Raw genomic sequence first — 71,446 nt, 5'->3', positions numbered from 1 at the left:
GCTTTTTTATGACATGGCCTAAACGAAGTTTGGGCTCCAGGCAAGGCAGTCAATTACGGTTTAGGCCAAGCCACTCCTTGAGGTCTGGCGGCCTTGGGATCTTGGTCTCAGATTTTACTCCCTTAATAGGGGGGATAATCCTTGGAAGAGAGGAAAATGAGGCCTCTGTCTTGTCTCTGATTTTCTTAATCGCTAATTGCTGGGGCGGGGGGGGGGGGGCTTTGATTATGGCGCATTCCTCAGCTGCCAGGGAGGTCTTTCTTTTCACGGTGTGTGGCTTCTTCTCACTGCCAGGCAGCTCCCTGTTCCCAGGCTTGGTAAGAGTCAGACTTTTCCCAACCATCCAGTGAAGGCTTCTTTTGCAGATACCACGTCTGGAGAGACCCCAGAGAATTCTACGGGTGAAATAAGTTGCAAGTGGTCATCACCATGCGTCTCCCCCCACCCTCAGAGATTCCATTGGGTGGGAGCCAACAAGAATGTGGTATCCTTCTCTGAAATTAGATGGCCCATTCTGACGTAACTAATTTTGATATGACTCTACGCAACTCATCAAAACAAGCACCTCAGAAGTGATGCCTTCTCATACCTGAGGCTTCATTGGAGCAAGGGCTGACTTGGCCTTGGCACTTGTTCTGAGTGCAAATGTTCAATGGAGAGGAGGGAAGAAAAAGAGAAGAGCCAACTAGATGGCAGGCAGCAGCTGCATAATATCTAGCTCCACAGGTATTTAAAGCCTGGGCATGAGGGTTCCCAACAGTGGCTTGGCAAATGCCAGGATACTTTAGGAGAGTGCTGCATGGTGACACTGGAGTTTAGGGAGGATGTGATGTCATTTCTGGGCAACACCCTCCTCTGGTCTCTATGGCCTTTACCATAGAGGAAATTTCTAGAGCCTCAGTATGTGGAGGCTGTTTAATCCTCCTGGTCCTCATTTCCTGAGGGACAGGAAATTGGGTTTGGGGACAGGTAATTCCCTGCCACAGATGGGCAATGGAAAGCTTACTGGCCATGCCCAAAGGTGCAGGCCCTTGGATGTTAGTGGAATGGCTCTTTGTCCTTCAGCTCTTAGCCTCCAGCTAGCAAGAAGTTCAGTCAGGAGAGAAAGGAAGACTTGATTTGTACTGGGAAGCCTTCACTTCCCCTTTCTCTTGCTTAGTTCTATTGTATTTTTATTTTTTGCATTGTAAGCTGCTTTGGTTCCTCACTGGGGAGAAAAGCAGGTTATAAAGAAATAAATAAATGCTGGAAAATGTGAAGCAATGATCATAAATTATTGAAGGGTACAGTCAGTGTCTGTTATACTTTACAAAGGAATGTAAACAAAAGAGACAGGTCACTGCTCCAAGGAGGTCACAGTGGGCATGTTGAGAGGAAGGGAAGGAAGAAGCGAGAAGCCATTGCAAGAAGGAATAATAAAGGAAAATGTCCCTGAGCATATGCAGAGTATAATTCCCTCAGCATTGAGCAAATGCAACTCATTGCCTACAGATCTGGGATTCAGGGACACAGCTGCTGGGATGTCTGGTTTCCATCCAGGCTTTTGTGCACTGACATATCTCTTCTTAAGAAGTTAAGCACAGGTGAGAGCTGTTTCTTCCATTAGTCTGAGCCAGTATGGCTGCCTTTATATCCTGTTTTGCTTCAAATGCTCAGAATCAATGTTTCCCCCTTCCTTTCCACTGTAACAAGTGAAACGTCCCAAATTCGATTTTATGCTCTTCTGTGAAACTCTAAACATCCCCATTGACAAGCTTTCTGCCTCAGCACCTGCCGTGTAAGGGGGGGGGCACTTTAAAGTGAAGCTTAATGGTGGTGGGGTAAGGGGCTGGTGGCTCTGCTGTTGCTGTTTAAAAATTGACATGGTCACTTAAGGCAGGAGGGGGGCAATTTCTTCTCTCTGTTCTCCCCTACAAAGAATACCCCCCTTTTCTTTTCCAGTAGCAAAGACTATCTTGACAAATTGGAGAATGGGTCGGAAAACATCTGGAATGTCAATAAATCATTTGTCAAACTTAAAACAAATGCCTTCCTTTAGGGAGGGAGGTGTGTGGGATGGTGAGATGTGGGGGGGCATAATGCACTAACACACTTCAAATCAGAAAACTCGATTTCTGTGAAAAATATTCAAGTTGAAAATCCAGGTAAAGCATGCATCCATAATAAGGCTACCGTGCCAATTGGGCTAGCGTGAGTATGTGTACAGTTTACCCAAAAGGAGTTTCAGTTGCTAAAATTCGCTTCTTGGGTAAGTTTGTTAAGCTCTGGGTTGTAGCCCCTCCTCTTCTGAAAGCAATGGGGCATAAAAGGAGGCTAGCATAGGAGCAGGCAGATGCCCATCTGGCTAGTGGGAATACATCACATTACCTCTCTCCACATGGGTCCTTTCTGGACAATTGCTTTATAAATTAGAATTGTTGCTAGACTGTTGCAATAGATCCAGGACTCTTTCCCCAAGGTAGCATTGCTATGCAAGGAAATGGCATTTTCTCTGCAATCAAGCCAAGGCATTTTGTTGCTTGGAAAATGCAAATTTACTAAAAATATGTAACTGCTTGGTAAAACTAAAACTCTCCGAGTTCTAGATCATTGAGGTATCTGAAAAAGGAATTGTGCAAGGACAGCTCTGACACTGATCAGCTCTTTTGCTCCAATCAGCTTTTTAGTTGAAAGACACCCTCCTGTGCAACTCAAAAGTGGATTGACAGCTCCCATATATGTGACTTACGGAGCTGACTGCAATCAGCCACTAGGGTTAGTTCTTGCTTAAAAGTAAGTAGCTTAATAAGTATCAATTACGTTTTATTATTTATACACATTTCTTTAGCTATGACCTTTCATAGAAACCATTCATAGAGATTTAATGGGTGAAAGGCAGATAGCATTTGCTCCAGAACTGAATTCAAGCCAGCAGAGCTTTTTTCAGCAGGAACGCGGTGGAACGGAGTTCCGGCACCTCTTGAAAATGGTCACGTGGCTGGTGGCCCCGCCCCCTGATCTCCAGTTTAGATTGCTCTCTGCGCCGAGTGGCAGGGAGGGCAACCTAAACTCCCCTCTGTCTGGAGATCAGGGGGCAGGGCCACCGGCCATGTGACCATTTTCGCCGAACCTCCTCCCTTGTTCCAGCTGACCCAAAGTGACGTTATTGTGTGGTGGTCCTGAGTTCCACCACCTCTTTTCCCAGAAAAAAAGCCCTGCAAGCCAGGATGAATCAGAGTCTACCCATGCAACTTGTTTTTAATTGGGAAAGCATCTCTGCTGAATTTCCTTACAAAGACTCGGCCACAGAGCCTGTGATGTAATAAAGGATCGCTTTCTTCACCCAAACCAGCTTATCTACTGACTTCATCATCCAAGGCTGTGCTGTAGACACTCCACCTACAGAAGGTAGGCAGGCGACTGCCAGAGACAAGGCCTTCTCTGTGGTGACACCACAGTGTCTAGAATCTTCCATTCTAGATATGGCCATCAGATACCAACATAGATTTGTTTTGTTTTTCTTGTCCTCCTGCACCTTTGAGAGTGAATAACACCTACCTGTTTATTTTTACTGCTGCTTATTAATTCATTTTTGGATCCTTAGATTGTAGCTAGGGTTGCCAACCCTGAGTTGGGAAATTCCTGGAGATTTTGAAGGTGGGCCTGGAGAGGACGGTTGTTTGGGGAAGTGACGGAACTCAGCAGGGCATAATGCCATAGAGTCTGCCCTCCAAAGCAGCCATTTTCTCCAGGAGAACTGATCTCTGTCAGCTGGGGATCTGTTGGAATTCTGGGAGATCTCTAGTGAGCGCCTGGAGTTCGGCAACCAAAATTGTAGCATTTTAAACGTTTTTTTTTTAATTAGTATTTCTTGAGTGTTGAATTCTATCACCTTTTCTGCTCATATTCACCTTATTTCCCTCCTCACTACAGGCCGCATCTCTCGTCATGGCTTTTGTCAACATGGGCCCTGTAATCCCTGGAATAACCTTTTCAGTGTTCCTCTCTTCCCCATTTCACCAGCAGAAAAACCGGTAGGATCCAACACTGTGTTGTTTAAAATGGATTGCAAAAAAACACTTTAAGGCTAATGTTGGTGGTAGAAAGGAAGGACAGTCCTTTTAAAGAACAGCCACTGTGCTCTGTCACGTGTGACAGAGTGGTTGATCACTATACAACGGTCACCAGTTCCTACCAGCCTGAAATTGGTAATGAGAAGGCTTCTAGGAGGAGAAAATGTGACATTTAGGAAGGCTGGCTCTCTGGCATTTATCTCTTTAGAAATTAAGCTGAGCTTAACTCATTTACATTTTTTGTGAGTGGATTTCCATTCTTGTTCGCAGCATTGAACTCAAGGGACTTGGTGTCTGGAGCTGCTTTATTTCACACTCACTTATCTCACAGAGTAGCTTTATTTCTTTGTTTCTTTTTCTGTGGGAATAAAGTTCCCTTTCAAGTTTTGGCTTGAAAGAGATTGTACAGCGTGTATACACAAAAACCTCCTCCTTCTGCAGTTTGGAGGGGAAAGTCAAATCCCCCAAGATTTGGAGAAGAAGATGTAAGCGGGGCTGGCTCATGTTGCATTGCTGCCCGGGGGTGGGGGGGCGGATTTTTCTGCCCCAAGTCTGCATATCTTTGAATGGTGGGAGAGAAGAGGATTTGTATAACTCTTTTCTTTTATTCCGTATGGGAACATCCAATGTCACCCAGAAGTTCTCCTCACTACAGCCTCTGTCCCACATGGCTTTTGTCCATGCATCCCATGCCCCCGGCATAGCCTTTTTTCTGTGGTCAGATGGGGATCCCACCTTCCCTTTACATCAGTGGAGAAGCTGGTTGGATCCAATCCTCTGTCTTCCTGAGGTCAGCTGTAGACCAAATAGTGCCCCAGGTAAGGAGTGTGTTTAGTGCCACCAGTATGTGACAAATCCCTTCCCAAGCCAGTATGAGAACCTGTAGCTAACTGAGCAATGGACTAGGCTCTGGGACTCCTTACTCTGCTGTGGAAGCTTGCTGGGTGCCCTTGGGCCAGTCATACTGTCTAAGCCTAACCTACCTCACAGGTTGTTGTGAGGAAAAAATAGAGGAGACAAAAATGATGTAAGCCACTTCGGGTCCCCAGCAGGGAGAAAAGCAGGATAATGAAGCATAAATATAAATAAACAAACAGTTTTTTAAAAGCCCAGCACCTCTAGTGGGCTTATGGATCACATGCCTTTAAATCCAGCCCACTCTGGTTCAGTGTCTTGAACCAGAGACCAGAACTGTTTCAGTTGCCAGAAAATGTGGAAATAAGCCTCATGCCTTTTGCGCCTCTACAGCCAAGCTGCTTGGCTTCTCTCTGAGGATTTGGCCTCCCCACCCCCCAAACAGATAGTTTTGAGGTCTCTCCAGGGAACAGAGCACTCGGAGTAAAAACCTGTCAGGGGTGTTTTGGGGATTCGTTCTGCATTAGCACTGGACATCAAAGTTGTCAATGACACAGGGCTTAAAATAAACTTAGGTGAAGCCAAGAGGAAAAAAATCCCCTGTAAACTGCCAGTCGGTAGGGGCAGGTGGCGGCTGATTCAAGCAATGCATGTTTGCTAGATTTTACACTTGGACACTTCGTTTGCATCCCGGAGGCCAGGTGGCTGGAGACAGTGCCGCTCCAGGAGAGGGTACGGGAAGCATAAATCAAAACTAAAAGCGACTCCCCTCCAGCTTCCCACATGAACTTCAGTTCTTGTGCACAGGCCTAGCTCTGTACTAATTCGTTACACATATGTTATGTCACCTTCTCCAAGCATGCAGAGTGTGCTGTTTTGGGCGCATCAACTCAGAAATAGAAGCAGGGGCACCACTTTGGAAGAGGGAAAGGGGAGCTCCTTCAATCCTTCCTTCATGTTTCAGGATACTTGGGATTAGGAATTTAGGAGCACCACTGATATCAATCTGGTCAACTCATGAACAAACCAACGGGTTGGATCCATACAGCATTTTCCTTCCTTCTTACCCAGTTCCCCTCCTCCTTGCAGCCTCCATCCTGTATAGCTTTTGTCCGTGCAGATCCCAGGATCCCCAGCATAACCTTTCTGGTGGCCAAAAAGGACCTCCTCCTCTCTGTTTCACCAGAAGAAAAGCTGGTTGGATCCAACCCAGCTAGTATACACATCTCAGAAAAATACAAATCCCCTTGCTTAAAGAACTCTTGTGTGTTTGCATTCACGTTAATAGTCTTTGCTAATAACATTGCTATAATAATTACAAGGTCTAAAAAAGTAGGCATAAGGAATTGTTTTAAAATATATGGGACTTCTTTTGCGCTTCAGTCTTCAGTATATCAAAGTCTGTTAAATTTTGATGTGAATTCCCCGCGCCCCACCCACTGAAATCTCTTTGCCCTTCCCTACTAGATCCTGAAACAGTTCTAGGAAATACTTGGTGACTGCTATTATCAAATACAAATAAGCTTCCTTCTTTTCTTCATAAATTGTTGTTGTTTATAGTCTGCCTTTCTCACAGATATCCAAGGTGGTTTATGTATGGAAATGTCCTTGATACTGTATGGAAATGCCCTTGATACCGATTGTACTAATCTCACACTATGTGATCTGCCTTGAATCTTAGTGAGAAAGGCAGACTACAAGTAAACAAATAAATAAATAAATAAATAAATAAATAACATGCTGCAAGTGAATGCAATATATTCAATAGCTAGGACATTCACAGAGCAAAAACACAATATGATCAACAGAAGAAAAGCGCAAGAGTCTAGTAGCACCTATAAGACTAATAAAATTTGTGGTAGGGTATAAGCTTTTGTGAGTCACACAGCTCACTTCTTCAGAAGTACTCTTTTCTACTGCTACAACAGATTAATACGGCTACCCATCTTGAAATATGATCAACAGTTAGGACATTCAATGAAAACAGATACAATAGGATATGGTAGCTGCAAATTTTGAAAACTAGCATAAAGCCAAACAATTCTTGCAGATATATGTTCTATTTTACTAAAAGTCTCGCAGTATGAATGTTGGTGAAAATCTATTAAAAGCCCCCAATTGAAGCTCTCTGAGGCATAGCCTATTTCTAGTCCGAAGTATAAAGTGCAGATATCTACAGCTCTTCCTTCACTCTCTGTTGAGAAGGTGGGGAATTCTGGTTCAATATGAGTACTTTCTCCCATTAGGACAAATATCGGCTATGAGGGAGGGCAATTTTTATTTGGGTAATGGCACAGGGCGTAAAGAGTTAATCCTTCCTGTTTCACGGCATGTCCCCCCATTCAAATTGGCTCTCACACCTGCTGCTATTTAAGATTAGAATAATTGTATAGAGGGCCAGTGACGGGTTCTCAAAATAATTTGCAGCTCGGCCTTGAAAGTCAGTGTTTCTCTGATGGCCAAGTGCAACACCCTGTCCATCGATTCACAGCCATTTGCCTACTTCAGATTTTTTCATATGAAAGTCAGGAAGTTCGAGGATTTCTTGTTTGTGCTACTGATTCACCCTACCTTCTTTCTATCGGAACAAAATAAAAGGATTCTGCAGGTTCAAGATTAGACAGATACATTATTTTGTCAAGTGACTTAAACAAACTGCAATCAGTGGGGCTTCCTGCTTGCCAAAATGCCTGTTTCTTTTCCCTTGCATGCTCTCTCTCTCTCTCTCTCTCTCTCTCTCTCTCACACACACACACACACACACACACACACACACACACACACACACACACACACACACACACACACACACACACACACACACACACACTCTTTTGGCTGTCATGATGACATCCTTTCCATGATGTCAGAATTTTTGGCATTAACTCCTCTTCTGAGGATATTCAGCTCTTGGCTCCCACTGGCGTGTCTCCGTTTCATCTCCTTTTGCTGCTATACCAAACTAAACTCATGAGGGACCAAGTGTTGTCGGAAACAAGGCTGCTCTTGACAGGGTCAGATAATACATCGACAAGCAAAATGGCAATTTTACAACCATTGGATAGCCAGCTCCTAACCTGGCACTCGCTCACCACAAACGAGACCTTCTGCACCACCCTTTCCACTCTGCGAAGTCACTACTAGTACTACTGTTCAATCGCTAAAGCAGATCTTGGAATATAGGTCTTGTATAAAACACACAAACACATAGTAGCGTGTCTGTTATGATGGTGATGGTGCATCTTATTCTCTGGAGAAGCAGCATATAAACTTCCCAAATATAACATTCTGATCCTCCCTCTTGTGTATTGAAAGTAATATGTCTTCTTGTATGCCTTAGGAAATTATATTTTTTTTCTTCAGAGTAAAAAGAAAGATATTTATCAGGTCGGGGTAATATTTACCCATGTAGAAAATGGCATTCCTTTATGGAAATCCTTAAGGTGTGACCAATCATGTCTTGCTTGTTGCTTTTATCCTCCTTTAACGTTTGTCCTTGACTTCCTGTGAGTCTCGTTTAAGATAGAATGCAAAACTCTGATTTAATAAAACGACCTATGGTTAGTGTGTTTATTTGGTGAGTTAGAGTCTGTCAAATGGGGCTCTGAAACCATATTTGAATTTGGTTTATTAACTATAGTCGGTCTTTAACTATGGTTTGGGATGATATACAAACATGGGCCGTTTCCAGACGGCTTACCGGCCCCCGGAACGTCGCGCCACGTTGCGGGGAAAATGCGAAATATTGCGTTTTCTCGCACGAGTTTTGCATGATGTCGCACAAAACTCGCGCGAGAAAACGCGATATTTCGCGTTTTCCCCGCAACGTGGTGCGACGTTCCGGGGGCCAGTAAGCCGTCTGGAAACGGCCATGGACATCTCGGCTTCTTCTCCAGTGAAGCCCTGAAAATCTCCCTAGGTAGGACGATCCAGAAAGTGCTCCAAAGGCCGTAACCTACATTCCAACTTCCAAAAAGGAATACAGAGGACCGTCTCCCTCCCTGTCCAATTTAAAGGGCTAGAGAGGAATATACTGGGAAAGGGCCACTTTTTGAAAAGTCCTTCAATTCACATCAAGTTCTCATAGAATGTAACACTCTCCCTCAATTTCTGAAAGATAAACTTGGCCGTTTTAACAGTCAGTAATTGTCAGTGTGTTAATGTTAGCATTATTTGGAATCTCTTGCAAGGCTGACCACCATCATCTGAATAAACAGCTCATTAGTGGAGGTTGTAATATGATCTGAATGTTATGAATACAGTATTTTCTTCATTGTTACATACAAGATGGGAACGGGCATGCTGAATAGACGAGTAAAGAATGTTTTGTAAGCTAGATAAACTCTGTGTGATTCAAAAACAGGTTGCAATTCGAGAAACTGTGCAATAAACTCTTATTTGCATCCATAGAAATCAGACAGGCTGGGAAAAGGAAGGAATTAGGCTGTTGAATCTTTAACTGCGAAATCATTGAAGGTGGGTTTTTTTGCCAATTCAAGGACACTGGCTCCGATCAGAATTAGGTAGAGAAGCCATTTGACTAATATATAGACATAGTTAAGGACCCCCTCCACTCCCACCCTGTTTTTTTCATACTCCCTGTGATAAAATTTCTTCCATGCACCTTTGTAAAATTCCCAGCTTTAGCAGGAAATGTCTGATTTGCATTGTGTTTCTGTTCAGAGGTTCCCCCAACCACACACTCAGAGACAGGAGACAAGGGAAGAAGCCCGAGGAACCACCGTGGGGGAAAGGGATGGTTTAGTTAGTAGGAGAACTGTAATTCTTCCTAGTGATGGCAGAAAGAACAAGGAAAGTTGGGAAAGATTTCTCATTTCTTTGGTGGGAGGAAAGACCTGGAAGAGAAAATGAAACCTGGGCCGAATCCACACTACCGTTGTTCTTGCGGCAGTTTTTCACTTCCGCAGCGCCATTCCTTCATCTGTTCACATGCATCGTCTCTGAAGCCGTCATTAATTCGGCATGGCGTCGCCACAGCCCATTGCACTTTCGCCGCGGGTTATCTTTTGATGAATAACTGCCCTCCGTTGAATTCCGAGCCTCTCTTGACCCGCCTTCCAATTAAGGAGTAATTCTTCGCCTTTGTCCCCACCCCTTTTTTTAAAAAATAAAAGAGTACCGTGTTGATATGGCGACATCTCATCATATTAATCTCATTTTAAAAAAGTGGGCAGACCTCAAATATCAGAGGAACAATTTCATATGTTAATTCAATTTATATATTGGGGGGGGCATCCACATGATACTGAAATCATGGCTCATGTTACGCCCCAACACGGACTGTGCCGACGAGTTAGGCACAGATGTCAATTTTCCAAAGACAAAATGAAGCTCTGCTGTGGGATGCTGCTGTAGGTGATCGTGACCGCTCACCCATTCCCGGATGATTTCAACCAGCATGCAGGCTGTGATGTTCCGAATGCTCACCGTAAGTGTCTCGGGTGATTTTTTAAAAATATATTATATTAATGGTGTCGTTGTACCATTGAACCAGGATGCTTACTCGTCGATATAGCGTCAATTTGTCCTTTTAAAAAAAAACAAAAACGCGGGGCCGTTTGGGTTTTTCCCGCCCCTTTACCCGTCTTTTTGAAAGGGGATGTGATCAACGGATTGCGCAGGAGAAGCGCTATTCAAAGGGTGATGTGGACAAACAAGCAAAGAATGCGCAATAACAGATGGAGCAATCATTGCACAAGAAAAGCGGGAGCTAAGGTAGTGTGGAATCGGCCCTGGTAATTTGGAACTTGAACGTATCTGGTATTTTCTTCACCGAGAGCCCATTTTATCACCCTCATGATAATGTTTTTTTAAAAAACATTCTATCTTTCCCAAACATTGGCCATCACTTCTTGTTGCACTAAAACCTGTCCCGTCCTCATCCCACCAAAACCACACCAGACTCCACTTCTAAACCAGATAAGACTGCCCCCACCCTATCGTCGGCTTTATTTACTGGCCAGATACTTTAAAAATCTCAAGCTAGCAACCTTAGTGGCAGGAAGATCTAGCCTAGCCCTTTTAAATTGTCAGCTTCTTTGTGAACAGATACTCCCGGAGGTGGGCATTTTCACCTGGGAAACTCACCGAAGAAGCCTCCCTGCTCTCCCCACCATGTGCTGGTTTTCTGCTACACACTGATGCTTCCATGGCTGCATTGGGGGGAGGGGGATAAAAAATTGATGACAGACAGCACATCATGTGTAGTTTGGTGCTACAGCTGTAGAGGCAATGCTAAGCAGGTAAGCTCAGAAGGAAGCCCAATTTTATTCAATGGGGTTTGCTACTGGAACAGTGTTCTTAAGATTGCAGTGTCAGTGGTCCCAATCCAGTACAGATTTAAGTAAGCCCATTGATTTTTTTCCCGTTTGCAAAAATATCTTTGCGTGATTACTAGTTGTTCATCATTTTTATGGAGCATCTGTATTTTGGAAGCTTTGTTTGTAATAAATAGAAAACTTATTACAGACGAGAGTGAGTCCATATTTTCTCATTGGACAACTGCAAGTTTCACATGAAAAATGATGAATCAAAGAAGTAATATTTATCACTGTGATGGGTTGAGTGAGATGCAGCATCTTCTATCGAAATAACATCTACATTACCACTGGCCTCACACCACTTCAGTGCCAAAGAGGGTAATTTCCTTGGGTCTTGGAGGAGGCAGGAAAATACCATGCATCCTGCTTTCTGTTCCTTAGAGGAAGGGGAGGAGAACATGCGACAAAGTATAAAGAAAATATTCTAGCAAATAACGAACATTTCAGGGAAACTGGAGTTGATCTTTCTTGACACCCCATAAACCCTGCCCCAGTTTATAAGAAAGTTATCATTTTAAGTCTTTGATGTGCTGTCTGTTGCTTTGCTGATGCAGGAAGTAGCTGAATGGTCCATAATTTCCTTGGTGAAAAAGAGCACCCTTATACATACATTGATATAGAACAAGAGTTTGTACATCCAAGTGTTGTATTGTTAGATTGGTGGAGACAATTAGTAAATAGTGTTCTGATTTCAAATCCGCAGAGGTTTCTTCAGAAGCACAGCACTACGGTGGGCTTTTCCCACTCTGGTTTTGAAAGATCTTCTCAGGAGTAAAAGGCACTGGGTTAGATCCAGCCAGTTTTTCCATGGTAAAAGGACAAAGGCTACCAAAAAAGGCTATGCTGGAATCTGCATGAACAAAAAAACAGTGCGATAGAGGCTGTAATAAGGAGGGGAATTACGCAAGGTTTAGTGAAATAGCTGGCTGGATCCAACCCATTGTGCTGTAAAATTGGTAACTTGAAGGAAATGTGACAAAGCTGGTTATGCTTATGGAAATTCTAACACTGTCCATTTTTCATCTAGTCTTTACCAATGGAAGGTCATGAATGCAACATCACTGTTCTTGAAAGGAACATTACAGCTTCCTTTTGAGTTAAAGGGATTTTTAAACATTAGCACACATGAAATGCCTTTGAATTCTTGACAACATTATACGAATGCTAAATATTTATATTAGTAGTATTATTGCCAAGTACTGTTTGGTATTTCATTATAGCTTGATATTTTACTATTGCCTGTTTTTATATGTGTTTATAATCAATTTGTAGACCACTCTGAACATGGGATAGAACCAGGGCCTTTTTTCAGCAGGAACGCGGTGGAACGGAGTTCCGGCACCTCTTGAAAATGGTCACATGGTCGGTGGCCCCACCCCCTGATCTCCAGACAGAGAGGAGTTTAGATTGCCCTCCACGCAGCGGAGCAGAGGGCAATCTCAACTCCCCTCTGTCTAGAGATCAGGGGGCGGGGCCACCGACCATGTGACCCTTTTCGCCAAGGGCGATTTAAACTTTAAAAAACTCCCCCCTTGTTCCAGCTGACCCAAAGTGACATCAATGTGTGGTCCTGAGTTCCACCACTGAGTTCCACCACTTCTTTTCACAGAAAAAAAGCCCTGGATAGAGCAGTGTATAAATGTTTTAAACAAATCAAAATACAATATGCTGGGGAGGGAGGGGGAAACCAGTATCTTCTTAGTAATTGCGAACACAAACATTATCCATTACTGGTGGGTGTTGTGTTCTTGCTTCTCCTTTTATGTAATATAATCCGCAGAAACATTTACTAAGTTTTGGAATCCCCAAAGCAACATTAGATTACCTCTGACCTTATATAAATAAATTATTGCCAGATGACAGGGGAAACGCTCATACCTCTAAATAACCAAACATCTTCATTTGCTAGCCAGTAAAGTCACACCAAGTCTTTGGCGTAGACCTGAAGTAACAAAGGGGTGGGGGGAGCATGTCTCAGCACACAAAACATCCAAACATTTCACTGTCCCGCTGTCTATGAAATATATGTGCCACAGTAGTGCATGGCTTTCACATATGGGTTGCTGTTATATAAAAATCTTGAGCCCATTCTCTTCCTTGGTGGATAGCAAAACCTGCAGAGTCACAGGTTTGAGGGTGAAGGAGGGGGTAAAAACAAAGAAAAAATGAGAGTAGACAGGGCTTTTTTTCAGCTGGAACACGGTGGAACGGAGTTCCAGAATCTCTTGAAAATGGTCACATGGCTGGTGGCCCCTCCCCCTGAGAGTAGATATCCCTCAAAACACATCCCCTTATTTGGAATCAACTGATTTGAAATAATTGTCTTTCCCACTGCACACAGCTCCACACAAAAGCACTTTCCACAAAACCCACACTTGCCACTTTTCAAACACATTTAGTTTTAAAGTTCAGATGAGACTTTAAATTGCAGTTGAAATTATGATTCCAGTAGGATAGCCATGTTAGTCTATTATAGCAAAACAAAAGTCCAGTGGCACCTTGAAGCCTATTTATTTCAGTACGAGCTTTCGAGAGAGCTCACTTCCTCAGAAGCAGTGAGAGAAGAAAGAAAATCATTTTCCTCATTGTTATAGAAAACTACAGAAGTGAAGGGGGGAAGATGGAGGAGTTGAACAGAATAAAATAGGTGATATTCTTTCTGTGGGGATACTTATTCCTCTTTCCCCACCCTCTTCTGCCATATTCTGTTAAAAAAAATTAGAAAAATGATTTTCTTTATTCCCATTATATCTGAGGAAATGAGCTCTTATGCAGAAAAGCTCATACCAGAATAAATGTTGATATAGTCTTTAAGGTGCCACTGGACTTCAGTTTTGTTAAGCTGAAATGAGGTACATTATGTGATTTTGATGGCTTCTGGAGACCGAGCCTCTCCTTCAGTCTCCACCAAGTTGCAAACAGCTTAGCGAGGTTACCATCAGGTGGCAACCAACTCAGTTTTATTCCTCTACACAGAACTGCTTGTTTCTCATGCAAGTCACTCTTTCTATTGTCATTTCAATGGAGAACTGCCTCCCTCCATGCACAACCTGCCTGTCTTGTGTGGTTATTCTTAAACTATGTGCTGCATATGTGGCATATGTGCCACAAGAATAAAATCAAAGGCATTTATGAGCTGCAAACAAAATCCACAGCAAATATTGCCTGCTGCATCTCTACTTGATTTGTTCTTTCCTTGCCTTCATCTAGTCAGCCTTCACAGAACTCTCAGTGGCGGTGATTCCGCCATATCTTTACATGGTGGGAAAGAATAATCCAATCATTCCTGATCAAGGGTCATTTCGTAGAAAAAAAGCGGGAGGAACTCATTAGCATGACTTATTAGCATATGCCACACCCCTTGTCATCACCGGAAGTGTGTCATTAGCATAACTGATTTGCATATGCCACACCCTCTGACATCACCTATCCTGGCTGTTTTGGACCCGATCCTGGCCATTCAGGGCTGAAATTGGGCCCAAAATGGCAAAAAGGGGCTGAAAAGGGGCCCCAAATGGTCAGGATTGGGCCACTGCTGAGTGGGAGAGTGATCCACCACCCGTCAGAGGCCCGATCTGGGCCGTTTTGGCCCCAATCCAAGCTGAAATGGGCCCAAAATGGCTGAGAGTCAGGTGGGTGGGGCCACCTGACCTCTTTGGGGAACTGCCAGAACTGCGTTCCTGTGAGTTCCCCCTTGAAATGAGCCCTGTTCCTGATACAGAGATGCACCAAAATTACCAACCCACACATGAGGCGTCTGCTTCACCTCCGCATCAGTTTCTGTTCTGGAATGTGTCCTTGCAGTTGACATGCTCAGAACAATAACACAACACAGCAGACGCTCGGGGAGACAGCTTTTCCACAGACAGATAACTCTTACTTTTTCATAGTCTAAAAATAAAGCAGTGAGTAAAATAACCATCCATTTTTAATTCAGATAAAAGTGTCTCCCAACTATCAGAAGCCTTGAGAAACAGTGCAATAGGGAACCAACCTCTCTATAGTGCCTTTTCCTTCCTTTCAGCAAATGTCTTTACAATTCCTTAACTGGAATTCATTTAATGTTTTAGATTCCCCCTCCCCATTTCTCCTCCATTCTTAATATTTGCCTGTCTTTATCTGAAATGCTGATGGGTTTTCTATCTTTCTGCTTCACTGTCATGTAAACTTGTTTTTCTTTTCCTCTGATGTTCGGTTTATCAATGACTGGTTTAAAATAATTATCAACCTCAAGCTTGTATTAATATGAATTTCTTTATTGATTTCTGATGCTCAGCCTCAGACAGGCCTGCTAACTTGGAGAAACAAAACCTAATGACCAACTCTCCGAAAGTACAACATCTCATAGGGAGAAAGAGAGACACACTCACTTCCCTTCTGTTTAAAAAGAAACAACCAACATTGTCATGCACAGATTTCTGGAATGTTATAATGTGATATAGATGCAGAGAAGTTAGCCGTGTTAGTCTGTGGTAGCAAAATCAAAAAGAGTCCAGTAGCACCTTTAAGACTAACCAATTTTATTTTAGCATAAGCTTTCGAGAATCAAGTTCTCTTCATCAGATGCCTGATGAAGAGAACTTGATTCTCGAAAGCTTATGCTAAAATAAAATTGGTTAGTCTTAAAGGTGCTACTGGACTCTTTTTGATAATGTGATATGGTATTGTCAGTAAAGTATCTATAACAGAAAGAGGGCTATAGCTGAGACAACAATCAGAATTATTTCAGGTGGAGTCTGTTCTCTAGTTCTTTTGATTCTTTGGGCTAAATTTTGATCTTTTTCGTTCTCTGCCTTGGCTTTGCAATGTCTGTTATGACTGAGACAGATAGAAACACACACACACACACACACACAGAATACTATGCTTTTTGAATAATCCAGGCATATTCTAAACTTGTGGATGTCCCTAAGGATGTGCCTGTACTTACAGCTGGCCTGAGATGGTGTTCATGGATGAATGGCATCAGATTTTCCAAGAACTGACCCTCTGTTTTCAAATGTGCACTAATTATTCTTGTTATCATTACCCCACTAGCCACTTTAGCAACTTGATGAATCGTTAACTTTTAATTTGTAACAAGATAATGAATGTGACGGCAATTACTTTGGGTCCCACATTATGGATGCTAATTGAAACAAACTTTTCTGAGACCAAAGGGAGATTCTGTCTGCTTAGATCTCTCCCACTGAAAACCAGAGGGTTTCCATCAGGGTTTTGTTAAGCTTCGAATTTTTTAGGGCAGGGTCTGGATTATCCCACCCCCTCAAATGTAAAAGCAATCCAGGGTGCTGAGCAGCTTTCATCATAACAAACAAAACAGGACTGCATATATGCAGAAGACAGGTAGCTAAAAGAAATCTGTATTTTTTAAGAAAACCATGTACTGTGTAACTCCCCCTAAATATGAATCGTTCAGCCTCAGGCACTTTTAGAGAGTTAGTTTATTCCAGATTATGCAGTTGCCTGTTGATCCTATCAAAGGTCTGCAAGTCTTTTTTGAAAGGGAAAACATTGCATTAGTGTTGAAAACTACTGCCTGTTGCCATGATACTGATTACTAGTAGATGGCAAAAACCCGCAGTCGTTTCTATTGAGAAATGGTTACGTAAAGCACAGAAAATAGCTGAAGCCCTAAAACCGGCACTATGAATCAAGTCCCATTGAAAGCTAGGCAATGTTTTCCATGTCCATAATTTAGACTGAGATGGAAATTACAGAGGTTTTGTAATGGAGATATCTAATGGTGAAGCGAGATACTTCAAGGGCTTCTTCTCTCTTTGTTGCATTTTCAGCAGAATAAAGCATAACATAAACATAATATGCACAATAGTTACTCAGTGTTTTCAGGGTGATTTGAATCTAAACGGCCAGTACCATTTGCTCTGGCACATTAAAAGGGAAACCAAAATAAATGTGGGAAATTGTACCAGTGCTTCCACATCTCTATATTAAAACACAGCAACATCCCCAAGCAAGCCCCTCAGCTGATGAAACAAGATGTCTTTATCATACAGCCATGCAAGTCTGTCTGATTGTTCATCTTTTCTGTTAATTCAGTGGAATACACATACAAATTTTACAGTTCTTAAGGCATTGGGATGGAAAGATTTTGAAATTGGCTGCCTGTTCAGGCAATAAAAACTGTTTGCATTTAAAATAGCCATTGTTTAAAAAAACATGTGAGTAAGAGGAAAACATTTTACTGGCTAATGGATTTGAGGGTATATTCTTCAAACATTTCCCTTTCCCTTTCCAGATTGTGTCTATCCATCAGTGGCCTTTGTCAAAGAATCCCTGCAAACTGCAGTGGATTCTGGGATTCTTAGTGGTACATGGAATACCAGCATGGTCTCTTGCTCTGTGTGAATTGCAAACTGCAACCTAGTTCACACCAAAAGTCTCGTAGTTGCACATTATAAGAATCGGTGGAAGCAAATAAGCTGTCTTTTATGGAAACTGCTCCACCATTTGTGATCATTTCAGTAAGAAATTCCAGACAAGCCTCCCCCCTTGCCTGCCTAGAACACAGTTTGAAAACCAGTAGTGTAAGGAGGGCTACTTCAGAAGCTTCCTCTGTCATAGATGCCATGGACAGCCATAGTCAAGTCACTCTCGGCTTCAACTCCTCTTTGTAATATAGTAATACAAATGCCTACCTGACAAGACTGGGGGCGTTGCAAGGATGGCAAAAAGACTTGTAAAAGGAGTAAGTAAATGGTAGAAACAACAACACAACCCCCAAATAGTATCTGCTGTTGAAGTAAAACTGAGGAGCCGATAAGCCACAGGGCCCTGGTACTATTGACCTTGATGATAAGCCATAATTATTATACATGCTTTGAAAAGAGCCCAGTGACGGCCCTCCATAGGTAGTCACCTATTATAGAAAGCTCTACACTTGTGAATGTACAGTACAACAAGGCTATGACTGTCTATACATATACATGTTCCCTTTTGCCATCTTTTCTCTTATGAGTATTTTCTCCTACTATTCTAAGTAGATACAGTTCCCTGTTTTCTCAGTGTGCAGGCTAGGTACCTAACTTGTATTTAATGCAGCAGCATATTCTTCAAATACCACCTTTCCTCAATGTGGTACCAGGATGAAGAGTTCGGGGGGAGGGAGGATGTAGTATTTTGAGATGATCTGAAACCTGCTGCAGGCTGGGGGCTTTTCCATCATGCCCAGAATACTCTCTCCCCACCATTTTGTAGGGAACATCCAGCTGATGAAGAGTTCTGAGAAATTCAAATGCTTGTTATATCATTTTGAGGTATTTTAGTTGCAACTTCTTTTTTGGGAGTTGTCCTTTGGAACAATCTGCCTACCTATCAACTTTATAAACAAATGTGGGTGTGTTTCCAGGCAATAGAAACATTTTGAATGTTTCTAAAACAATTAGTGGGCCATGCCAACAGTGTCTCTCTCCACATGAAAACGACGGGTTGGATCCTATCAGTTTTTCAGCTTGATCTTGCCCTATTCCCTTCCTTCTTATTGTCCTGGAGCCACTTGACTTTTGTCCACAGGGGTACCATGATTTCTGGAGTACCCTTCTGGGTGTTTAAAAATGGGCCCCCTCCTCCTGCTTTTGCCAGAAAGAAACCGAGTAGGATCCAACCCGGTATCTTTCAGCTTATCATTTTCAAGATCACTTTGAGGATGCATTCTTAAACCTGACATAAAATAAGCACATTTTAATGTTGTGTCTTGACAAATATCGAAGAGTCCTTGATTGCTTACCCATCTTTTTTACTCTTGCTTCACTGTAATTTGTTTTGTGATGAAAAATTTCTACTCAAGTTACATTTAGGTTAAAGAGTCTTGGCATTTAATCTATCTGCTCTTGGTGTCATTAAAACAAAATAGAAAATACTTGCAATCAAGCCGCAGATGTGAGTATCTATATAAAGCTGCTTATTTATACAGAACCAGGAGGGGGATATTTACCTAAATTCAAACAGCCTACATTTGGATGAGGAAACCTAACATAGTAAAAGCTGATCTATAAGCAGCAACAGGAAACATTTTGAAAAACCAGATTGTAAATTTCTGAGATAAAACCCTTCACAGTTTCAAAATCTTTTCTTTTTCCCCCCACTGGATAAATTTCACACCAGTGAGCTTTCAATTCCAGTGAATTCAAATCTGGTAGAAGATTGGGGATTTCCCAAACACTGGAGGGGGGCGGAATGTCCATTGCAAAAGGGAGGAAATGATAGCCTTTTCATCGATTTTCATGTATGATCACAAGGGTGTGTGAACTACTGAGTACAAACAGTCAATATTTGATCTGCCAAAACATAATTCTCCCATCAAAATTGTTTTTAAAAAAATAGATCTAAAAAAACAAATTCTGTGTAAATGTATGGAATATTTATGAGAATTTGCTACTGCCTATTTCAACTGTAACCCTCCACCGTAGCAATACAGAATCCATTGCACCAAAAGCAACTACTTCACATCAACATACAGCTTCCACGGCCGAAGCCATTGCACACATTTCCTGAATATTCAGCCCAGCTCCTAATCTCTTTATGAGCTGCAGAGCAGGTAATTAAACAAAGCGTTGTACAGAAGGTCGCAATAATTTCAGCATGTCACTTGGGACAATTCCAGATTTCTTTGCACTGTGTAGATGATAGAGGGATGGGAAACAAAGGATTTGCGGGTTCCTGAGATTCAAACATTTTAGGGAAACTTCCCCCCAACAAGCGTTTCCAGAAGGCTCACAAAGCGCCCTCCCCAGCTCTCCCTAAAATTGTCACTGAAACTAGAAATATAAACAAAGATTATGCCATTTTCTAGAAAGCTGTTTTCTTTGCCTGGCATCTCTTACGTAATTTATTGTCCAATGTCTGTTGCAAATATGGATATATTTAGCAATATAAGTGCCGGCATGTTAGTTGTCTCAATAGCTTGACTAACCTTTATCTAATTTTTCTTGCCTGCGTCAGCTCTAAAATATTACGGATTCGTTTGGATAATGCTGCAATATAAACATTGCTGGCTTTAGGTGACACACATCACATATTCCAATAACCGTGTCTGCTTTCTGTTTCGTTTGTTAGCTGGGGTATTATCTATAGCCCATTATACTACAAACCATCGGCAAGGCCGATATAATGCAGATAATGTATACACATGAATGCTGCAGACTTTGCTGTCTTAAATATTTTCTCTGATCGCATTTTTCGGTTTCGGCTGCTTAGGCAGGCTGTGCTAGAATTTATCATGCATTAGGGAAAAGAATGCAGGAAAACGATGTGATACAATAACATAGTGACACAATACAGTGATGATTGCAAACCAACCTTTTCTCCCCCCTGATTGCCGTGTCTGGAGTACCTCGTCCACCACTCTCCCCGCCGAGGTTTCTGGAATCCGATATCAGCTGGGCTGGAGTTTCTTAAAAATGAAACCCTCTTTGCTGGGAGTTTATGAGGAAGTTTGGTGAGTTTTACAAGCCCTTGTATAAATGGCAGGCAGTCACCCCCGTCAAAATAAGATCCGATCCACTGATGGAAAAAGGGAAACAGAGCCTCCAAAGATCTGTGAAAGCATTAGTCAGCTAAGCAAATTTTGATATTCAGATTTCTCGCCCAGGGCTGGACCCATGAGCCACTGGTGGTGAAAGAGGGTTCGAGAACTCTGTGGCTTTGATTTGTGGGTGTTACTTTCCCTGGTAGCAAGGGACAGAGTGAGTTGGCTTCTGACAGTGATGAACAGTGTGTCAAGGAGATGGGATAAGCGCACAGACAAGACAGATGCCCAAACACATGCAGACAGGTGGGTAAGTAAAGAGGGGGAGACAAACACAAATGGGAACATACACACCCCACATACACATTGTAGACCCCAGAAACTTACACAGAACATCAGCAATACAAATATAGCCATGAGTACAAGACCCACATAGGGAGAGAAATCACAGCTTTGTTTTCCAGATTATTTTGACTCCTGAGGAAGAAGTATAAGGCTTAAATACTGTGGGGTGGGGAGTCATGATCTCACAAGGATATTTTACATGTACATTACCAGGGGGATATCTCCTGGTAGCACACGTTCTGCCTCAGAAAGTACAACGTTGTAAAGCAATCCAGTATAACTTAAGGCCCAGAATGTCAAAGGCAGCTCACAACCAAACGTGTTACATTTGTTGCCTATTTGAGACAGTACAAAGAAGGCTGTTGAAAACTAGGCCACAGCACATAGCTAGTAGGCCAAGCTCATGCCTATTTTAGGTTTTTTACTTTGTGGAAGTTTAACCAAAGAACTATGGACAAGGCAGTTCGCTGTGAGAAGTTACTTTTATTGCTGACTAGGACTGGCTCTGAAGACAGGTCCATCCATGACCCAGTCTGTATACCAAGCCTGCCATATGCTAACTCCTGATAATGTGGAGAATTTTCATGATAGCACTAGAAATTGCTGTCAGTTTCTGTCACCAATGTGAAACCTTCCCTACTGTCAGAAGTTTCTACATGGCAGGCAGACATTACACGCAGCTCCCAAAGAGCCCTTCAGAGCAGTTTCCTTGTCTAGTTCTTCTGACCTCCTCACCCAGAGAAGGGTATTGCCTTTCAAAGAACAGTCACACTCTCAACTAAACCTATAATCCCCTAGGTTTATGATTGTGTGAACAAATACACAGTCTGGGACCAAGAAGTAGGAGGAGATATAAAATATGAAGAACTAGAAACACAAATGCAAGGCGATGAAAGAGAAAACTATAGTTTTCTAGACAGCAGGTTAAATCTGGGAAGAGGTCTGCCTGTACCCTGTACACAAAATATTGGAGATATATTTTTATTTATGTCATTTATAGTCCGCCTTTCTCACTGAGACTCAAGGTGAATTACACAGTATGAGATTAGTACAATTCATATTAAGGACATTTCCATACAGTGTCAAGGACATTTCCATAAACAATGTCATAGGGTAAATAAATACAAGTTTACAAAGACAGCATTAGCAAGGATCCAATACAGAGTTGAAGAAATGCTGAAACAGAACATAATCAATTCTAGGACTGACATTAGACAATATGAAGCACAGGTAGTACATAGGAATATATATTTAAAACAACAGATAATATGTAAGGCAACATAGTGGTGAAGTGTATGGTCCCTCCCTAATTCATTAGCGAAGCATCTTCAAGAATAGAAATAAAACAAGTTTGAACATACAGGCAGCCATGGCCAAACTTACCTGGCTTATACAAATAAAAGAAGATAGAGAGCAAATCTGTATATAGACTGATAGAATACATTTGTTTATTATTGGAATAAGCCAGTGAATTGGATCTAATGACTCTGTTACAAGAAAACTCCCTTTGTGGAAAGGAGTCATTGGCTCCAACCCGGTATCTTCAAAAGTAGTATATATATTTGGGTTCATTTGAGTGGATCTATAATATTTATACATTTACTTTGTGTCCTATATTTATTTTCTATTTATATAAAACATGATGAGTAACAAATTTTAACTTTAAAAAGCTAATTTCATTAGGGAAAATCAATGGGCTTAGACTGGAGTAACTCTTAGGATTTCACGGATGTGGTGAGAATTTCTGCCTGGATCTGATCCCACAGGAAGACACTGGTCCTTGCTCAAGTCAGCCCTGTACCAAAGGCATGTAATGAGTGCAAACTAGCTGTTCTGTCCCTAGCACTGATATAAAGTTCTTGCTAGGAGTGATGTACTCAGCACAGAAAAGTTCTTAACCAAAACTAGAAGCTTTATTAAAAGGCAAAAGAGAATGACAAGGTAGCGGTGGGGCAAGGCACCAGTCCTGGGCCTGCCCCCACCAGGCACTAGACACTCGAAAGATAGACAGATACACAGGCATGCAAGACACAAACTACAAGACAGAGATACTACAATGTCCTTTCCCCCAATCCATCGAGAGCTCTCATGACCCCCCCTTGCAAGGCGCAGGACCCAACAGGTCTATGCATCCTGGCAAGAGGAAGGTACCCAGTGCTCTGTGCTGCCCTCTTTTATAGGCAAAATTCAAAGGAATGCATAGTTTGACCACCTCATCACTTGCGTCAAACTTTGTTCTTCGGAGGTAGTTCTGATGTGGAGATGTTGGAAGGCCATCAATCAGGACATTCCCTTCTTCAAGATGGACAGCTAACCTGATATACATTCTAGCTAAAGTTATAAGTTACAAAAGGAATTTTCACACTTTGCCAGCCCCCAACTTGGGTCACTCTGTTCCTCTCTGAGATAGCAACAACTCCGGTGCTTATCCTGTTCTGTTACAATTTACATGCGAAGGCCAATTAGTAGCTGTTCTATGGCTTTATCTGGTTTCTGTCACAAAGGGTGGATTCTTCTGCCAGCCCTCAAGAAACGAAACTTAACTTTGTGAGAGAGCCTTTGGAAGATTTCTAGCCAAGCTGATGCTGGTTCCCTGGGCCGGCTCCATCCCAATTCTAAAATTCTGTCCACAACGGATTATTTCTATGAGCTGCAGAGGTTATAGTTTCCCCCGTTCAATATTGCAGCCACTTGTTCTGGGATCTAATTCAGCTGCAGACGTTTGGTGCAGAGACTGAAATTTAATGGCTGGCACTCAGAGCATTCTCAAGCAAATTCTCCTAATTATAATGGACACTTCACAAATATCTTTTTTTTTTAATAACAGTGTCGCAGCAAAGCTCAGAGAAATGGTTGGCCACTTTTTATTTCCTCGCTGCTGTATTTCTTAACGTGAAACGTATTCGTTTTCTTGAGTGGCGGACGATGCATGTGTCAGAATCAGAAGACGGAAGAAGGCCTTGCTTTAGCGTGGCCAAGCTTTAAAATAACTTGCTTTTCTCAAACCTGAAAAGATGTCTTTTCTACTGATGCGTCATGGTGGCTCACCATTAATTATGAACGTAGCACACAGGCTTTGATTTCATCCTGCAAAGTGAGTTTCCAAAGAAAGGTGTTAAGTTTTCCCACTTAGTAAGAATGCAACATTATTAAAGTACGGCAGTAAGAAAGCTGAGTAAAGGAACCACGATGACCTGTCCCTGGAAAAATCACTCTCCCTATTTTTGCCATTTAGAGAATTTGTAAAAGATGCTAGCATTATTTTTAGTGTTCAGGTCTCTCCCTGCTGCCTCTAGAAATTAAATTTCCTGGAGGGGGCTGGGTAGATTTGGTTGGATGCATCTTGTTTGTAATTCAGTCTAAATAAATGCAAATACATGAATACCAAAGAGTCAGGCAGAAAGCATACTGTTCCTGCACATGCTGTGGAAGCTCAATTTGAACTGGTAAGAGATTGTAAAACAGTTTAAACACAAACCCAGCCACACCCAGCTAACAAAACGTACTGCATCTAGTGAAGCAAGCTCCATCTTTCAAGAGCTTATGCAGTGATAGGTTTGGTTAGTCTTTAAGGTGCCATCCTGTTTAATTTTGCTGCAACAGACTAACACAGCTTGCCCCCTCTGGATTAAAACAATTCGGTTTCCTAGCCCCTATAGAACAAATACCTTCTTGAGTTTTGAAACAGCACTGATTAGGTACTGCAGTGCAAATTAATTCTACGCACAGCTGAGGGAGTCAAGCTTTTGACAATGCGTAATGTTGAAGGAATCATGCAGAGTCCCTTGCTAGGAGCGGGAGTCACCGGCATCTCTGTTTTCGCCTGTAAGGCTTTGGAGGATCTTTGACTTTTATTAATATGATATGGGGCAGCCCATGTTTGTGTTTTTCCAGGGGACAGGGGTGTGAAGTGAGGATGGCCTGTCAGGCAGGACGCAGGGTCTTCTTCCATCTGAAGCTCCGTCCCCGTCTTCATACATCCTTCTCCAGAGAAGGCCCAACAAGCAATCTAAGGCCCCCCTCAGGACATGCATCAAGTACATTCTATCATCCTGTCCAGCGTCGCATAAAAATACAAAAGTCAATCAGTATTTGGAACATTGTGGTACAATTACTGTCAACTGCCAGAATCTGAGATTATTGTTCATTTGGTTACTGAATTGTAATATATATAATCCTATTGAATTATCAGCATTTCACTGTGGAAATGAGGGAATTTTATTTTTTTTCAAAATGGAAACATTTAAAATTAATAAGAGGAGAAGCAATTGTAAAATATTTATCAAGCTATTAAATCATGTTATTCAATTATACTATTGAGCGGAAATCTTGACGACTGTATTCACTAATGAGCTACCAAAAATTTTAAACATGAAATAGCAATAGTGGCAATCGATGCTGCAAGCTCTGCTTGATTGAATCAAAAGATTAACTGAAGCGTAAGTCATGGATTCACTCCTGATTAATCACTGAGGCTGTCACACAGCAAGCATACTGTTCATACTGGTGCATCCCTTCCCCATTCCCTTTGCCAAATATACGGAAAAGGACATGTAAAGATACTTCCTCCTTTCTTCCTGGGTTCAGGCTTCATTTCAGAGTACAACCACTTCAATTGTTCTTGCCAGCACAACACTCAGAGGCAAGTTAAGCTGATAATGCTTACCTGACATAGATGTCAATATACCTTTTAAATGTGGATCTTCCATAATACTGGTGGGATAAATTCTTCATTTTAAAGCCATTTTGGCTCAAGTGTATGACTGCAAAGTAATAATATTCTATCTCCCAGATTCCCAAATCGATAAAAAAGAAAATAGTTCTCTCTTCATTTGACTCCGGATCCAGCACTAAATCGTTTTTACTTCCCAAGCTCTTCATGGCTCCTACACTTACCTCTCTAACACCCCAATGTGTCCGATGTGTCCTTTAGCAGACCATCCTCCGCAGCCCAAAGGACTTCTGCTCCTTCTAATCATTCTGCCCTTTCTCCTTTGCTGTCCCCTAGAAGTTGGAACCATCTTCGCAAAAGACCCGCGTGATGCTATCTTTTCTGTGACGCCTTCGGCACACAACCCCCTTATCCCCATCTCTTACTAAACTAACAGTGCAATCTTAAAAACAGAGTTAGACTCTTCTAAGCCCATTAGCTTCAGTGGAGTTGGAAGGGTGTAACTCTGTTTAGGACTGCACTGTAAATAACTGCTTCTGAAATGAAGGCACAGTCTTCCCCAGTTTAATCCCTGCTCCTGCCCAATTTTTTCTGCTGTGTGTCATATTGTAGATTGTAAACTCCTTGGGGCAGGGACCAACCACATTGACAGCCTCATCATCACTATCATATGGCCTTTCCTCACAATAAGTTACCCTTTAGTTATTAAATTTTATTAAATCCCCAAAATCAAAGGAAACCAGTTTTTGATAGCATGCAAGTTTGTCTTTTAATCAATTAATCTGTTTTATTTTAATGTTGAACAGTGTTTTTAATCAATTAATTGCACGTGTAACTAATCAACAAAATTGTTACTTAAAGATGAAAGAAATCTCTGGGTATGTTGGAAAAGTTAGTATTAATTTGGTAACTGCAAGCAAGATCAAAAGCAGGAATACAAAAGTCCTGAATAGAATCAAGAGATTGATATAATGCGCTATCAAATGATTATCTAAATCAGCAAACACTTAAAAATGAGTGGGGAGGTAATGGCACAAAGCTTTTTTACAGGCATCTATGAAATCTGTAAATGGAGTAAAACATTTAGTACTTTAAAAAAAAATTTCAACACAAGTATACACAATCATATCTACTAATGAAATATTACTGTTTAACCATAGTTCATGTTTTGATTTCATGGGTTCTACCAAATTTGTAACATTCGTGTTAGTACTTTCTTTTTGTAAACAGTGCCAATCAGCAAAACCAATACCAATCAGCTGCCATCTGGACTCACAGCTCGAGCAATGCCAACATTTCGACAGCCAGCCTCTGTTGCTGTGCCTTCAACGCTGGCTTTCTCTGCAGACCTCAGCAAGCAAGTAACCTTGCTCTCCTTGCAGTGAAAAGCTTCACCGGCTGATATTTGCAAATTAGGATTGTTCTTAATTCCTCTTTACCCAATTTCTCTCTGAAATCCAACAATCCTTTTCTTTTTCTCTTTTTAAGGATTTGGAGTCAGTTTCTAATCAAAAAGAGTCCAGTAGCACCTTTAAGACTAACCAATTTTATTGTAGCATAAGCTTTCGAGAATCAAGTTCTCTTCATCAGATGCATGATCCGAACTGGTCAAAAACTGGTCGGATCATGCATCTGACGAAGAGAATTTGATTCTCGAAAGCTTATGCTACAATAAAATTGGTTAGTCTTAAAGGTGCTACTGGACTCTTTTTGATTTTGCTACTACAGACTAACACGGCTAACTCCTCTAGTTTCTAATCAGTTCCTTTTTGATCAAAAAGATATTTGAAGGGAGGAGGGACAAGTAGGAGGTTCTGCAAAATTTCAGAATTTTACTCTGTAGCTGCTCAGAGGCAAGCGATGTCTTCCCACACTCTCCTGCTGGAGCATCAACCTAGGGTGTATGTATGGTTGCCAAACCTCCAGGTGGTGGATGGCTATCTCCCAGAATTACTAGTGATCTCCAGCTGACAAAGATCAGTTCCCCTGAAGAAAATGGCTGGAGGGGGGCCTCTATGGCATTATACCCCACCCTTTCCAGGCTTCACGCCCAAAATCTCCAGGAATTTCCAACCTGGACCTGGCAACCCTAATTCCTTCTCTTCAAAGAGAAACGAAAGCGAAATCCTGCTCTTAAAAGAGAAAAAAAAATTAAGAGTAATCAATATCTAAGAACTGAATGTTGGAGAAAGAAATTCCCCACCCCACAACCACCCTCCTGTAAATGCAGTTAAAGGCGCAAGAGCCTCCCGCCATTTAGCGACGCTTGCCCTAACGTGACTCTGGCCAAGTCGGAGCCCTCCCCGTACAAGGCATTTTAGGGGCTGCTCTTTCCCCAGCTGTCCGCAAGCCTTGCAAGGGAACGGCCTGTTCGCTATTAATCTCCCTGTTGTTTTTACGAGGGCCCCTCCCTCCTCCCCCGGGGTGCCCGCGAAGGATCAAAGGTTAATTAATGCGGAGCAGACCGTGACCGCAGTTATTCTGACCCCGCAGGACCAGGTGGTCCCACAGCCCCGATATACAAGATGCGATGAAAGGGTGACACGGCCCGGGAATTTAGCAGATTATGAGGCGTGGCGGGTGGGGAGGGAGAGAGGGGTGACCTCTGCAGGGTCGGATGGTGTGGGGGGAGATGGGGATTGAGAGAAACGCCTTATACTGAAAGCAAAGGCAGTCTCATTTGGCATCATTAGCTGGAGTGATCCTAAAAGATCTCCTCTAAAAGCAGGGAGATACCTCACCTCCTGATACCGTGGTGAACAATAGTTGATAGTGGTTTCAGGTGGGTTGCCCTGTTGGTCTGCAGTCAAAAAGCAAGATCCAGGTCCAACAGCCCCTTAAAGATCAACTAGATTTAAACCCTTGCACTTAGATATCCAGGGTATGAGCTTTCAAGAGTCAACGCTCCCTTCTTCAGTGGTTGATGTTGTGGCTCATATGTTTACCTGAGGATATCCATTAAGTGGGTATTCTATCACTTTGTAAAAAGTTACTTTATTGCTGAAAAACAAATAATAGTGTTGTATCAGGAGACAGCCATTATTCTCCACCGAGATCAGTTATGATCTATCTACATTATTTTGTCCACCTGCATGGAGTTACTTCATTGTGCAAATTTTATTTTTCGCTAGCTTATGGAGAGAGAAAACAGAAACCTGCATTTATGACTTTTAATATTTATATCCTGCTCTAACCTTATAAAATTTCCAGAGCTACTTCACAGTAAAATGACAAATGTATACAATTTACTATATAACGTAATAAATACAGTCACGTTTTAAATGTCAAAGTAAAACAGAAGCAGCAGAAGAAACTAGTAGAGCAAGCAGCCTTATCCCACTCCTCCAACTCTATTGCTATCGAATTTTTAAAATCCTTTAATTTAAAAAAATTACCTCATTCTGCACTTCTGCCCCACTTTTTTTATAATACAGATCATTCAACCTATTGAATTATTCAAGCAAGGGCCTTTTCCATCTTACCATAGAAGCAGCAGCAAATGGTATGGGACGGGTGGGAATAACATGCACATTCATCCCTGTCTCCTCCCATTGAATTCTTTTCCTCCATAGTGTCAGTGCACAAGCACTGACACTATAGATATGACACCTGGGCTCTGGCAACCTCTCAAGAAGCCCTGCTTGCTAGGCAAGCCTGATCCCATCACATCTGGAAGCTAAGCAGGGCTGGCTTTGGTTAGTAGGAAGGCCAGAGTCTCTATGCAGAGGCATGGCAAACTGCCTCTGGGAGGATCTTGCTTTGAAAACTTCAGCAGGGGTCGTCATAAGTCAGCTATTGCTTGACTGCACTTTACACCTCCAGAGGAGAAGAAAATACAGGAGGGCCATGAGTCATGCTCACAGAGCATGCTATTGTATGGAAGCACTCTTTAAATTCAGGGGCTTCTTGCACTGTATGTGGAAAACAATTCCCGTATATAAGCAGATCTTGTTACTTCCTCCTCCCCTAGAGTTTACCCATTTATTTCACTATCGCACAGAGACAGCTTTACACCTCCCTTCCTACAACAAGATTTTGCATCTTGCAGCACAATAGGCAATGTCTATGTACATTGCTGCAATTAAAAAAAAATCATTTCCATCCCCTCCATGTCCAGTGAAATAAAGAACAACAGTAGACAAGTGCCTATTGAAGATCCAGTTGACAAGGCATTCAGGTTGAAAAATTAAATGATTAGGAACAATGGGTTGCCTTGGGGGTGAGCCAATGAGGACAGAACCTAAATTACTTCCAGCTGTAGACCTGATAAAAATGTGGAGGATGTTTGTTGTAAGTTGGAACAAGTCCCCAATTTACTTCCCCTTGGCTATTGCAAAGAGGAAGATCCAACCCTACTATTGTTATCATCTCTTGCTTACTTCCATAACATCTTTATAGGCCCACTTACAAATATGCCTTAGCCTTTGAAGTGGGTCCATTCTAGGCTTCTGATTGGCTAAGCATATGCAACCTTTGTGACATCATAACCACATCATCCTTGGGCTGTTCCAAGTTCCCTTCTGGCAACCACAGCAAAGTGTGATGTCGTGGTGGCTATCGTTTTGGCTAATTGCCATGATCATATCAGAGTCTCAGGAATGCCTGAAATGCAGCCCAGAGGCCATGCAAGTTCTGAATGAACTCAAAGGCCCCTACCTGGACAGCAAGCTCCGTGGAGAACCTGAACTCAGAACAAAACTACAGCAGCTCCTGGAGACTAATGTTGAGGGGCTATCGTGGCATCAACCACAAGAAGGCAAATACATGGGCAATATTGGTATGGATGCCCCCATCCAAGTGCCACTCCCAAAGAAGTCAAAACTTCTAGGGTGGATTTTAACCATTCTGTGCTAGTAGGACCAAAGGAACCAGCCCTAGCTTCCAAGCACAATGATAAGGACTGCAGGCATTTTTAAGTACTTCAATGTTAATTATATAAATAGGGGAGGGGGAATAATAGTATTAAATAGCATTAATTACATTGTATTGTCGAAGGCTTTCACGGCCGGAGAATGATGGTTGTTGTGGGTTTTCCGGGCTGTATTGCCGTGGTCTTGGCATTGTAATGGCAATACAGCCCGGAAAACCCACAACAACCATTAATTACATTATTGTTAAGATGATTATTTTGAGATTTTGTTAAAAAATATCCTAGTAATCTAGTCATCACTTTCTAGCTGCCACTGAAGGAAGCAGAGAATCGAGCAGGAGGATGCCTGGGCAGTGGGCTGCAGGGCCACAATCACGGGCAGCATAATAGGGCACCTATGGACTACCAGAGAACTTCCCATCAGCCAGAGTCACTGAACCTAGCCATATAACAGGAACCATTCCTGGTATGCCACTGCCCAAGAAGGCTGTTTGTATGCCAGAAGCAAGCAGAGCCAAGTACTTGCAGTAACTGGTATCAGTTCACCAACTGTCTTTTCTCACTCTGCTGCAATTTTCAGGAGGGAGCAATGGATCAACTAATACCCGTTGCTTGCGCTGCTGAGTAGAGTGACCCCGGCAGGGTTGGCTTGTAGAACCACAAGGGCCACTCAGCTTGGTTTGCTCCAGGGCCACTTCCACTTCCTAGTCCATTCCTGGAACTGCCCACTCCAACCAAGAAACAGGAAACAGGCTTCAGGGTCTCCGGAGCAAATCTGGTGGTTTCCCCATATGAAGGGAGGACCCCTGAAGGATGGAATCTAACGTGTCACTTAGCATTCTTGGGGCTGGCACACAAGGGTCAGGGCTCTGCTCCCTCCAGTATCCCACCCAGCATTGTTGGGAGGTCACTCTGGACACCCTGGGCTGTTGATGTTCCAGAGACCTCTGGGTTGACTTCCATCTTATGGTCAGAAAAGGAGCAGACCGGTTTCCTTTAGGCCTATTAGCACCAACCCTGAGAGGGAGGGAGGGAGGTGGAGGGGTAGTGACGAGGCATACCGGAAAGGGCACTGGAGGACATCCCGGCCAAGCCGGATGATCCTGTCCAGCTGGAGCATTAGTCTCATTTATCACTCTCTTCATGATTTTCTCCCCAAAGGTCCTAGCCCCAAAGTCGCTAAATGATGTCGTATCTCATGTAATCCACTAGATTTCAATATTAGAATGTAAGCCCAGGTGGCTCAGGCCCATGATCTCTCTAGGCCAGCATCCTGTTTCACACAAGCAGCCAACCGGTTTCCCCTAGAAGGCCCACCAGCAGGCCGTGGAGGGCAAAGCCTGCCTTCTCACTGTGCATCAAGGGAAAGACAGCTGTACGGTCCTGAATCAAACGAGATGGTTTACAGTGCAACCCTGTGCAAAGTCACTCCAATCTAAGCCCATTGAAGTTAGTGAGCTTGGAATGGAGGAACTCTGTGTGGGATTGTACTGCTATACATTGCAGAGGAGTTAGCCATGTTAGTCTGTAGTAGCAAAATCAAAAAGAGTCCAGTAGCACCTTTAAGACTAACCAACTTTATTGTAGCATAAGCTTTCGAGAATCACAGTTCTCTTCGTCAGATGCAGAGAACTTCTGACGAAGAGAGAAGTTCTACAATGCTTATGCTACAATAAAGTTGGTTAGTGGGGAAAATAAAGACTTTTATGGCTGGAAACAAACCCTCCATGTTCCGATGAAGCATACCTGATCTTTACTACATGTTGGGACAAACAAAATGGCTCGCGGGGGTCCCAGAAAGCTTTTTCGGGTCATGTAGAGGCAGTCCTCAGCTAAAAAGAAACATCTGACCCATAAAACAGACAGAGAACCAGTCTGGGAATTAGATAAGACAAAGGAATTACAATATATAGATAAAGGGCAATTATATGTGGGAAGGAAGAAAGCAAATCACTCCATTGTCTCCCGTCTATTTCATACTCTTCAGATGAGATCACGCTACAACAACTCGCAAGTCACTTCAAACGCTCCATGAACCGGATAATGGAAAACCAGTTTGACGGTATGCCAGTCTCCCTGTTAGCCTAGCTTTGGCCCTCCAACTTTTTGCCAGAGTATTAATGCTTAGCTAGTTAGCCAGCGTTTCACAGGACCAGCCTTGTTTAAGTCTGTCTCTGGTTTCTTTTTATTTGCTGCTCAACTAAACAGCACCATCTTGTGGTTCTTCTGAAATAACACACACATATCCCTGTGAGATCTATTTAGGGCCATCTCCAGGGTTCAGAAGACTTCTGTTTTGAATATTCCTTTTATTCAGAAATTTGAAATTCCAAAAAACAACCACTACCACCACTCCAAAACAAGATATTCCTTTCTTAGTTTACATTACTGCAGAATACAATAAATGGAATCCATTTCTTTTCCAAATTCAGCCTGGGAAGGCTGGATCCATTTCTTTCAGGAATCCTGTCTCATAATTTGTCTATTTCACCAATCCAAAGATAGAACTTTAATTAACCATTCCCTGAATGCTGACATTACAGACTTTCTTCCAATATCAAGGCTTGGTTGCTCACAAAATAGAGTCTAAAGAGAATGATGGCCTTCCCACTGGAATTTCAACAACAGGATGTCACTTAGGGTTGTCAGCTGTCCTGGAGAAAAAATATCCTGCCCTTTTAATAGAGACTTAATGGATTATTTACCAGTTGATGCCATTGACATCCATGCCATGAAAATCTTCAGCTGCTCATTTCCACACATTAAATCTCTATTAAAAGGATAGGACATTTTCCTCCAGGCCAGTTGGCAACCCTAATGTCACTAGACCAGAATTCAGAGGAAGCCCAGTTCCTTAGCAAATAATTTTCAAGCATTTGAAACCTGGGCTGAATCCACACCACCTTACCTCCGACTTTTCTCATGGAATGATCACGTCATGTGTTATGGTGCAATCTTCTAGCATCTGTCCACATCACCGCCCGAACGTCTGGTGCTATCATACGATCACATCCCCTCTAAAAAGGCGGAATGATGGGTGGGGAAAAACGTTGTGTCACCAGGTTTTTTTTTTTTTAAAGGTCATTTCCCCACTATATCGATCAGCAATTGTGTCCCTAACATTTCCATGTGAGCTCTCAGAATTACTTCTCCTGCTGTCAGGTGGTGATCACCCGGAATCGGGAAAGCATTCCCGATTGCAGACAGCACTTGCCCAATTTAATAAGTCAGATTGGCTTGGGGAAATCGACATCCATGCCCGTCCCATCAGCACGCTCACTTTCTGTCATCTCAATATCCATTATTTCACTAACATGGAGCAGTCGACCCAAAAGCTGACATTTGACTTGGAAGAGAAAAATATTCCTGAGATCTCTGGTCGCGATCCAGGATGGGAAATGGAAGTTAATTTTGTTGCGATATTGCCCTAATGATAAATTAACCCTGATTTTTTTTTAAAAAAAGAGGGGGGAGTGGCTTTTGACTGGGAAGGTGGGGCTTGAGTGACTGTGGCTCGAAATCCGCAAGGGGGTAGTCACAGTCGTCAATATAGAACGCTAAGAAAGCGCGATGGGCTGTGGCGACGCCATAGCGAAAGAATGACGACATTGGAGACAATGCGTGTGGACAGAGGATAGTATGGTGCTGCGGCAGCAAAAAACTGGTGCTAAAATAAGGTAGTGTGGATTCAGCTCAGAATATTCGAACAGATTTATACTTCCGTCACGATCTGCATGGTCTGTTGAACATTTTCAACATTTCAGTCTGTTAGAATAAACCATCTTGTTCAGTCAAGCTGGCATTAGGTCTGAGGCCTTGTCTTCCCTCTCAGTACTCAGCCATGTTCCTCAACCTTTCCTGGTGACTGACTTCCTGCTTTTCCATTATAGATGGGCAACTTTTCAATGAGATCACGTGGAGCCTCCAGAATCTTCATGTTACTTTTGAAAAACTACTGACAGGTTTCCAGAAGGGTAAAGCTTCCTTAATTCTATTCAGTGTGGGAGGGGCAGGCCCTAGTTACCTCAGCGGTGAGGGAAAAGGCCCATTGTGGCATGCTCAAAGGCACTCTTTTTCATTGTGATACTAGGACTAGCCTTGGTACAGCTTAATTTACTATATTTTTTTCTACCACCCTTTCTCCAGGAAGGTCAGCTCAGCAGATGTGGCTCATTCTCCTCAGAACCACTCTGTGAAGTCAGAGTCTCAATTAGGATCACAGTGCTGGGAAGGGAGAGAGCAATTCTTTCCTCCATTCTTCTCAAATCCGCCCCCTGCTTGGGCTGTTTTAAGGCAGCCTTGGTAGGGGGAAAAGACAAGCACTTACTTTGTATTTGTCCTTTTTTCCTACCAGGGCTTAAAATGACTGGGTGGGGGCATTATTAAAGAGATAAAGGATGAGGAGCAAAGAGCTAACTTCCCTATCCCAGCACCATAGGCTAGCTTGGGGCCTCCCTGAGTGCTGCTTCAGGACAAATTACATGTCTGCAGTTCTCAGAAATCCTGCTTCAAGTATAGCTTGGCCTTTAGTGAATGATGTATGGACTCCTCCAAGGTCCCCCAAATGCTGTGCAGAGATTTGAATTCATGGCTCCTCTGCCCCAAATCCAATAGTCCACCACACTGAAGTAAGCCATCAAGCTAAGCCTGAATAACTTTTTTCTGGGTGCCGTGTCCTAGACCCTCCCTCTGAGATGGTAGCTCTGTTTAAAAGATTTGCCCAGAAAGACCACATTCCACCATCAGGAAAATAGGCTTTTCCTATCTAAGGCTTGAAAGCACAGCCGCCATCTCAGAATCTGGAAACCAATAAATTTCTTTTGATTCTGCTTCTGCCGACTCCCTCTAAAATCTTTGTTCCTCTTCCTCAGTACAACAGATGCCCCACAGACATCACTTTTCTATGCTCCTTCACGAAATGTTTGGAATTAGGGTTAATAAAATTGCCAACTCTTTCTAGAAATAATGCCTGGCCTGATACTGTGCCTTTCACCACAGAAATCAGCATATGAAGGCGCAGACATATGAAGGAGCACCAATTAAGCTACTTTTAAACGGACAGGTAGACAGTCCAGTTCAAAAGTTGGCAACCCCTCACTTGGTTATTAGTGATAGGGGAATCCCTCCCCCACCCATAATTTCTAACATCCTCATATTTTTCTTTTTCAGTCTTTTGCAGCAATGAATGTGGTGAGTGTCAGTTTGGGCAGGGGAGGGTCTATTGGTACCCTGTCAGAGAGGGTAGAGAACATCTGTCACTATTTCATATCCCAGGCCGTTGTCCCCGAATCTGCAAATGGCTAGGGTTTGCCAGATCCTGTCCCTAAAAGAGCTCCTGTACTTTAAAGGTAGATAAAATATAGGGACTTCAGTGCCACAGTGATGCAGTTCGATCTGGTGCAATTCCCACTCCCATCCCTCCTTTTTAAATGGTAGAGGAATCTTCTCAGCGTTTTAAAATCTCTGGCAATTGTTTAATCCTCTTTCTACCACCCCTATATCTATTACATTTTTTTAAAAAAAAACCTGCCTTCTTGTAAGGAATTTAGAATGGAGCCTGTGGTTCCCCTTTCCATTTTATTCTCACAACGATCCTGTGAGACAGGTTAGGATGAGAAGAATGCCTGGTCTTTTCAGGAGACAGCATGCAAACCTTACAGAAGGGAAGGTTCCGATTGCATGAGCAAATACATTTTTGAGCGATGTCATCTCTCCCCTCAAGTTAATAATAGATCACTCCTGAACTAGACCTTTCATAGGTCCAATATAACTCAAGTAGAAATCTCAACTGAACACTCCAGTCTGCATTGCAAGTTCTTCAAACCTTCTTTGAGAATAGAATTTTTTCCTGTTGACTGCAATGAGAAAATGAGGTGGTGTTTCAGAGCATATCATTATCAGCTTCTCCCAGCTGGCCAATAGCAGTGGTGGTAGAGAGTGCCATCAAGTCATAGCTGACTTATGGCAACCCCTGCTGGGGTTTTCATGGCAAGAGATGTTCAGAGGTGGTTTGCCATTGCCTGCCTCTGCAAACTTGGTCTTCTTTGGAGGTCTCCCATCCAATTACTAACCAAGGTTGACCCTGCTTAGCTTCTGAGATCTGACAAGATCAGGCTTGCCTGGGCTAACCAGGTCAGGGCAGCCAATAGCAGTACAGAGAAAAAAACCCTTGGCTGTTTGGCCAAGAACCAGGAGAAGGTGGAATTTTTGTTATCACTCATACCTGCAGAAAAGACAAGTATGACTCCTATAAGAGGGGTGGAATGATAGTACCTGCCTTATAAGTTCCTGTACCACTTCCTTTTCAGACAGGAAGTCTAGCACAAATGTTCCAGTTTTGATCTGCCAGATGTTGAAAGGTGTGAAAAATCCTTCCTTCCCAAAAGGAAACTTCTATGCATAGGATGACATGCCAGTTTGGCTCTGCCCATCAGGATCATCCCGTCGCATTTTTGGCATCTGAGGCAGAAAATTCAAACACATTACCATAGTCCAGGTTAATAGAGTCACAATCCACTTGGAAGTGCTCCTGCACAACTTTTATCTGGCCGCTGTATCTGTGCCAAGCTGGGGAGTGTATAGAAATCTGCAGTGATTGCTATGCTATGAAAAGCATTGCCTGATGATTTCAGCAGACCAGACAGATGTTAAAGGCACAACTTTTCTCATTTCTTGCTACACAAGTATGAGCAGGCCATTTTTTTCCTGGCCAGCAGGCAACCCCAGGGCATAAGCCTCTTTAAAACGAAGAAGAACCTATACAGGAGAATGATTGTTAGTTTCAATGAAGCTTGCATAGGACTGTTTCAGCAGATTGTGCTCCATAAGATAGCTATCAAGGGGTTAGATTGCTGGAAGCAACAACTTTTCATTGCCTCCTAGCTAGGCTGGCAGTCTCGTATCTCGCTTCTGCCAACTTCATCTCCCTCTGCTGCATCCACAGAACTGCCCCCACCCTCTCAATCAGACAAACTGGTCATCTTCTGATAAAACTCCTCATCCACAGGTTACATGCGTTATTTGTTTATCAGCTGCTACACATGCAAAACGAATACATACTCGTGCACAAAGAAGTTCCACTGCGGAGGTGAGAGTCCTGGAGCCTGGCTCCAAATGGGCCTGTGTGCGTCTGAGCCACAGTGGTTGACAATGGGCCATACTGGGAGAGGCTTGGCTGGCACCACCCATGGGTCCCTTGAGACTCACCCAGGGTGGCAGAAAATGAGGCTTGTCAGGTTAGGTGGGAAGATTCAGTTTAAGGCAGACAACAGTGGAACAGGTCTCGGTGGATTTTGCAGAAAGGAAGATCAAAGTGGAAACAGATGATGATTTGATTCTGGATTGTGCGTTGAGGTGGCACAAGTACAGCTATGGTGTGAAGACATACGCCTTTTATCGAGTAAGTAGTGCCCCATAACTAGCAATATTCTGTTACAATAGAGGTCAAGACTTTGATCCTGAGACTCGGGTTTGGGGTTCATTGCCGGGACAGCAGATTGAAATCTAAGGATCTACTTGTGGTAACTATTACAAGTGGGCAGAAATAATCTGGTACAAACAGCCACTTTTTATGTTTAGCACTTAGTTAATTTCCATGACATCAGGAGTTGTGATAAGTAGTTCATTCTCTAAGCCATATCTGTGTGACTATTTGTGACTACACACATTTACAGATACCACATGGTACAATTCCAAGTGTGTCAAGGTTTCACTGATAGTATTGCTATTCAATGTGACATCCTTGTCCTAAGTCTCAGGTTTGGGATGGGGGGAGTTGTTTTGGGTTTTTTGTATGTTTTTAAACCATGTTTTTAAAATTGACATGGCTTGTATTTATGGATTTATTCTACTGACTTTATTTATTTTATTTATTGATTTATTCTGCTGACTTTACTTATTTTATTGTCTGACTTGTATCTCCAACTTGTTTTGTCTTGTTTAGTTTCATTGTTTCATTGTTTAGTTGTGAGTCTCCCAGAGTTGGTCTGGTGACATACAATTTTCTGAAACACATTAAAAAAATAAACCCTACGCGATATATCCCACCTGCCTTCTCCTGCCTTCTCTCCCCATGACCATGCAGATTAAAACAACTGGCTTTCTGGCCAAACCTAATTCAGAATTTGAGCAAATCTTAGATAATCCAATGCCAGTTCTTAAAGCTTAATTTCAAAAATTCACAATGCAGTTCTCCTTACCTGTAACAATAAAGTTCCAATATGCCAAGTTAAATGGCAGCAGGAGTACAAAGATCTGAACTTAAATGATCAATGGGAGTCTATACGGACCTCAAATCTTCTCAATTTGCCTGTGGTTAACACCAAGCTAAAAATTTACAAAATAATACATAGTTGGTACCGCACATCTAAGAAATTGTCCACAATATCTTCAGCAAAATCTCCTCTATGTTGGAAAGGATATGGAGAAAGGGGCACTTATACCCACTGCTGGTGGTGGCAGCGAAAATGGCAATAGCTTCAAAGTGGAAATCACAGAAACCTCCTACACTAGAAAATTGATACTCTAAGTTATGAGACCACTACATTATAGAGAAAATCACAGATGGCCTCCTTCAAGCTGAAATATATCCCACACCACAAATTTTACAGAAAAATGGCTCCCCGTCATTGAACATGTAGCCAAGAACAACATACAACCAAAAAAAATCCAGTATACCAAACTATGATGTTATGAAAATTTCAAATCTATGAACACTCATGACTATTCATCCTTAATCGGACCTTGCACAACAACAAATGACATGCATAAACAACTTATTCAATAGTTTTGGTTCATCATGATACATCTTATCCTCCTGAACAATTGACAACAAAATAAAGCTCTCAATCTCATGTAACATCAAAAGAATCCACACAGATAACCTGAGTTATTGACTCAGCAGACATACAGCATAAGAATGTCAATACTGTACCTCGCAGCAACTGGTTTTATTGTTATCTTTAAAGTTAATGTTTATTTTTAATATTGTTTATAAGAAATGAAAATCAATTTTAATAAAAGTTTTAAAATTTAAAAAGGAGATGAGATAGGATTCAAATCTGCCTGAAAATTACATCTTTTTTGTTTTCCACTTATGGAAGGATTGGGGGTGAGGGGGAATCTATAAGCCCATTTGAACCAAGTTAGAAAGGCCAAATCTTGCTCCTCAATAGCCTTTGTGAAAGAGGAAAAGCCGTAACCAATGCTAAGGATTTGGGGTGCATTCTTATCCTCCCATAATTCAAGCACAGTGTTTGAGTTACTGACAGCTCACAAAAGAGGATCCAAAGAATGATCCAAGAGAACCAGACACTGATTCTACGTGGGCCTGGTTAGGAATCTGGGTGAGAGACCACTGAGAGCTCCCATGTCAAAATAGGGTAATACATATCATCCAAGCTTAAACCAGCTAGCAAAATGCCCATTATTCTGATAAGTAAGAGCATGGAGTAGCTGGCCCATATGACGTCCTGCCAAGAGAGAAAAGAGCTTAAACTTCCATTCCAATTATACCTTGTCCCCCTTCCTAGGTGGTAGATGGCAAAGAGCAGAAGATGACTACGACTATGGATTCCTTCTTGGTGAAGAAGGAGGCAAATGCGAATGACACAGGTAGATACCGTTGCAAAATGTTTGGTTCCAGTGGATATAGTAGCAGTCAGCTTGACTTCCAAGTCACAGGTGAGTGAAAGGAACAGGATGGAGTTATTCATCTGTCCATGTCATGCATGTTTCCCCCTCCCTTCTCCATTTTATGCTCACAACAATTTTGTCTAGGTGAGGGGGATTGAGGATAACTGGCCCAATGTCACCAAAGCAGTTTCATGTCTCAGCAGGGGTTTAAACCTGGGTCTCCCAAGTCTTAGTACAACACACTAGCCACTACACCCAACTGACTCACTGAATCATTTGGGCACATCAGAAGCCTCAACAATGATAAAAAAGAGATCAATATTCTCCCAATTTGCACAAGCCACCCATCACGGCACAGCCTGTTTGCAATGGCTGCAACGTTTAGCCAATTTATTGTCTAACAAGCTTTTACTCATTGAAAGTTTTCTCCTGATTGATTGGGCAGCACATTTTTTTAAAAAAAATCGTTTTTAATGTCATTATTTATAAATCCATAGGTGACAGGTCCCTTCTTAAAAAATAATAACATTTGATTTATATACTGCCCTTCAGGACAACTAAATGCCCATTCAAAGCGGTTTACAAAGTGTGTTATTATCCTCACAACAATCACCCTGTGAGGTGGGTGGGGCTGAGAGAGCTCCGAGATGCTGTGACTGGCCCAAGGTCTCCCAGCTGGCTTCAAGCAGAGGAGTGGGGAATCTAACCCGGTTCTCCAGATTAGAGTCCTGCCACTCTTAACCACTACACTAAACTGGCAAAAGAGTCTTCCACTTTCATATGGGAGACTCCTCTTACTGTAACAAAACAAAGCAAGAGATCTGACAAAGGGAGCTCTGACTTTCAAAAGCTCATAAACTGGAATCCTAGTTGGTCTTTAAGGTGCTACTGGTCTCGAATCTTGCTCTTCTACTTCAGACCAACACGGCTACCCACCCAAAACAATGCAAGGTTGCCATTTTTCTTCAGAAGTACTCATATGCAAAACTTACTTGATTAAAACTCATACTGTCAATTAAGTAAGTCTTCTTTATTCAAGTGTCAGCCCTATTCTTTACAAGCCTTCCAAAATTCAAGAGAGGTACCATGGAAATTACATACAAACGACATTTGCAAACGGAAAAACCCCTTGATGGGGCCACTGCATGGTCCATCCCTGCCTCTTACTTCTCTCTCTAGATACAGGAGTCCTTATTTCTATTTTATCTCCCCCACCAATCTCCTTTCTCTTTCTAACTGCCCTTTCTCTTTCTCTATCAGTGGTGCCGTCAGTTGGGAAGACCACCTGGTTCCCACGACCACAATCCACTCTGGAAGTTCCCCTTACTATGGGTGTCTCCTCCAGGGCTCCACCTCCCCAACCAGACTGGACTGTTTGGATAGTGATCGGAACCACAGGAGGGCTACTGTTCATCATTGTTGCTGCTTTGTGAGTCTTGTGGGATTGAGGGCTTCCCACACTTAGGGGGGGGGGGTCATTTGCCCTGGCTGTGTCTTGGATCATGCCTCATCCTTAAGAACATAAGCAGAGCCTGCTAGATCAGGCTAGTGGTGCATCTAGTCCAGCATCCTGTTTCATAGAGTGGCCAACTGGTTGCCCTCCCTTCCATTGTCTGGAGTGGAAAGAGACTACAGAAAAAGTTAGTTTCTAGCCTTTTGCTGCAGACATATGCTTTTCCCTTATATCTCCACACTGAAAGGGGCTAGAGACTTAATTCTTAAAAATACAAAAGCGGAGAATTCAGAGAATCTGACACACAGATTTTTATAATATTAGAATCTTATAAGAATATGACAATTGCCAATTTAAAAAACCTTGAAAAGCCCTCCCATTGGTGTGGCGTGGAATGGCCACCATGAGGAACTGGGGCAGGGAAAACATGGGGAAACCTGCCATGTAGAAGCCCTGTTGCTGCACTGCTGTACAAGCAGCCACAGCATCAACAGGGAAACCATACGGGCCTGTCCCTGTGTGGAAAACATCAAAAACAAAAGGGGGAGGGTCTGTCTTTTTTTCTCATTTGCAGAGCTAGTAACAAGTGGAGTTGATAGTTTTAATTGAGAAAACCATGGGGGAGAGGGAGAGGATGAAACCCTCCGTGTTCTCTTCCCTATAGGCCCCAATTGAAATCAGGGTCCTGTGTGGCGGCTTTAAAAAGGGCTGGAAATGGATCTCCTAGCGTCCTCTGATTTGGACTTCAGTATGTACCCTAGAACACTTCCCAGAATCCCTTGCAACATCCACAGTTTTCTTGGCAGGCATAAAGGCAAAAAGGGTCCTCTGAAGCTTACAAGTTGGAAAATGCCCTTGGAGACTCTACTTCATGAGTCCCTTTTCTCTTCTAGTGTATTCTATTATCGTCACCAGAATGAAAAGGAGGCAGGAGAATCAAGTGACGATGACGATGACGACGATGACGATGAAGAAGACAATGATGAAAGTGAGTCATCAGAGTAGGTGGAGACATGAAGCTTCTGCCCTCCTGACCTCTCTCATTTCCTGTCAAGAATCCTGACCCAGACTCTCCTTATATTGTACACTCTTGTCTAACCTTCATTTTTTAAAACAATAAACATAGTGGATGTTCTTTATTATATAAAGGCTCTTGAGTTCTTTGGGAGGGATTCAGTAGCTTACAGCAGAAGTCAGCAGTCAGAGCTCTCCATGTATTTACTGAGGGAGGCTAAAGAAGGTAAAATGGGGAGCTGGAATATCTGGATGGGGCAAAAATTACATGTGATTACAAATCCATAGTTTAGCCCAAAGCATAGTTCCTGGTGGCTGCTCTTTGTGAAGACAAACTGCTTCGGGGGGGGGGATCCTGGTTTGAGCAGAAAGGCAACAAATCAAAAGGGAATGCCCCGTCCTTTCCCCTCCCCCTCCCCACCGCATTCCATCTGCAGCCAAACATATGGTTGCAGTGTCTCAGTGAAGAATGATCTGGAATGGAAAAATGGCACATAAAGGGTTACGTGTTCCCCTCCTTCCCTGCCATTTCTCAGGTCAAAATTGTCTCTCCCAAACAGATGCTTTTTTTAGAAAGAGCAGCTATTGGGACTATATTTCATGTCTATGTGTGTTATGTGTAGTTTCTCTATGGATTCTCTAGAAGTGGAGAGTGAGTCATAGTGGGCTGCATTGGGAGGTGGGGATTGAAGGCCACCAATGGGGTTCTTTGAAAAGGGAAATATCTATAAGGTTAAGTGGGGTGGGTGAGCTTTTACACTGGCAAGAATGAATGTCCTTCCCTTGGCAGTTTTGGAGGGTAGATACAACAAAGTACCCTAAGCCAACAGAACGTGCAGATTCCAAGATGATAAAATTGAAACCATTGAACATATTATAGAATGTCCCATATTTAACGAGCTGAGGGCTAGCTTAATCATCCCTCTACTTAAAAATATAGAACTACCTAACATGAGAGCCCAGGGCCGATTCCAGATGACTAACCTTAAGTCGCTTCATGCCGCCCTCTTCCGGATCGCGATGGGGAAAATGCGAAATATCGCGTTTCCTCGCGTGAGTTTTGCGCGACGACGCGCAAAACTCGCGCGAGGAAACGCGATATTTCGCATTTTCCCCGTCGCGATCCGGAAGAGGGCGGCATGAAGCGACTTAAGGTTAGTCATCTGGAATCGGCCCAGGTGACGTAGTTACTATTGGATACAAATGACTCTGTTACTCTTTCTGTGGCAAAATATGTAGGGGCAATAATTAAACCTCAGAGACATGATACCAAGTAATGTTCTTCCCATTTTAATTTCTGCTTAAGGAGCAGTACTAGATAGCTAGGTAGCTAGATAGCAAGAAAGAAAAGAAAAAGAAAGAAAAAGAAAGAAAGAAAGAAAGAAAGAAAGGAAAAAGAAAGAAAGAAAGAAAAAGAAAGAAAGAAAGAAAGAAAGAAAGAAAGAAAGAAAGAAAGAAAGAAAGAAAGAAAGAAAGAAAGAAAGAAAGAAAAAGAAAGGTGGGGTGGGTATGTATCAGTGCTAGGACCCAGTAGGGAGGATTGAGAGCTCCAGATGAGGGCCAGCCGAAGCTCAGCCAAGAAGACCAGCCACATGGTGGCTGGAACCAAGATGCAGGCAGGAGAGAGGGTACAGAATTTGGAAGACTTGGATCAGGCCAGTGAAGTGATGGAGGAGGAACAAGAGGCAGCGTGACATCTAGAGAAGCAGCCACATCAGCTGTTAACTGGTCCCGACCTGAAAACCTTAATAGCTGAAACCAGTTAAGAAGAATCAGCAGAAGAGATACAGGACAATATAACTTCCTCTTCTACTCTGTGGCCTTAGTCGGCTCACCACAAAGGTGGTAGTGCAACAGACCAGGAAGCTCTTGGTTAGGGTTGGGTCTGATCCTAGTTCTACAGCTGCCACATCAGTATGACAGATTTTAGGACCACATATTTCTCAGGGCTTGCTGAGCTTCCTCTCCATACATGCCTGCAATGTGGCTCTGACCAACATGAACCAGTTTCATAAGGGGAAAACAACAACAACAACAACAACCCATATTCAAGGCAGCGAGAAATGATGTTTATTCGGAGAGTAGACAGGAGATGTGAAGATGATGGTACAGAGCAGTGTGTATACTTGACTGTCAGCATGTGGTAGGAACTGGGTACGTGAGCACCCCTTGGTGTGATGCCCACCTGTTGATTCTTTCTGTGGCAGCCCCTTGTTTACAAACAACAAACTGGAGAATGAGTCAGGGGGCTAATTTGAGGACTTACAACTTTTGCATGCTGACAGCGATCTTCTCAGCTTGGTTCACCGTAATCAGGGAGCTATAACAGGCAGGGGGAAAGAGTCATGAGCTGAGAGTTCATGTGCACCAGCCCTCAAGCCACAACAGCACATGCTGGAAGGCTGCGTTTGCACCTACACTCTTGGCTACTCCGACACTCAAGTACTTCCCTTTTGTACTATCCACACTGCCAAGTCAACGGGATTAAACTGTGTGGGCAGTGCAGAAGTGAAGTATTGTGGGGGTGGGGGGGACCTACTATTTGTGTTCAGATTTTGGCAAAGGGATGCCAGTGCTTCGAACATGCTCTGAACGCTCTTTTTCATGTGCAAGTGATGACAGCATATCAACTAATTCAACACTGGCATACTCTGCAGCCACTGCCTGAGTACTCTGATAAACGCACTTCCTCCTGTTGGGCAATGAGACACCCCAAAAGTCAGGCCAGGCTGCTTCACTCTCACTGGTGGGATGCTCTTATTCGCAGCAGGAGGGGAAGCAAGCAGGCACAAAAGATTGTGCCTTGCAGTCAACTGTTTTCATTTTGCTGTTTGCTCACCAGTCTCCTTACTACTACTGCCATGCCTCGTATTCAGGTTCCTGAGATTGAAATCCTCCTATCTTAGACACAGATTCTCCAACAGGAGGGGGTAGCAGCGATAGAGTTACTGGCCAGTGGCTACAGGACATACCAGTGCTTGATTTGTTGACATTCTACACAGTGGCCCATACAAAAGAGATCTCCAAGCAGGTTCATAGCACTGTGAGCCTTTCTTGAAGGTATTCTGTATATAGCTTGGTCAGATGTACATAAAAAAGGGGCTGCCCCCCTTTTTTCCCCTGGGGATTGAGCATATCTTTCTTTCATCTCTGACCTTCAAATGACACATAGGCCATTTCCACACTACTCACCTTCATCCAGAACGCTGCAGAACATCCATAAAAACCGCAGAAGTTAGCGTCTTTTCGCGCAAGTTTTGCGCGATGTTGCGCAAAACTTGTGCGAGAAGATGCTATCTTCTGTGGTTTTTTCGTGACGTTCCACAGTGTTCCAGATGAAGGTGAGTAGTGTGGAAATGGACACCGACAACTCCCCCCCCATACACACAAGAAGTGATCCAGAAGCATGAGGGAAGGAGCTGAAGCAGAGCCATCTCTCCCCACCCTCTTTTTGGTCTTTGATTGGTTATATATTTAAACAATCATACATGCCTGATTATTCTTTTTAAAACAAATGAAATCACGTTTGAAAACTGCTCTGGGGAGAGGGAGGATGCTTCGTGATGACCCAGCTACCCAGTGCTCTGCGCCGTCCTGCTCTCATTTGTCTCCTCTGAGTGCAGTCCTTAAAATTGTACATGGGACAAGAACAGGGAATGCAGCTTCCAAAGCTGAATGGCTTCTGTATTTATGTATGTCCAAACTGCTCATTAATTTGAGAGGGTAGCTACTAAGATATTATGTGAGCATATCTACACTATAAACCTGTGGTTTTATAAGTCAGCTTTACTGACTTAACTTTCCCTAAAGAATCCTCAGAATTGTAGTCAGGGGAGAGTGATGGAAATTCTCTATTAGAGATCCCTAACCCCATCCCCGCTTACTACAGTTCCCAGGGCTCTCAGGGAGTAGCATGAGAGAATGTCTATGATTAAACCACTAAATCTTTATTAGATATGTTCCAGTTTTCACCTAGCATGAGCTATGGAGTTACACAAACTGTGTCCCAAACCTGCCATAACCCCACTGGTCTAAATCTTCCAGCAACCTTTGGCTGCTTGGACACGACACACTGCAGCTGTCTCCCTGTGAACATGGTGTCCTCCCAGTCCAGCTCCCTTAGGAAGCTGCCCCACCACCAACCCTCAGTCCAAAGAATGGTTTGGAGTCATATGTATATGCATTAGGTGTGCCCATACGTTCCCTCCAATGTTAACACCAAAAGTAAAAATAATAAGAAAATTTTAAAAGTTAAATTGGCATGAGACTTCAAAGGTGGCACCTGTCTTTGGACTGCATCACTTTTTGGCCAGCTATGGTAGATGGTACAGTCCCTAATACAGAAGGTATTCCTCTGCACACAAGATAACACAAAGTTGCCACAGAAGGTACACTCCAGTCAAGGTGACCCCTGGAAATTGTAGTTCTTTCTTTGTTCCCCTAGTGGGTTTGAGATGGCACAATCCTAATTGGTTTTAATGTTGGCACTTTCCTTCTTCTGTCTAGTTTAATTAAACAAGATAGCACATGCCCCAGCCAAGGGAAGAATCTCCAACTCTTGTCCTCAGTTACAGTGCATCAAGAGGGACAGCCCAGATGTTCACCTAGCTGATGTCGTCCTCACGGTTCCACCAAACCAAGATGGCCCACTGAAGATGCCATTATCTTGGACCACAGCATTTCCCAGTCTGTTAATGACTTCTTCAATCGAAAGGGTGCAGACATGAAAGGCCCAAGGTAGAAAGTAGAATCAGCACAGCCCATATGCCAAAGCTTTAATCCAAGACAGCGTCTAAAGTTGTTAAAGAATTCAGATGTCAATTGTTGATTCCAGCCATGATAGCTTCCAGAACTGGTGCTACTCCATACCTTCATTCAATCACTTCATAATGTCAAGGGTTGCCATCACACTATGTTTTCATCTGTGATGGCTTGTTGAAGACGATGCGATCGTAAATCATGATTTCCCCCGTCCAATGCAGCTGGCTAATTCTTATCCTCCCAAATATTAGATTAAACTATCTCACGGCCGCCACATCAGTGAAAACCACAAAGACTTCTGGGATTGCCTGGCCATTCAAAATGAGGCATGGCATTGACCCTGCCCAAAGGTCAGTGACTTTATTCTTCCAAGGGAGCATTTGGATTTGGCATTAATGGAAACAAGACCATCTATGATGATTGATGTTGACCACCCAAAACACTGCCATTCTCGCCCATTCAACAGTTGCCCGATGCTGCTGTGATCTTACAGGATGGAAGGGGGATTTTCCCCCTTTCTCTTCAGGCCTTCGGGTATGCAGACAGCCTTCTTGTGTTTCATCTACCACTGTTCTACCATTAGGTCTATCATGTGGTTGACACTGAGGTCAGGTGAATCGAAGAAGTCCGTGCAGAAGATACTGCTGCCAACAGGACTAGTGGAGCCCAGACCTGAGGCAGAGCCTGAGGTCAAGGCCTCTAGCCAATCCACAGGGTCAAATCCTGAACGGGCCCCGCTCCCTTGCCAGACAGCTGGAGGAGATGGGGGCATCTCCAGAGAGTCAGGGGAGAAAACTGAGGACAGTGAGTCTAGAGATGCTGATGAGGAAGAAGCTGTTGAGAGGAAATCATACGGCCCGGGGAAATCAAAGATGGTGGAGGTCACCAAAGGAGGTTCACTGCTAGGGCGGGGCTTCTTGGGTGGCGATGCTTCTTGGTGGATGAGGGGTGATGGAGTGACATGATCCGGGACCTGTGTGGTCAAAGCAGGTGCCTGAAGAAGGTCACCTACAAGCAAAGGAGGGGAAAATAGAGGTTGTATATTGACATGGTATCCCCATATACTGAACCCCACTCAGAGCCCCACTCACCATAGCCACCCAAGTTGTCTCTGATGGTAGGACTTAGCACTGGGACATTTGTATGTAATGACAATGCTTTGGAGACGGAGTACAGACAGAGGGCCTTCCTCTCACCACTCAACCAACTAGGCACCACAATTTGCAGAGCCAAATGACACATTATGCTGAGGATCCTTAAATGGGTCTTCCAATTTGTTACAGGATCTTAAAATGCAGCCACAGGGGAAGAGGTGGGTCAAAACCACACTGCGGGGTGGCAAGTCATCAACACTTTCTCACTGTGCCATTTCCCCAGCAAAAACAAGACCTTCACAAGCTGCTGTTTCCCTTTGGAAGGGAAAAAGACAGGTAACCGTATTGTACTTCTCTCCCCCCCCACTGAAATTAAAAGCAACTCGGGGGGGCAATTTCTATGGGGGAAACAGCATGGGGGAGAAACGCATTAACCCTTTCCTGCCCCATCACCACAGACAAAATTGAAATTCTGCTCCTCACTGCTGCTTTTATTGATAGATCCCATGATGGATCCCTCAGTGTAACGAGTGTACATATGTGTTATGCTCCTAAGGCAGAGACTGATTTTGGAGCCAGCCAGCCCGAGCACCTAACAGTCTAGAAAGCCCAGCGACCACTGTCCTCATTCCCCAGCAGCCCAACCTCTCTGCTAAGGAGCAGCTAGTTCGGATGGAAGGGCGCCCCCTGAGGGTACAGTGGGGTTCCGGAACCCATTTCCTCACCTGAACAAATCAGGGGTTCTTCTAAGATGTCTTCAATGGATTGGCTTGGCACCAGCTACACAAAGAGAAGGGGAAAGAACAGCCACCATTTGTATTTGTTTATTTCACATATTTCTGGCCTGGCTTTCCCATCCATCAGGATCCACAAGATGGCTTAACATCAGAGGAAAACAAAAATTATACAAACAAAGAAAGCCTTGCTTTCTTTTTGAAGACATTAACCACAAGTGAAGGAATAGCTCCCATTTCTGATAGTACTGCAGTCCCCTGCCCACCCACCTCCCAAGCAGGACTCCCATGCCTTTTAAGAGGGATAGGGAATAGGGTGCTGGGGTCACACAGGCTTTCCTTGTAAACTGCAAAGCCAGTTGCATTTGATATGCCGAGGTCTGTGCCTAGTTCACACAAGCTTTCTGCACTGGACAAAGATTCCCTTCAGAGTTGATTCAGCTCCATGAAATCATGTAGAGTTGTCCAAGAGCAGAAGGCTTCTGTCCATCACAGAGAGGAAGAAAGATTTCCTCTTCTGAAAGCAGAGTAGGGGGCATACAGGAAAAGAACAGTCTTCCTCTCTATGGTGGATAAACACTCTAGGAAACAGTGATCTGATAACATCCATGTGCATTTCCACTGTCCCTGTTTATCAGGGACAGCCCTTATTCCTAGGGCAAATCCACACGCCCTCGGAGCGTCCCAGCATTGCGCTAAATATTCACTAAACACCCGGAAGTATAGCGTCTTTCTAGTGCGATTTCAGAAATCACGCTAGAAAGACGCTATACTTCTGGGTGTTTAGCGAACATTTAGCGCAACACCGGGATGTGCCGAGGGCATGTGGATTTGCCCCTAGTAAGCCATTACTCATATCTTGAACTTATTCTTGCTGTTTTGGGGGTGGCTTGTTAAACTTCTTAAAATGTGGGATGCTTGAGCTGTCAGTCCTAAGGAATGACATGCAATTCCCTCCCCCCCCCCCCGCCCACAACAGGGGAAACAGCAGCTCCCAGGGGCTGCTTCAGGTCAGGAAAATGCCAGTGTTGGGGAGGGATTGCCCATTTCCCCCCTGCACTGTGGTCCCAATCTGAATCAGGTTCCTGCACACCTGGGAACTGAGTTCCCAGTACAGAATTCCAGGCGCATGTCTGACCTAAAGTCCTCACATATCCACCATGTGAACTTTGTGATATGTGAAATCAGCTGCGGAAGTAGTAAAAAGTCACTTGGAGAAATAAAAAGGGGTAATTCTTCAAGGATGGTGTCTCCTGTCCCCACCGTACCTGAGCTTTCTGGATGGCCTCTTGGAGCTCCTCCTCAATGGAGCGGGTCCCTGGGGCTGGGTCAGGGGAGCTGGCTGTGATTTCGAGAGGCAGCTCCATGTCAGAATTTATCGGCTCACAGGACGGAGGGCATAAGACCTGTTGGGAAGATGGAAGAAATGTAAAGGAGAACTGGGGTCAGCTTTTTTTCTGCCTCAGGCAATTCCTAGGGTGCCTTGCACTTGGTCTACTGCCGTTACCTTCCCAGGGCTAGAACAGCTACTTCCTAACAGACCTTGTCTTCAGTGGTCAGCAACTAAGTTGGCTGCGTGCCCCCACCCATCTCCTAGATTGCACCCTGACACTCGACAGACAGAGCACAGCTTCTTCCCCTCACCCTGCCTACAAAAGTGACTTTCTATGTGCTGGAATTTTTGGCCGCTTGCTGACTACCACCCAATAGGTTTTGGAGTCATCCAAGGCAGAAAGAAGGAGGGTTGGGGATAAGAGCTTCGGAAGGGCTGTGGTTCAGAGGTAGAACACATGCCTGGTATACAGAAGGTCAATCCTACAGAAGGTCATCTCCAGCTAAAAGCAGCAAATCTTGGAAAACAATTTTCTTTGCCTAAGCCAGTCACTGAGTTAGATGGGCCTAGGGTATAAGGCAGCTTCAGACATCCCTTACCAGCAGATAGCGTTAAGGAAATTGCTGCCCCCTCTGAACTCCAGAAAAGAGGAAAACAACATGCACAGGCAATCAGATTCCTGTAAGAACCATCCTCATTAGATCCAAACAAGTCCCAGCAAAACTTCTCCAGATTGAGGAGATGTAGCAACCATGACTTCCAAACCCTGGTGGTCCATCTTCTCTGTTCCAAACCATGAGACCTCCGCACAGCCAACCAAGAGACCCCCTCCCCTTTGTGTGGATCAAGAATGCCAGCTTGCTCACCATGAAGCTGTCCTCTCTGCCTCCCCCCTCCTTGGTGCACTCTCTCTTCGCAATATAAGGTGGTGGTGCCCCCTGCTGGCCGGGTGACGGCAACCCTCCCTTGCGGCGATTCTTGATCCGCTTGTGCATCTCCAGCTCCACTTGGAGGTCGTTGTCGTGGTGTTTCTGCTCCCGGTGGAGCTTCAGCGCCAGATTCTCAGTCACCCGTTGCTTGTCCTGCAAGACTTGGGCCTCTTCGTCCAGGTCTGAAGATGCCAAACGAGTGCTGGAAAGCGGGACCGGTGGAGGCTTGGCTCGGGCCACCTGGTAAGGCTTAAGGCGCTCTAGCAGGGCTGGCTTGGTTCCCGAAACGGGTAGGCCCCGTTTACGGAGCTGCTGGCGGAGTTCCGAAACCTGGCAACCAATGGCCACAAACAATTAAGTATTAAGAGAAAAGCATCCCAAAACACTACAAAAATATCATCCCCGCTAACAAACCAGGCCCACTTCCAAAATGTTTGCATATCACTGCCTTATGTTTTTGACACGCTGATTATAACTTAGTTTTTAGCTTATTTTGTATTGATTTTATGAGTTTTAAATTCCCTCCCTCTCTTGTTCTCGTAACCCAAGTTGGAAAAGCTGTGTATAAACTCCTCCCCCAAAATAAATAAACAAATAGGGGGCATGATAGGCAGGGGCGTATGAAATCTGCAGTTCCACAACTGAATCATGTCAGCTCAGTAAAGCATACTGGGCACTGTTCAGTTTCATTACACTTTGTGGTTCTCTCGTGCATCCTAGCACCACCCATCCGTTCTCCTATCTTCAGACTTTTCCACTCTTTTCTAGACTTCTCTCCATAGAATTCCAGATTATTTGAAAACCTGGATCCTGGAGGAAAAATAAACGATGAATAAGACAAACGACGAAGATGACGACGAAGAAACTATGAGCAAGTGGGCCTTGTTTGCATAATTTATTCCAGTTGCAGTATTTTAGTTGCCTTGGTACAGAATCTGGAAGGCTACGATCAGCATTCTACTTCCCCAGCCCCAGCCCAACTCACTGTTAGCTCCTCCAAGTTGGCAGGCAACAGTTCCGGCTTGGGAGGTGAAGGGGAGGTCGGCGTGGATGGAGACGGAAGAGGAAGTGGAGGAGGAGGAGGAGGGGGCCCACTTGGTGGGGTGGAAGTCCCAGGGAAGCTCAGCAGGTGTTCTGGGGCACTGCTGGACACAGAAAAAAGGGAAAGAGAGAGTGAACGATGAATATCCAGTTGTTCTTTCCATCCTGAGCCAACAAGAGCCCCCGATGTTGTCTGTGCTTCATCTTGGAAGAGAAGCAAGAGATGGCTAAGGTGGTCCCACTCGAGCACACTGGACAGTGTTGTATTTGCCCAGCTGCTCCAGAGGGGATATAACTGCTCTGTATTAAGTGATCCTGAACATGGACTGTTGCTGAGAAACACAAGGAGTGCCAGTCTGGAACAAATCAAAGCCCATCTTGTCCACCGTTCCTTGATTGACTTCCAGCAACCAGCAGGTCCATCGATGGCTACTAGCCATGATGACGCAAAGGAGCATCCCTGGACAATGGCATCCCACCAGGGCCGATTCTTTAATGATTTGGGCAGATTGTTAAAGAATTAGCCCTGGCACAAAGCCATTGCTTTCAGGTTATACCAGAAGTGATATCATCGGGAGCCACAAAACGCACGCCCATTTCTCTGGCCTATCTCCCCCCGTGCGTTCCCTTTCCCCAGGCCTGCCAGCCCTGCTTCCTCCTGCCAATCAGCTGGTGATCAGCAGGCAGAGGCGGGAATGGCTGGGATTACCTGCCATTGGCAGGCACCTGATAAGAGGGGATCCAGATTTAGAATCAATGTGCAACTTCCACTTACAGGAGCACCAAAACAGGCCCTCCAGCATAGCCAGGCCATTGTTTATCTGAAACACACAGGGAGAGGACACATTGAAGTGTGAATTATGTCCCTCTCTCATGAAAGTTTGCCTTTAAATTCCATCAGTCAATCGTTGTTATTTATTTATTTATTTACTTCATTTTCTCCCCAGTGAAGACCCCAAGTGGGTTACATAATTCTCCTTTCCTCCATTGTATCCTCGCAACAACCCTGTGAGGTGGGTTAGGCTGAGAGTGTGTGACTGGCCCAAGGTCACTCAGCAAGTTTCCATGGCAGAGTAGGGATTTGAACTTGGGTCTTCCAGATCCAAGTCCAACACTTTAACCATGACACCAAACTATTACGGCCCATAAGCCATACAAAAGCAGAACAATCTTAATTAATTACCTAAAATTATATCTCTACATATATCATTCATCCAAGTACATCAGACAATGAAAAGGGTTAGAGGTTTTCAGAAAATTATACATAGGACATGATCTCAGCCCATGTTTTCATAGCAGAGGATGGAAGCTTAGCTACTTGTACAGTGATTCTTTGGCCAATCCCAGCCAATAAGCTTTTAAGACTCTTCTGCTCAGAAAACCATTTTTATCAGCCCAAACAGGTTCCAGTAAATCCAGGCGTTCTTGAATATAAAATCTACAATGAAACAATACATGAGCCAGTGATTCAATCAAGTTATCAGAGCAAGGAATTGCCTTTAAAGTGGGCAGAGCTCCTACAGCTCTCTTGATTCAAATGTGGAAGACCTGCTAAGAGGCCCAATAAAAGGGCTTCCAGGATCTTCTCTGGCTTATAAGCAGCCAGTTGGGCACCCTTGCTTAGGAGGTCAGTTGTGTAGAAAGACACACGCCCTGCGCATAGATTGATACTGAGAAGACAGAGCAGCCTCCAAGAACATAGCTGCGGGTTTTCTTTGCTCTGGAGTATTAACAACAATACAATAACTGGTAACTTCAAGTCAGATGGTCATGAGTATAGGCATATCCAGTTGGAGCCCTACTGGTAAACTGTCTGTACAAATTCACTGTGATTTGCACCTATATGATAACTCTTAGTGGAGTGTTACCTGGCAGGGACAGTATGGAGGGTTTGAACGCAGAAGGTCGCAGGTGATGTCGGCGTGGGCTGCTGCTGCTGGTTCAAAATCTGGAGCTGCAGGAAAACCTGTTGCTGCTGCAAGAGGCGAGCGTAGGCTGCATCCATGGGCACCGGCACCTGCTCCCCTTTCTGGTCTGGGGGCATATACTGGTGATACTTCAGTTTCTTCACCTTGGGCCGTGGTTCCTTCACCTTCTTAGGGCGTGGTGGTTTCCTAGCCTCGGGAACCTTGGGAGGGACCTAGGAGAAAAAAGGCAGAGACCTCTAGGTAAGAGAGAGTAGGAAACTCATAGGTAGCAATTGTGTTTAATGGTTAGAGTGGAAGTAATCCCCCCCCCATTTTCCCCCACAATTCCTAGGCCTACAGCACGAAGGTCAGTATGTGCTTGTTTTATTCATACCCTGCTTTCCTCCCCAATGGGGATCCAAAGCATCTTACAACACTGTTCTCCATTCTTCTACCTGATCCCTACAACAGCATATCTGTGAAGTAGGTCCAGAGGAGTTAGCCGTGTTAGTCTGCGGCTTCGTTAGATGCATCTGACGAAGAGAACTGTGGTTCTCGAAAGCTTATGCTACAGTAAAGTTGGCTAAAGGTGCTACTGGACTCTTTTTTATTTTGCCTGTGAAGTAGGTTAGGGTAAGAGTGAGTGACTGGCCTATAGTCACCCAGAGAGCTTTGATAACAGAGTGGGAATAAGAACTCATGTCACCCAGACCTAGCCCTCCACTATAACCACTATACCACACTCTAACCAGTAACAGAGGGAGGGGCCAGCCCAGGCATCTGTTTTCCATTGGATTCTTAGGACTGAGGACCTCGCGTGGTTCTTAAGTGTTTGGGGTCATAATTTGATACTGATTTCTCCTCACTGCTTTGTAGCAGCTTCAGCCTCAAAGATGGTGCTGGCAAAGCAAGATATAAAACAAACATGGCCAGACTGGCCATTAAGGCCACCAGGAAAAGTACCAATGGGCTGATGGACTTGAGGGCTGCGCTCTCACTGGAGCCACCAGAGCTCCATGGGAGTCGAGATTCGCCTTATGCAGGGCAGCCCTGTGCAATGGAGGTGCAAGTCACCACAAGCCGGCAGCCTACCTTGAGAAGTGAAATTGAGGGCTTGGCCAGAGGGCTTTCCCCTTGGAGAGGGAATTCGGACTCAGGGGTGGATGACAACACGACAGGCTGTTGATCTGCTAGGATCGGGGGCAGCTCCAGCTGCAGGAAGAGTAAATGGAAAATAGAACTTAGGTGTTCTGGCTTCCAGTCCTTACACTTCTGTCCTGATCTAGAAGCGCCTAATCTTCTTTTTGTTTGTGTCTATTTTTTCAACCCAAGTCTCATTCCTTTCCAATGTTCAGGCTGCCTAGGCACCTCTGCCCCAGAATTGTCAACTTCATCCTCTTAGAAGAGGCATTGCTACTGCTCACCCTAGAGGGAAGGCCTCTTCTAAAATGGCCATTGTCAGTGATTTTTATATTTAAAATAATTTTTACAAATTTAAAAAAAAATGCTGTGTGGTGGTGGAGGGCTTATTTTTGAGCTAAGGATGATTTGTTAAAATCAGTTAATTGATTAAATCTTGCAGCCTTGTTTTGGCCATATCATATCCTATCACCCAGAAAAGCTCTTCACCTGTTTTTCCTAGGGCTTGTAATGTTCCACAACAGCCATAAGAGGGCAGCAAGACCAAAAACACACACACACACACTCTCTCTCTCTCTCTCTCTCTCTCTCTCTCTCTCTCACACACACACACACACACACACACACACACACACACACAAAGAGACACCCCTCTCAAAAGGACTTTGTTTCTCCAAGGTTTCCAATCCTACATACCCTGAAGAAACAACCTCCCAGGTGGCACCAATGAAGTTGCCTGAAGATGGCATTGCTGCTACTAGGTTAAGGAATTGCTGTTTCTGCCTTTAAATATTGGCCAACATACCAGATTCTGGTGGCTTTCTAACAATGTTCTGAGTGACTTGTTAGATAGTATTTACGGATTGTTAGTTGTAAGTTTACTACAATCTGCTCTGCAAGTAAGACAAGATAGAAAGGGTTTTTTTTTTTTTTTTATAAGGGAAAAGCATTCTTGGTTATGGTGTCCAAACTCTAAAATTCCCTCCCCAGGGAGATTGTCTATCTTCCTGCCAGTGTGTGAAGACTTTTTTGTTTTGTTTGGCATTCCTTCACAAACTCTCATGGGCCCACCTCCCTGTTTGCCAGCCTGGGTATTTATGTGTTTATATGTTTTATTTAATTGTCGTATATGTTTTATTTAATTGTCGTATATGTATTTTACACACTGTTTGGATTGTTCACCACCTTGAGGACCTTAAGCTAGGTGGAAAGGATGCAGACAAATATTTTAAATAAACTAATTCATTAAACAGATGTATGAACTCAAAAACCATGAATGACGTTTGGGTCCTGTTCTAATCACCTTCTTCTGACTGTATTTTGATTCTCAGTTGTATTTCTTTGTGGGCAGGTTTCCCTTTGTGCTTTATGGTTTATAAATATATATGTTATGCTTCCAAAAGTTCTTCCACACAAGCTCCCTTGAACTGAACGGGAGTCATACTTAGGATTGCCAACCTCCAGGCAAGGCCTGGAGTTCTCCCAGAATTATCACTGTTCTCCAGGCTACAGGGAACACTTCTCCTGGAGGAAACTGCAACTGCAGAGAGTGGACTCTATGGCATTGTATCCCTGCTAAGCTCCCTCCCCAAAGTCTGCCCACCCAAGGCTCTGCTCCAAATCTCTAGGAATTTACCTACCAAGAGTTTGTAACCCTAGCTGTGCTCTTGCACAGCATCTTATCATCTGAGTGGAGATATCTCAGGAGAACTTCCCGGTGGATTGGCTTTGAGTGATATCTTTTAACACAAACCATTGGGGGATCATATGAGATCTTTGGGAAAGGGCTGTTAGCTCCATTGCAGTGCCCATGTCTGCAAGCAGAAGGGGCCGGGTGCAGTCCTCGGGAATGCCACTTAAAGCAAGCATCAGGAAAGACTCTTTCCTGCCCGGAAAGCCACCACCAGTCAGAGGAGACAGAACTGAGGGAGATGGACCAATAGGCTGACTCGTATGGTTGCCAAATCCAGGTCAGGAAATTTCTGAGGATTTGGAGGTGGAGCCTGGGGCGGGCAGGGTTTGGGAAGGGGTGGGAGCCCAACAGAGATGTGATGCAATTTTCTCCAAGGGAACTGATTTCTGTAGCCTGGAGATCAGTTGTTATTCCAGGAGATTTCCAGGCTCCACCTGGAAGTTGGCTGCTACTGTATGCTTGCCTGATGACTATTACTGCTTTAAGAGAAGTCCCGGCTCAGTGGAAAAGCACAGACATTTCATGCAGAAAGTTGCAGACAGCATCTCCAGTTAGAAATTCTGGCGGCGACTCTCTCCTCCTCCTCCTCCTCTGTCCCCCTTCTGTCAGTTCATCCACACACGTCAACGTTCATCCACAACTACTTACTTGAAAAGCTGCCCCTGACAAGGTAGTGGACGGATTCCCAAGGGCATTTCCTGGAGACAGTGTAAAGCATGGGGAGGAAGAGGAGGAGGAGCTACTGAGATCTTCCTCAAAGGTGAAGGAATCAGGCACAGCCGGAGCTGCCTCTGGAGAGGAGACAGAGAGAATATGCCGGGGTTTACGCTAGCAGTTGATATGAGGGTGATGGGATAATACCTCTTATCCTGAGAACCTTTAGAATGTCCAGGGCTTTTTTCAGCAGGAACGTGGTGGAACGGAGTTCCGGAACCTCTTGAAAATGGTCACATGGCTGGTGGCCCCGCCCCCTGATCTCCAGACAGAGGGGAGTTTAGATTGCCCTCTGCGCCGCTGCAGCAGCGCGGAGGACAATCTAAACTCACCTCTGTCTGGAGATCAGGAGGCGGGGCCACCAGCCATGTGACCATTTTTCCTGAGGGTAACCCACTGAGTTCCACCACCTCTTTTCCTAGAAAAAAAGCCCTGAGAATGTCCAAGATTCTGGTTCAGTAGAACCTTAAAGACCAACTAGATTTTCAGGGTATGAGCTTCAAGAGTCAAAGCTGCATCCAGTACAAAAATGCCAGCTCCTGAGTGGGACCATTGAGCCCCCCAGCCCCTTCTCTGACTGGGGGCAGCTACCCAAGGTGTCAGGCAAGGTTTCCCATCCCCATTACCCAGAGCCTTTATGAACTGGAGAGCAAACCTGGAGTCCTGGACCCTCCACCATGCAACTTCCCAAAGAGCTTTTTCATTTATCCTCCTAATACCATAAAGTTTGATTGAGACAGAGAAAGAACGCTGTGCCCTTCTGTGTCAACTTCCCAGAGTTCAAGACCCATTAGGAGGGTCCCAAACAGGATCCCTTCAGATCCCTGCTTCCATCTTATTGGGCAACATCCCCCCTTCTGGTGCACTGAAGCATCCCATGTCATTACCTGTCATGGCCTCCTTGATGCCCGGATCCAAGGGGAGAATGTTCTTCTTCACCAGCTCAAGTGGTCCAGGGCGGTGTAGGATCTTCTCGCTCAGGTCTTCGGCCAGGCGAGCTTTTTTGTCCTGCAGCTCAGAAGGGTTTCCAGGAGACACTGGAGTGGAGAAGGAAGGGAAAACAACTGCCTTTCTCAGCAAAACTGTTAGTTACTGAGACAAATATTTATATATTGCTTTTTCTATTTGCTAAAGACAGTTTTTCCTAAGCATATTACAAAATAGTAATCCAAGAACTGGAATAAAACAATTAACAAACAATCTTCCAAACTCAGAGCCACTATTTAGGTGCATTACGTATGCTAATGAACCCCAAATGGAACGTACAATATGTACCTTTCACATTCACAGAGCCAGTTTGGCCCTTCTACATAAGGAAATTCTGCTGCCCCTCTTAGATATGGGGCGGGAGGTGGTTTTCCCTCCATTTCTGGTACAGCATTCGAAACCAAGGTAGCCACAAGAGAGAAATCCTTCTTTCAGGCTTCCATGGAACAAACTGAACAGGAAGAGGGAATGTTCACCAGTCCCTGCTGGCTCGGTCTTAACTAGTGCTGGGCTTGAGATAGGTAGTGAGATAGTCCTTTGAGCATGGGGGACCCAGACTTTGTAAGGCTTTAAAGATAAGCACCAGCACCTTGAATTGAACTTGCAAGCAAGCGGGTAACCAATGTAGCTAGTAAAGGAACCGCTGGGTATGTTTGAAGCGCCCATCACTAATTGTGCTTGACAGGCCTGGACCTCTCATTCACTGAAGGAGGACTGAATGAAGGGAGGCAGAATAGGGGAAGCAGGGCTTCTGGTTTAAGAGCTACTGTAGCACAGTGGTTAAGTGGTTCAGCTGCTAATCAGCACTCCACTGGTTCGAATCCCACTACTGCCATGAGCTCAGTAGGTGGCCTTGGGTAAGCCCCTCCTCTCAGGCCCAGCTCCCCAGCTGTATTGTGGCAATAATAACAACACTAACTTGTTCACCACTCTGGGTGAGGCACTAATCTGTCTAGAAGAGCGGTATATAAGCGCAGTTGTTGTTGTTGTTGTTGTTATAATAGTATTTTAAGGAGCCCTGTAGCCCTTCAGTAAAGGTTCAGAAGCTGCACCCTACCTTCTGCCAGTTGGCCCTTGGCAGTGCTGTTCTTGTGGGGCCGGGGCAAGGCTTTCAGCTTTGCAAGATCCTTGGCCTGAGGAGAAGCAGAGAGAAGGAAAGAACCCCTCCGTGAGCAAGATGCACAGCGGCGCTCTCTGCCCCTCCCCCCAGTCTCATAACAAGCATGGCCAGACATCCTACGCCCCCAACCAGGACCTTCAGGGGGCTGAAAGAAACCACCACCCACTATTTCCCCAAAGCCTCCCCCGGAAGCACCCAGCCCCTGAGTTCCAGCTCCTGCTGCCTAGATGGGTCCCTTGTGGCATTTCCACAAAAGAGGCCCGCGATATCTTGGAATGCACACCTCATCAATGTTGTTGATACGGTTCAGTCAGCAAGAGGGAGAGATTTTAAACTCAAATCTACATTCTGCTCAGTATAGCTTCTTCATTAGAGGTGTGGGGACTTTTTTTTATTTAAAAAAGGAACACTTGTTTTTAACGTCATGAAGGAAATACGCTACAGGGTTATCACTGTGGGAAATGAACAGCCATGGGGAAGTCGGGACTTCTGGTTGGCTGGAAAGGAAGCAGGGTTTGGCTTTAGTTAGGATGGATGGATGGATGGATGGATGGATGGATGGATGGATGGATGGATGGATGGATGTTCTGGCTGCCGACTGGGGTGCCTCGAGTCTCTCCTCGGTAAGGGAGCAAGCATCACGAAGATAGTCTAAAATGCCAGCTGGGAGACTAGAAACTGGAGGTCAATGCTTGAGTACATACTTTTCACGCTGCAGATCCTGGGCTCAGTCCCCACTTAAAACAATCCCATGTAGCAGGTGTGGGAAACACCTTTCTTTTTTCCTGACCTTGGAGAGATTCTGCCAGTCAGAATAGGCTGCTCAGGGCTAGATTGGACTAGTGGTATCTGATTCAGTAGTCAGCAGCTTCATATGAAACTAGAGGGTTACAGCAGGAGTATTACCCTGTCCTCCACCTGCATGACAGGAGACAGGTGGGGTCAGAAGAACCATATATAGACTGCCGGTGAAAGAGCAGCCAGAGATGGAGTTTGGTGCAGAAGGGGAAACCCTATTAAAAAGCCTCCCTCAATGGACTGACCCTTTAAAAAAAGCCATTTTGGAAAAGTCTTGTTCCTGCAATGTCTCACACTGACCTTGGGCCAGTTACTCTCTCAGCCTAACCCACACAACAGGATTGTTGTTGTGGGGATAAAATGGAGAGGGCAGCATGATGTGGTAAATCCCTTTGGGAGGTGAAGCACGTTGTTAATAAGTATTTTTATATACTACATTCCGGTGATACTCACCTTGTTCTGGCCCTGTGTCCCATTTGGCTGTGAGAAAGTTGTAAGGGGTTTGTTGAGTGCTGGAGGAGCAATACAGAATACTTGTTAGCATAATCACTAGAGTGTATTTTCCATCTTATTTCCTGCTGACTTCTTCTCTGTTGAAACATATGTAGGGAAACCCTGAGCTCCCCAAGAAGGAATCACCTCACACTGACAAAGAAGTGGTGTCCCATCACCTCAGACTGTGGATCGTAATATCCCCCAGGCAGCCTGAGGAAAGTCATCAAATCTCGGTTCTATAAAATGAAGACAGAACTGAAGGCTGTCTCTGTCTTGTATGTTCCAGTTTCATTTTACTTGAGTAGAATTTGAAATATCAGACTCACATGGAGTTCAATACCCTGAGATTCTCAGCATTCTTTCTAAAAGTCTCATGTTTCTAGGCCTTTATGGTGGTAGAAGAAAACTTAGAAACCTGTAGACCTGACAGAATCTCTGCAGCTAGAGGTGGGTGGAAGAGACATTTTAATGGATCCAGTGGGGTGAAACTGCAGAGTTCCACATAACTCATTTTGGGGGCAAATTACACATTAATGTTTTTTTAAAGAGTTGGGTCTGGGTTCCTTGGATCCAACTCATGTTCCCTGCAGCCACATAGCAGCTGCAGAGAATGGCTTCTTTTTCTTTTTTTTTTTAAAAAGAAAGTTCTCCCTGTAGAGAGAGGAAGGATTCCTGCCCCCCCCAGCAGTTTTCCCACACGAAAACTATGAGGGAGGGTGGCATTATTTCTTCATTTTTGCTGCTTTGTATGGAATATTTGTGCATGTGAAGCAGCAAAAATAGGAAAATAACTTCCCCACAGCACTGTTTCTGCATAGAAAAACAGCTGGAGGGGAAGAGCCCTTCCTCCCTTGCAGTGGTGTTCCAACCCTTTGAGCTCTTTCTCTCTTCTTAAAAGATACCATTTACTGCAGCTGCTGTGTGGCTGCAGGGAATGCGAGCAGGATTTGGGGAACCCAGACCCAACTTGTTAAACAGCAATGCTTAGCGTCTCTGGCTAATAGCTCTCAAGTAATAAGGTGAGAAAGCTATCCTTCTGGGCGTTTCTCCCAATACCTGCTGCCTGGAATGAAACTCGCATGCAAACCATGTAGGCAAACCATGTGCCCCTTGTCATTGCTTGCAGCCCTGAAGAGCATAGGAACACAGCCTCTGCTCACGTAGGAAGTACTGAGCAAAGTATCTTCTGATATGCTGTCAGGCATAAAAGCAAATATGAAAGTATCACCTTTCCATGAAAAAAACATCTATTTGCTTTACGTCATTCTCCTTATTAGGTCCATTTTGGCTGTCTCTTGCACATCCACCAACCAGGCTATTACAGCACTCTCCTTAAAAAAAAATTCTCCATGCCTTCAATTTTTGACCTGCATATGGAAATGCAACGAGGTAGCTTTCCCCCAACACTTCACTGCCATTCAATGACAAGGTTTAGCTCTGGAGCTGGGGCTGTTTTTCTGTGGTGTGACTGGAGGTCTGCTTCGAATCTGTCCCCTGACTGTTTGGATATTGCCAGAAAGACAGAACTTTTTGTTCTCTTTAAATGTGGTGGTTGTGTAATAAAGTTTTTGGTTCTGGAGGGTTAGTAAGATTGGAAGATGGTAAACATTGCCATTTTAGACACATTAAATATTCAGTTGCCTTCAAGGCCCCATATATTTATATACTTATCTTCACTTTAAAGCAACATTCCTGAAAAATGTTGTGATATGGTACTAGGCTGCAATAGCACAAGCAGCATTTAATAAATATTGTTGGATGCAGTCAAGTCCATCAATGCCATTACGGCTCTGATACAACAGGGGAGCTGTTCACAATGGCAAAAGGAATGGCATTTCTGAAATCCAGCACCAGGTGTTGAAAAACTCTGGTTCCCAATATAGACATACATCACCTGGAAGGAGATGGCGTTCAGAGAGCTGCTCTTGAGATCGACGGTGTTGCATTCGGAGCTGGAGAACTGTGAAGAGGGTGACAAGATGAGGGTAAGCTTAGTCGGTCTATCCCTTTCAGCAACCAGACATTTTTTAAAAAATGAATGAAAATCCCACATGTCAATTCTAAAAATCAGAGCCCTCAAACCATTCAACCCCCCCCCCGCCCCCCACACAGACAGAGGTAACAGGAATTAATGTCCAATTTGAGATCAAAACCAAAATATCAACTGACAGAAAACAGCAAGCTAAAAAATTAAATAAATTAGAAATACCTAAGATAGAAGAGAGTGCAAAATCTTGAAGAATGAACCTTGAATCTTTAATTGTCTGTAATCTGACCTTGAAACAGAAGTGAACCAGGATAAAACAAATCCTTTCCCATTCAAGATTGTCAACAATTGACCATGTCCATTCCAGACTGGATCCAAAGGCTCTGCTTCATTAATAGTAAATAGAGCCAAAAGACGTTCACAGCAACCTTACAGCACATTTGACAGATTCTGTGTTGTAAACTGATTTGTTACTCTCTCTTTCGAACGCATATGCAAAGAATTCTGGAATTTTTATAAGAGTGCTGAGTATGTAAGAAGGTCACTCTTCCCCAGAGAAACTGAGTTGTATTGAGACTTCTTTGCATGGTCTATGAGTACATTCAGGCATTTTAGCTGGCCATAATCTGCCCTCCAGAGGCTTTATAACCTTTAATCTCTGAGGAGGTCAAAAGGTTGGAACCTGGAGCAGAATTCTTAGCAGGCTTACAAAACTATAATGCCCAAGGTTAGCTGTGAGGGAAGGGGGAAGCCATGACAGGAACACTAATTTATGTTTCTGGCCTAGGGACGATGATTACAGCTGGCTGGCATCCACTGCTCTGACTGGAGTCTGGACTGGAATACAAAAGTGGACGACTACTGACTACACTGGGCCCGAAACAACAAGGGACCTCTTCCACTTACTATACAGTGAGTACACAGACATTATCAGAAGAATTGGCAACAAAGGCCCCCCACTGCGCCAGAAACCTACACTTGCTTTGTTGTGCTGCTTTGAAAACAAAAGCAGTCTGAGGGCTCTGTTGTCTGTAGAGCAGACCCAGGCCTAAGACAATGCCTGGAGTCACCTTGTCTAAGGAAGAGCACCAACTGGGCAAGACGGAGTGGGCAAGGCCCACCATCAAACAGCAGGCACGTCATACCTTTGGAGGGTGGGACTGCACCAAGCGTTTCTATTCCTGTGCCCCCTTTTCTCCTGCCTGCCCGCCTGGGCATTTGTCCCGTTGTCAGCAGCAGCTGGGGTGACGCCATTAGCTATTTATTTGGAGGGATGGAAATACAAGATGCCCCCAACTCCCAGGCCAGAGGCTGCAAGAGCCCTTTGGATATGCAGCATGGAGGCTCTTTCACACAAGGGTTCTTTTGCAGACATCTTTGGGGGAACTGTTGCCATTTCCAGCTTCTTGATGCCTGTACCCATATAATATATGTCTTTTTCACTTGAATATATAGCATTTTAACCTGCGCTGTCAGCAAAGAGAGCAATTCTAAGCGGGTCTACTCAGAATCCTACCCTGGTCTATTCAGTGGAATTTACTCCCAGGAAAGAGGTCTTAGGAGAGCATTAAGAATGTTCTCTTGATTAATCATTTGCTTTTTAAGAGGTACATCGATTAGTTTTGGGTACCTTTTTGATACAAATTTGTTTCAATTGTTGAATTTAAATACATTTGCATAAAAACTTCAGGTAGTCCTTTACTGGAGGAAGAGGGTAAGATTTAAAAAGTTTTAAAAGCAAAGGCTTACAAGAGCACAGGAGAACTAAAATATCCACAAAAATTAAACTGGGATGCCTGTAAACTTTCAGCTTAACTGTTCATTATTGGCCCTCCCTGTTTAATAATGCCACCACTCCTTTAATAATTGATAACTTTAATAATTTAAACTGGCAGCTTCCATTTTTATACATACACATAAAACATGTTACAAGCACAGCTTAAAAATTAAAGTGTAATGTATAGCAGTTTTATCTATGTACTATATTTCTATACTCAAAGAAGATCAGGACAGTATATAAGGTTCATCATTCCTACATTTTATCCACACAACAACCCTGTGAGGTAGATTAGTTTGACAAGGACTGGTCCAAGGTCATTCCTTCACTGGTTGAAGGAAGATGTTACATTTATTGCTGAGGGATGTAGAGCTGTGCGATCTGGGTAGTGAAATTCCTAGAGAATTGGGGAAGATGAGACTTGGGGAGAAGAGGAGCTTCAGTGGAGTATAACGCCACTGAGTCCACCCTCCAAAGTAGCCATTTTCTCTCAGGGAACTGATCGCTGTCATCTGGAGATCACTTGTAATTCTGGGAGATCTCCAGGGCCCACTTGGAGGCTGACAACCCCAGAGGCATATCATGTGGTAATCCCCACCCCCACCCCCCAAAACCCATCCCAATAGCTTCCTATTACATTGTAGAACACAGTGAGAAGATTGGCCACTGAACAGAATGGGCCACAGCAAAACGACTACTAAACTAAGAATGTTGACCATCCTTCCAGTTGGCCAAACGAGCCTTGTTTTTAACTTCGGAAAGATCACTTGCCAATCCTCTCCTTCCCACATCACTAGCCTTCCCTTCCTTCTGTTTGCCTTTCACAACCCAGCCTGCCTTTTCCTGCTAACTCTTACCACCACTGCTCTTCCTACTCAGAGAAAGGCAGCACAATTCCATACGGTTAACCTACAGAGAGAACGCACATGAGCTATCACTTTAGATCTAGATAGAGTTTCTCTTGGGCTGGGGAGCAAACAAGGATGTTGCAATTTGCTTGGCTTTGCCAGGTCCAGTTTGACAACCTCAAATGCACAATGTTTTAGTCTCCAATCTAAAGGCACGAGAAACAGAGACAATCCACTCCTTCTGCCTGTGCTGAAGACACCTACTGCATAGAAAGCCACATTTGGGCTAGTTACCAAAACCAAACTCTGTATGTGTTCAACTCAAGGTGCTGGAATTTTTGAAAGGGCAGCAATGTCCGTATAGCCTAATGTGGTGGTGAATGAATGCGTATCTGATTCATCAAAGGACAAGTTGTCAAGACAAGCCTTAACATGACGCAACATGAATTAGCTGCCTCAGGCAGGCAGCAGATTTGCAGAGGGACGGACACTTTCCCGATGAAAACCTGCAAGAATGAATGTGCTTAAGACAGCCCAGATGGAGGCCACTCCCTCTGAATTTTAGTTCCCACCCCTTAACCCATGGTGTGAGAAATGCCATATATGCTCTAAAACTCCATATGTAGCATAGAAAGTAGATTTTTTCCTACACAAAGTAGAGACAATTCCACAGTAAAGTAAGGTTAGGCAGCCTTCAGCAGTAGCCTTGGGGTTCATGAAGGGTAGCAAACGTGGCTAGATCTGACCCTTGGGGCACAATCTGCTGAAAAGGGCTCTTGCCCAGGTCAAAGGGCATGACCTTTGAGCCCCTACATTCTTCTGTGATGCTCCCTACATCTGGGAGAATCAGAGAGAATTACTCAAATTAAACAAATGCATGCAAGTCAATGTAATTGCTTTTTCATTTATATATGCAATTAAGTAAATTGACATATATCTCCGTATTTGTAGACTCCAGGTTTTTTTGCTACAGATTTTCATTCAAGTAACCACAGTTACTACTGAGTTGTTCCCTTACTTACAGAGAAGTTACAGATCATCAGATACTGTCAAATAGTGGTCACATTTTAAAGTATTTACTTTATTAAAAGCAAAATATACTTTAATCATTAGCAGATTTGATATTTATACTAATTGCAAAAACAAATTATGTAACCATTGCAGTTCACAACGATTTTTTTTAATGGTAATGAATTCTTAAAACTTTTGACAACCTTAGGTAAGGTCTATAAATGTGAACAATGCATTGAATAGTCCTTCTGATTGGCTTTTATCCCAGAATAAATTATTACCATCATTTGTTAATAAACATCAACATGACAAGTTACGTGAATGACTGTAAAGCTAAACTCACACTTACCAGACCGGAATTTACTTCGGATAAGCATGGATCGCTCAGAAGCGAGGAGCGTCATCTTTGTGGTTTCTGTGACTTCAAACCCAAATCTGAGGAAGGCCCCATTTATATTCAACAGAGGGAAAAAAGGAAACAAAGGGCAGATAAGCAAAAGAAGCAGCGCACAGCCCCCACCCCACCCTGCTCTCTTCTCCTTCCTGGCAGCACTCCTGGGCCTTTAAGAGCTATGTGACAGGCAGAAATTCAACAGGTAGATCACTCAAAAGAAGGGCTAGTAACCTGCGGGTAGAGAACTGGACCAGCTTTTCCATCTCACCTGACACCCTTCCTCACTGTCACACACCCTCCCTTGCGTGGCTTTTATCCACACAGGCTCTATAATTCCTGGCCTTTTTGGTGGTCACAAGGGGTCCTTTCCCCCTCTTTCATCAATCCCAGGAAGCCGACTAGGTGATCTGGGACCACTCTGTCTTAGCATGACCTGCCTTGCAAGGTTGTTGTGATGACACTTGCACTGTGCCCCACACTCTTTGGGGTAGTGTTGCCAGGAAATTACTGGAGATTTGAGGGGTGCAGCCTGGAAAGGGTGGGATTGGAGGAGGGGAGGGACCTGACCTCAGCATGGTATAATGCCATAAAGTCCACCCCCCCCAAAGCAGCCACTTTCTCCAGGGGAACTGGCCTTTGTGGCCTGGAGATCAATTGCAATCCGAGAGATCTCCAGCCACTATCTAGAGGCTGGCAACCCTACAAGAGCAAGATAAAAGGGTGAGAGAGGGATAGGTAGAGCTTCACCCGCTGAATGCCTGCCTGTCGGGCAGCCGTTAAAGGCACAGGACCGCTGCTCGGGAGGGAGAAGAGGCAACCCCGGTGGGTTTTTTTTTACAGCCTCACAGCCCCGAGTCTGCCTTTCTCCAGAGGCCCCCCCCCCCCCGAACACCCCCAGCACCCCTAAGGGAGCCCTGCTCCTCTCTGCTCGCGCTCCCTTCTCCCGCAGTCCGCCAGACGTAACCCCCCACCCCCCTCCCCGCAAAGAACCCAGGCGTCCTGCTCACCGGAATGGAAGCGAGAGAGCCCTTCTCTGGCTGCTGGGCGTCGGGAATCGCTGGCCTGGCCGCCCGTCCGGAGCCCCGCTTCCCCCGACGGCTTCTCTGGGAGGGTCTGCCCGCCTCTCCGAAGGGGAGGGCTGTCCTTCTTTTTCTCGCTGCCCGTGCCCAGGTGAGGATGGCAGCCGGAGAAGCCAAGCGCAGGGAGCTCCGGAGAGGGTTGGGCCGAGGGCTCTGCCCCCCGCCTGGGGGTCAGACGCCACCGTGCCCCCCTCCCCGGCCCCGGGCAGCTGGGACGTCCCTGTGCCTCTGCCATGCTCGCCGCCCCTCCCCACGGGTGCCACCTGCCGCGACACCCGACACCCGGAACGCGCTGCTGGCTCAGCAGGACAGCCCCCTCCCCCCCGCCAAGATCCCCGAGCTCCGCCTGCTGGCCCGCCGGACCCCACTCCTCTCCTAGGGAACCCAGGAGTCCGGGCTCCAGGAGGGCGCTAGATCCCACACTTTCTCCAGGGAAGCCAGGATCTTTGGCCTGTTTCACCCACTCATTTCCTCGGGAATTCTGGGGTCCTGCACCCCCAAACCGCTGGAGGACCCATGAGCCCTAGCTCCCGAACTGCCTTGTCCCCAAGCTCCTGCCATCCTTTAGAGAGATGCCTCTCCTCTTGTGACCCCTAACTACAATCCCAGGGGAGCAGAGTTGCCACCTCCGACTTGGGAACTTCCGTGGGCTTTGGGGGTGATGCCTGGGAAGAAAGCTCAGCAAGGATGTGATGCCGTAAAGTTTGCCCTCTGCAGCTGCCATCTCCTCTAGGAGAACTACTCTCTAGTCTGGAGATCAGTTATAATTCCAGGAGAATTCCAGGCCCCACCTGGAGATTGGCAACCCTACAGGGGAGTTATGAGGGCTCCCGTTCATCAGCACCTTAATTCCCCTCTGTGCTGCCAGGGCCCTCCTTCGCCTTTGTCTTCCCCAGGAGTCCTGGCCATCTAAGAGCACCCCTGGCAGCCGTTTTAAAAGGGTTCATCGGAGGCACACTCAGTAATGTATTTTGCCCAGCACTTTGCATCATAATGCAAATTTTATTACTTGCCAATTGAGCCAGATTTAGGGCATTTTCTGGTTAAGGTTCAGAGATCAAGTGCCTGGATCTGACAGCAACCCACTCTCCCAGGTACTGGGCTGCCTCAGGACTTTACTAGCCAAAGATCCCTTTCAGGGGATCGCTTCACTTTTGCACCAGCCATAGCCACTGCAAGCCCCTTCCATACATAATGGGAAAGGGTGGGGAGTTAGTCCCATGGCTCGGAGAGAGGAATGCAGAGAAACATGCAGCTTCTCATGGGACAAAACAGAAACATGGGGAAGAAATCTTAAACTGGTGAGGGGATCAATATGGGGCAGGTTGGTGGGTCAGGGGCACAGACATCCTGCGTAATTATTCCAGGTAGCCTGAAACACAAACTGGCCAGAGCCCTTTCACTGACGATCAAAATGGATGCCTTTCTCATGCCAGACGCAGTCAAGACCCTGAGTGACTGAGGTGGGCGCTTGCTGGGTTCCCTTTGCCCTTTCCCAGCGGCTGCTGTCGGGCCACAGGGAGCGTTACTTCACACAACAGGTGTCACCTGTTGCCAGCCGTCCAGGGCCCGCACTGGATTTCACTGACGCGGCGGATCAGATTTTGACCAGGGTATTTAAAGTCAGACATGCTCCCTCGCCCTGCCCCCTGCTTTGAGCCATGCCCCTTGGCACCACCCCTATCCCACCTTCCTCTGAACCAGCTCCTGGGTTGGAACAAAATGTGTGTGTGTGTGTGTGTGTGTGTGAGAGAGAGAGAGAATGCAGATGTGCCCTAAACTGTATGTCTTTGTGTCTGCCCGAAAAATTTAAGCCCATTAAGTGTAACTAGATAAGCAACACTGACCCCTCCTGGTGAATGTGAGAAAAGATTTACCCCCCTCCACCACTGGGATGCAGCAGCGCAATTTGCTTGGTAGGGCTCCGCAAGTGAGCTAAGCAGAAACAGCGTATAGTACAACGGGACATATTATAGGTTGTAGGTGTGTGAATGCCAGAGAGAGATTGTTTGTATGTATAGTGTTTAGAAGATTGGCTTTCCGTGAGACACAAAGGCTATATCTCATGAGGCTTTCTGTACTCAGATACATACACTCATATATAAATCACTCCTTTTTTCTCTCTAAAAATTGTACAAGTCGGATCCCGGATCCTTCCTCCTCATGGCTTTTCTGTACTTTAAAGGGGGGCGGGGATGGCCATTTGGAGATGCTAGTGCCCTTCATCTCCAAGGCCATGCATTTCTTTTGTTTGCCAATACAAATATCTTGGCAGGTTGTGTCTAAGAAAGAGAGAGGGTACATGTGCAACGTGTTGTGCCTATGGAATGCTAGTTTTATGTATGGGGGCTGTAGCCAACTAGCACAGGCTCCATCTCCCAGCAAAAAGCATTGCAGGTGGCAGGTGCTGGGAAATGCCTTTCTCTGCCTGAGATTCTGGAGACTAGTTGCCGCTCAGAGGAGACATTCCTGGGCTCGACACTGATGTGATTCAGAATGAGACAGTTGTACATGGCTGTGCAGAAAAGTAACATACTGGCTGTGTCTGTGGCACAGAATGAGTGTGTGAAGTCTTCTGTGAGAGAGCCTGAGTTGTTTGTAACATGTCTGGATATATGCATATCTCTGTTGCTCCAGGAACCAGAATATGCATGCAATGTATTTGTTGCGGAAGAGGAATGGGGGCTTGCGATTCACGTCTCTAAGGTATGTTTTCCTTGCTCCTCTGCAACCTGAGTTCTGGATTCTCATGGCATGGCTGCGATATCCCTTGGGCCACTACAAAACCACCCTCTGGCTCTGATCTCTTTGCTGGGAGCTCTATACATTGGTGCTGGGCAGTGGGCTGAATGAGCTCATAGGTCTTTCCCAGGCTCAGATTT

At 44.4% G+C, this 71,446-nt stretch overlaps 2 protein-coding genes across 4 annotated transcripts; one reads left to right on the top strand and one right to left on the bottom strand.

Moving 5' to 3' along the window:
• Nucleotides 1-30,294: 30,294 nt before the first annotated feature.
• IZUMO1 (izumo sperm-oocyte fusion 1) lies at nt 30,295-42,713 on the top strand. Its single transcript, XM_054994116.1, has 9 exons — nt 30,295-30,529; nt 32,610-32,684; nt 34,513-34,596; nt 35,792-35,812; nt 37,629-37,709; nt 37,921-38,021; nt 40,153-40,303; nt 41,516-41,684; nt 42,602-42,713. The coding sequence occupies exons 1-9, from the start codon at nt 30,295-30,297 to the stop codon at nt 42,711-42,713; spliced, it is 1,029 nt and encodes a 342-aa protein (XP_054850091.1).
• Nucleotides 42,714-44,769: 2,056 nt separating this feature from the next.
• Nucleotides 44,770-68,778, bottom strand: MAMSTR (MEF2 activating motif and SAP domain containing transcriptional regulator). Of its 3 annotated transcripts, none has more exons than XM_054995588.1 (14): nt 68,493-68,778; nt 67,441-67,526; nt 63,363-63,428; nt 61,427-61,485; nt 60,113-60,188; nt 58,956-59,105; nt 58,003-58,145; nt 55,614-55,733; nt 54,483-54,754; nt 52,559-52,718; nt 51,511-51,903; nt 50,580-50,717; nt 49,303-49,357; nt 44,770-48,491 (listed from the first exon to the last, which is right to left on the bottom strand). In XM_054995588.1, the coding sequence occupies exons 2-14, from the start codon at nt 67,493-67,495 to the stop codon at nt 48,046-48,048; spliced, it is 2,133 nt and encodes a 710-aa protein (XP_054851563.1). In that variant the 5' UTR covers nt 67,496-67,526; nt 68,493-68,778; the 3' UTR covers nt 44,770-48,045. The 3 variants fall into 3 exon arrangements, with proteins under 3 accessions (XP_054851563.1, XP_054851564.1, XP_054851565.1); XM_054995589.1 differs by having other exon boundaries at nt 52,559-52,715; XM_054995590.1 differs by lacking the exon at nt 55,614-55,733.
• Nucleotides 68,779-71,446: the final 2,668 nt, after the last annotated feature.

This window comes from Eublepharis macularius, chromosome 12 (assembly GCF_028583425.1).
Source record: "Eublepharis macularius isolate TG4126 chromosome 12, MPM_Emac_v1.0, whole genome shotgun sequence".
Taxonomy (NCBI): domain Eukaryota; kingdom Metazoa; phylum Chordata; class Lepidosauria; order Squamata; family Eublepharidae; genus Eublepharis; species Eublepharis macularius.
This window is presented reverse-complemented; position numbering and strand designations above follow the sequence as displayed.

Bases quoted from the DNA above. Each gene is read 5' to 3' on its own strand.
- IZUMO1 (XM_054994116.1), top strand. From the start codon at position 30,295: ATGTCGTGGTGGCTATCGTTTTGGCTAATTGCCATGATCATATCAGAG. The intron at 30,530-32,609 runs GTATGGATGCCC...CATACTCTTCAG, and splicing joins CAAATACATGGGCAATATTG to ATGAGATCACGCTACAACAA. The intron at 32,685-34,512 runs GTATGCCAGTCT...TTTCCATTATAG, and splicing joins AATGGAAAACCAGTTTGACG to ATGGGCAACTTTTCAATGAG.
- MAMSTR (XM_054995588.1), bottom strand. From the start codon at position 67,495: ATGACGCTCCTCGCTTCTGAGCGATCCATGCTTATCCGAAGTAAATTC. The intron at 59,106-60,112 runs GTAGGGTGCAGC...TCTCCACTCCAG, and splicing joins CAAGGGCCAACTGGCAGAAG to TGTCTCCTGGAAACCCTTCT. The intron at 54,755-55,613 runs GTAGGCTGCCGG...TTTTTCTCCTAG, and splicing joins CCTCAATTTCACTTCTCAAG to GTCCCTCCCAAGGTTCCCGA.